Here is a 72,089-nt window from a genome sequence, read left to right on the forward strand (position 1 = left end):
CCTCATCCTTCGATTTTATTTTCAGATTGGAAATGTATCCATACAGGGCAAATTCCTACAGTAAATTGGGTAGAGATACAGTTGGGTTTGTTAGGAAGAACAAAAGGTCATCTGCATAAGCTGCCAGCTTGAACTCCCTGTCCCAGACCCGGAATCCAGCGATTGCGGAATTCGATTTAATCATTTTGATAAAAGGTTCTAATGACAGGATGAATAGCAAGGGCGATAAAGGGCAGCCCTGTCTGGTCCCAATCGTTATGTGCACCTGTTTTGATAGTATGTAATTTAATTTTTTGTGTTGAGGGGTTCTGGTACAGTGTGGAAATCCACAATAGCTTATGTGGACCTAGGACTACATGCCTACACACTGCCATCATGAAATCCCAGGTAACCCGGTTGAAGGCCTTCTCCGCATCCATGGAAAGGAGAAAGCCTGAAAGTGAACATGGCTGATTTCCGTTTGCAGGGGGGAGTGGCTTAAGCATGGTGGTGTGAGAGCCGAGGAGATCGGAGCTAAGTGCTAGCACCGTGCACCCCCGTAGAAGACCTTCTAAGAAGCCGGGAATTCCTGCATGTATCTCGGCACCTATCTGCTGTGAACCTCGCTAGCGTGAGGTACAGTAGCGCAGAGACTATCTGCCTTACCAGGGATCCGGAGCGGAGCGGAGACCTGTGGAGACGTGCGGTGCGTCGGCGGGACCGGTGCCGGGTGGGTCGGTCGGCTTCACAGCACGGAGTGACACGTGCAGCAGACCAGCTGGTGGTAGCACTGAACGCAAGCGGGAGCTTGGAGTCACGGGACAAGCGGTATTGTACAAGCTGGAGCATATTCGCCGGCTGGTCAGACAGAGGACTGCAAGGTCAGTGAAGCATAACAGTCTAAGGCTGCTTAGAATCATTGCCTGAAACAACTGCTGCAAAAATCCAATCTGTGCCTTATTTGTGTTAAGACTGCAAAACTATTCAAGAGGTGCTGATTATTATCCCCCTGGTAAAGCTACCTGCAGAGTATATTGCCTGAAACAATTTCTGTAAAAATTAAATTCAATCAGTGCTACCCCTGATTCAGGACTGCAAATCTGCAAATCTATTTAATCTATTTAGTAGGTGCTGTTTATTATCGCTCACCGGGTTTTGAAACAGAGATACAATTCCCTGGTAAGGGGATCCACAGAGCATATTGGCAATACACGGGTGAAGACCCAGGTGGGAGCAGGGATGGTATCCTTGTAACCTTGCAACCTCAGATATATATGTCTAGACGGGGGAAGAACACAGGAGTGCCAACTACACCGACTCATTCATATATTACTAGATACCTTACGGTAAGTAGAGATATGAAACAGGGGGCAGATACAGGTATGAATATGGCTATGACACAGGAACCATTCCCGGAGGCAACATTACAGAGTGTACAGCAGGCAATGATACCGGCGGTGGAAGCACAACAAATAGGCAATGGGTCAGCGAAGGGGGCTGCAGAAAGGGGCCTCAAAATGTCTGCAGGAGTCTCGGAAGATATATCTGTTTGCTCTCACAATACATCTGAATTGCAAACAAAAGAGAAGGGGATAGAGCAGGATATCAGTCAGCTTAAATACCTTATTCAAGCTCTCCCCACTAAGGAGGACATTCAACAGTTGATTATCAATATAACTGACCCTCTGAGAGAGGAGATTGCAGCAGTAAATAACAAAGTAGAAGTGGTAGAAGTTAAAACGGCGACTATGGAGCAAACGCAAAATTTAATGGAAAAGCGGCGTGAAAACGCAGAGAAAAAATTGAATAAACAGCAAGAGCAGATAATTGCCCTACAGTTGCAATCAGAAGAGTACGAAAATAAGTCTAGGAGAAATAATATCCGGATTAAGGGAATCTCAGAAGAGACGGAGGGGCCTGCGCTTAGAGAAGCTGTTACCAATATTTTCAACCAATTATTAAAAAATCCCCTAGATACTCCCATTGAATTAGACAGGGTGCACAGGGTACCGGTTACTCGTCACCCTGGGCAGAGCAACCCAAGAGACATTCTATGCAGAGTCCATTTTTTTCGTGTAAAAGAAGACATTCTCAGGGCGGCATGGAAGGAGGGAGCAGTGAAATATCTGGGAGGAGAGCTACAACTATATCCAGACCTTAGCAGGCAAACTAAAAGCCGGCGACGTATGCTGAAACCACTGCTGGAACACATACTATCTAGAGGAGCCACATACAAATGGGGATACCCATTTGCTGTAATCATAAAAAAGGGGGGGCACACCCTCATTTTGAAAGAACCGTCTCAACTTCCAGATCTTTTTAATTTTCTGGATTCTGAGCCGATAGAGGTTCCTAACTGGACAGAGCTGTCAACAATGACTGAATATGCCAGCTAGCAAGGACTGAATAAGTAGGAACACCGGAGGATAGCTGGCGGGATAGAAAAAGAATATAAACTTTTTTTATGTTATATAAACTTATTCCTGGAGTATTTTCCCTATTTTTTTTTATTTTTTTCAGTTGATGGGGGGGGATAAGAGACTCAGGCAGATATATATATGTAAATAAAGTGGTCATGTAAGAGGAAGTAAAAGTCGGGGGGTATGGTAGAACCCGGCGATATATTGGATATCTCCCACCCGTTTGTTTTTTTTTGTTTTTTTTGGGGGGGGTAAACCTAACCTTACTGATACCCTTTTTTTTTTTCTCTCGCTCGCCTTTCCTACTGAAAAGCCTAGGAAGGCACAGGGGCTAATAGGAGGGGTGTCAACGTGGACCTTCTGATCACCCCGATATACAAACATGGAAGGGGAGGGAGGGTAGGCTAAGATACCAGAAGGGGCTTACCAACACCTTGGGTGTTGTCTTTTTTTTTTTTTATTGGGTATATTTCGTTTTTTTTTGGTGGTTGTGGGGCACTAGAGATTCTAAAATTAGAGATGGGTAGGGGGGGTGGGGATGGGGGAGGGGGGGAGGAAAAGGGGATTTATAAGAATCACAGGAATAATGGAAGGACACTGCTATTTGTTCTATCTCACGGGGGTAGTATGGATTTATGAGTGGAGGGGAGTTTGCAGGGGAATGATACCTCTGATGCAACAGAATATGCAAATAATGGACACTACATAATGCACTATAAGAAGATATATTTATGTATTGACGAATCACTGGTAATATGTATTAATGTATTTACTTAGGCACTAATTAATAGACTATAATCTATTATAATAGTTGGGGTAAGTTACATGGTGGGGGGGGAGGTTTTTTTTTTTTTCTGGGGGAGGGAGGGAGGATGGGAGGGATAAGAGGGTAGGCCCCCGGAACGAAAGTGGAAGAAGCATAGAGGTTTTTTTTGCCCCTAGGTGTTATTTTTTTGGTATCTCTCTCCCCTATCGCAGCAGACAGATCATAGACTAAGTATGACATATATAAGGAGGAGATGGGGGAAGGAGGGAAAGGGGAACCCAGGAAAGGTATGAAGTAAGGATATAACATTAGAGGAGCAATGTCTAATTTAGAAGTGCGGAGAGAGGGGTATTGAAAGGTGATGTTTCAGATATGCAGGATTAAATATAGGGTGCACGGGGGTGTAGACAAAAAGGCTCAGATCACGGCTGTGCTTGTTCACTTCTCCCAATATCAACGTCTCTCCTCCAAGTGGGGGGAAGTCAGAGACGTTGGAATTTTTGTGTTTGTGTTTTTTTTTTTTTGTTTTTGTTTTTTTGATTTTTTTTTTGAAACTGTGGGTTTCAGGTCAATTTGCGGGTGCATAAGACCTGAGACTTTTTGGAAAATACAATATCCGGGGGGAAGAGTCTCTTCCAGACCCGGAGCAAGAGTGTAAGTTAGTGGTTGTTTTTTTTTTTTTTTGGACATTGGGCTCTCCCGTTGGTGAGTCTACCCAGCCCCCAACAAGCTGGGATTAGCCAGTAGTAGAATAGCAAGATGACCAAATTAAACTTGACTTCATATAATGTAAAGGGGTTAAATAACCCCGAGAAACGTTCAAAACGGAATTAAGTAGATTGAAATCCCAAATAATATTTTTACAGGAGACACATTTTAAAAATGATAAAATCCCGAAGTTGGGAAACCGTAAATTCCCTACGGTTTACCATAGCACATCACAGTCCACAAAGACAAATGGGGTATCCATTTTGATGTCTAATCAAGTGCCATGGAAAGAGTGTAAGACAGTTAAAGATGAGACGGGCCGCCTCCTTATTGTGATAGGACTGATATGCGACCAAAAGGTCACATTGGTAAACTTGTATTTGCCAAATGAAAACCAAGTCAGTGCATTGGAAACATATTTGAATATAGTCCATCAGAATAAGGAGGGGAGAGTGATAATGGGTGGGGATCTGAATTTGGCATTGGATCCGACTCTGGATGTCTCCAAGGGAGTATCTCATTTATCGTATGGAAAAATAGGAAGAGTGAAAGGACTGCTACAGGACCTGCAGCTGATGGACACATGGAGGGTCCTCCATGCGCGCGACACAAGATTATACTTCTTTTTCATCGAGACATAAGACGTATACCAGAATTGACTATGTCTTTGTGTCACAGAATGCTCTGTCATGCGTAGTGGGGGCCTCTATAGGTTCATTTACGATATCAGATCACGCGCCCACCAGCTGCATCTTGGAATGGGGAGAGTTAAGTCCCCGGGAATGGCATTGGAGAATAAATGAGATGCTTATGAAGGATCCAGAGCATGAAAATCAAATAGCACAGGAAATTTAATCCTACTTTGAAATTAACATATCGGAAGAAATAAGTCCTCTTTGCGTATGGGAAGCGCACAAGTGTTACATAAGAGGAATTCTTATTGCACTTGGCGCACGTAGGAAACAAATTTTTGGGGCAAAATTAGATGCGTTGATTGAGGAGATCAAAGTTGCAGAGCGGTTGCATAAGAAACTCCAAACTATACGGAATGAGGAAAAACTTATGAGTTTACGGGAAGAATTAAATGTTTTACTAACAGAGAGAGCGAGGGCAAAATTAACTTGATGTAAGCGTGCATACTATGAATTTGGAAATAAACTGGGTAGAATGTTGGCAAATGCGCTGAGAGAGACAAGGGCGAGGAATCATATTGAGCATATAAAAAAGCAGGATGATACCCTAGTGAAATCATCACAGGAAATTGCAAAGACGTTCAGGGACTATTATCTGAAGCTATACAACATAAAAGGCCAACAATCTGCCTTACGCAGAGAACAACAGGTAAATGATTACATAGTAACATCAGGGATGCCGGGGCTGTCAGAAGAGGAGGCAGAAAATATTGACGGGCCAATTAAAATAGAAGAATTCTTAGAAGCGCTGAAAGTATTAAAACCAAGAAGATCACCAGGTCCCGATGGTTATACGTTGTTATACTACAAAACCTTCTCTGAGAGGCTGGCACCAAAATTCCTTGCCGCATTTAATTCTATACGAGATGGACAGGAGATGAGAGGAGAGACATTGATGGCTCATATAACACTAATTCCGAAAGCAGGTAAAGATCCAACCCAGTGTGCTAGTTACCGCCCAATCTCGTTGTTAAATGTTTTTTTTTTTTTAACAATCAGGAGTGCTTTATTGAAGGAAAAACAGACACATAATATACCGGCAATATAGGCAGTTCGATATTCAAGAATAATGCATTACAAAGCATGTCAATCACATATTTCACATATCATGCACGCTCAACAGTACAATCAGTAACACAACCCAGACCAAAAGAATGTATAAGGGAAGTGGAGTGTGCTCCCGGGAGCCAGGACCGGCGGAGTCCACACCCAGAGAGACTCCGCCACCCGGCAGATTAAAGTTCCATCCAGGGCAGCCACACCTTATCATACTTCCAGGGACACCCACGACTGATATAGGTCAATTTATATAGTGGCAACGCTGCATTAACCCTATTCTCCCACGCGGACACAGAAGGGGGGGCAGAAGAGGTCCAGTTGGTAAGTATTTCTTTTTTGGCATAGAACAACAGGTATAAGATCAGTAGCTTGCTATGATGGGTCCTTTGATCATCGTCCATGACGCCCAGCAAGGCCAGTGCAGGCGTCATGGGGACTGAAAGCTCTAGACGAGCATTCAGATGGTCAAACACACCCGTCCAAAATGGCCCCAAAGCCGGACACGTCCAGAACATATGTAAGAAAGAGCCCCGCTCCACCCGACACCGCGGGCACAGTGGGTCCCTGCCCGGGTATATCCTAGACAGGCGCACAGGGGTGAAATAAACCCTGTGCAAGAGTTTTGTCTGCACAAGCTTATCTCCCGCAGATATTACCAACCTGGGGGCACGCTCCAGACACTCCTCCCAATCCTCCCTCTCTAGATCCGGGATATCCACCTTCCAAGCATCCCAGAGCCTGTCCAATTTATGGGAGTCAATGGGAAGCAATACGCCATACAGGGCAGATAGAGGCTTTGGCAGGTCCTCACCAGATAGGAGATCCTCCACCGGGTCAAACCTGAGCTCCGGCGAAGTGGGAAATTGGGCCCTAGCTGCGTGGCGAAGCTGAGCATACCGGAAAAAACATCCAGCCCGGTAGCCCATATGACTGCGTCAATTGCGAGAATGATAGCAAAGCTCCCAACGGCATGATATCTCTTAAAGTCTTAATACCAAATCTCGCCCAAACCTGAGGGTCAGGCATGGACCGAAAGTGAGGCAAGTTAGGATTCCCCCATAGAGGTTGTATCGGGGCCCAACACTCCGCACGAAAGAACCTGCGTCTCGCCACCACCCACACCCTAAGGGTAGTTCTAGTTGGAGCCGGCAGACCCACATAGGCCCGCAGGCCCCTGAAAGCCAGGTTTTGCAGTGCCCGAAGGGAGCCCAGCCAGGCCGCCTCCACACAGACCGCAGCATTAGAGCGCTTGGCCGCAAACCACCAGTACACCGTGACCAACATTGCAGCCCACCAGTAGGTTTTAAAGTTCGGGAGTGCCAGACCCCCCAGATGAGTAGGAAGATGTAGCGTGGACTTAGCCAATCTAGGGACAGCCCCATTCCAGATAAAGGAAAGAATACACCCATCCACCTCCCGAAAGAAGGCAGCCGGAATCCAGGCCGGGCTGTTCCGGAACATGTAAGTGAATTTCGGCAAGAGAATCATCTTCAAGATGTTAATTCTACCGATTAAGTTCAACGGAAGGCCAGACCAAGACCGACAGCGTTCCCTAAGGAGCTGGAGCAGGGGGAGCACATTAAGCGTGTAATACTGGGCTGGGGACCTAGCCACCCTCACTCCAAGATACTTGAATTCAGTAACCCACTGCAGGGCGGTGGGGCTGGACAAAGCAATAGTCTGTGGGTCTAGGGGGAAAAGAACTGACTTCGACCAATTAATACGGATACCAGACAGGGAGCCAAACTTATCGAACAGATCTAGAGCAGCAGATAGGGACGGGCCCGCGTCATTTAAGTATAGTAGGGTATCGTCGGCATAGAGGGATATCCTCTCCTCCAGTCCACCAATCCGCATGCCCCGAACCACCAGAGATTCCCGGACCAAGATCGCCAGCGGCTCCAGTGCCAGGGCAAACGCGTACCCCTGTGGAGGTGAAAGGACTCGGAGACCCAACCATTCGTACGCACCCTAGCCCTCGGCGCCCGATATAACAGCCGAATCCACCGGAGGAAACCAGGGCCAAAACCAAATCGCCGCAGAACCCCCCAAAGGTACTCCCATTCCACCGAGTCGAATGCCTTCTCGGCATCGAGGGAGGCAATGACTCGGGTCCCCACATTCTCGTGCTGGATCGCAAGGTTCAAAAAGAGTCGCCTAATGTTAATATCCGTACCCTTACCCGGCATGAATCCAGTTTGATCTACATGTATCAACGTGGAAATCACTGCAGACAGGCGGGTAGCTAGAATCTTTGCCAGAACCTTGGCGTCCACGTTTAGCAATGAGATAGGCCTGTATGAAGCGCACTCCTGCAGGTCCTTACCAGGCTTGGGTATCAGGACAATGACAGCCTCCTCCATGGACTCGGGAAGCGCCCGGCCTCTGCGAGTCCAGAGAATAGAGCCCTGAGTCTAGGGGCAAGGATGTCTGCATGCTGTGAGTAGAACTCAGCAGGAAGGCCGTCTGCGCCCGGGGTCTTGCCACTCTGCAGACCCCCAATCGCAGCCTGGACCTCCTCCAGAGAGATGTCCCCGTCCAATTGCGTCTTGTGTTCATCAGACAGGGATGGAAAGGGGATGGCACCCAAGTATTCCTGCAGCTCCGCGGTGGAACAGCCGACCCTGGAGGAATACACTCCCTGAAAGAACTCAAGAAATCTAGAGTTAATGTCCTCAGGAGAAGACACCAGCTCCCCCCGGCCATCCCGGACACCAGCAATATGCGTGGAGGACCCTTGGGACCTCGCCAACCACGCCAGCAGTCTGCCATTTTTGTTTCCATGCTCAAATATTCTTTGCCTAGAGTACAACATAGACTTCTTAGTCTGTTCCACATTATGCAGAGAGAGATCACGCAGCGCGCCCTGCCATGCCCGGTACGCAGCCTCATCAGGGGATTGAACGAATCTCCTCTCACACTGACCAGCCTCCCCCTCCAGCGCCTCCAGGGTTTCAGAGGCCTCCCTCCGTAGTGCAGCAATGCGAGAGATGTATTCCCCTCGTGTCCATGACTTGAAAGCATCCCACAGACCATTGGCGCTAGCAGACTCCCCATTTAGCACCCAGTAGTTACAGATAGCCTCGACCATAGGCTCCTGCAACCTCTCATCTATCGCCCAGAACCTGGACAGACGCCAAAGCCGCAGACTTGGGGACTCACCGAAAGAGATGGAAAGGTGGAGAGGGGCATGGTCTGAAATCCCACGAGGCAAGTGCTCAACCCTCCTTGTCCACCGCAGCGCCCCGGTAGAGGCATATGCCAAATCAATACGGGACAGAGTCCGGTGGGAGGCGGAATGACAGGTGTACTCCCTGGCAGACGGGTGGAAATGACGCCACACATCCGTGAGAGCAAACGTGTCAGCCCAATGTGACAGACCCGAAGAGGGGCGGGCGGCAGCGTGCAGTCTGTCCAGGTCCGGTGAAGGCACCATATTAAAGTCTCCAAAAAGAAAGACCTCCTGCGTATTAAAACCCAACACAATCTGCATTATATCATATAGTAGCTGCTCAGCCGCAGGAGGGGGGAGGTACAAACCCACCAGAACCAACTCTTTAGCGTAGAGCACAGCGTGTATAATTATAAACCTGCCACCTGGGTCCGTTCGGACGCTCAGCACCTGGAACGGGAGGGACTTGTGGATCAACAAGCTCACCCCCCTCGCATAGGTAGAGTATGTGGCGTGATAGTGGGCCCCAACCCACGCCCTCCGGAGACCCAGGATTCTGTTACCCACCAGGTGTGTCTCCTGGAGAAAGACTATATGGGGGTTGTATCTCTGGAGGTACTTGAAGACCAGGGACCTTTTGGTAGCTGAATTTAGTCCCCTAACATTCCAAGAGATCACAGATATGCTCGCCATAGGTCATATATGATAGAGTTTGAACATGGTGACCCGGTCCCCCCGGCCACCCACCCCAGACCCCAGGAGCACACACCCAGAGCAAACACACTCCCCCTCAGACATATTTGTAAAACCTGACGTTTGGCACAGTATGCATAGTACACATATGAAGTATCATAGCAATGATTGCTGCAAAACAACTCCTGACGTAACAATATAACACAAAGTACCCCCAACATCTGCAACGGCAGAAAACTTCCCCTCCCACCCCGCACCCCCAGCAAAACTTGGCGATGCATCGTATCCCCGAACCCCAACATGAAATAACGTTTCAAAGAGGGCTAGCTCCTAAAGTGAAAAAGTATCTTCCAGCAGATCCATAGAGATGCTGGCAGGCGAACACATATAGTCTCCTGAATGTTCTCAGGGGCACACAACTTAGTTACTCATCCGGTACAGAGCAGAGGAAGAGCACTCATACCGGTGATATGAAAAATTTCCGACAAGAAAAAATTTAAGAACTGTACAAAAAAAAAAAAAAAACAACGTGGGCAGTCTTTTCTTTTTTATCCTCGGGAAGCAAGGATCAACCGGGTCCCGTAGTCCCCAGGCAACTGGCGATCAGTCCCCACAGCCAAATCTCCTGCGCGGGAGACACAGTCTATTAGCCATCCGACCCTGTCAATGTAGCCCCGACCTCCCAACACCCAGTCAAAAGTCCCCTGCCCATAGCAGAGAGCTCGCGGACACCAGGGGGGGCCATGATCGGGGATAGCAGTTAGGAAGGAAACGGGGGTCCCGCAAGGAGAGGCAGGCGGCACCGTCTATGCACGGATGAAAGAGATGCACCGCCACCACCCCATGTATTCAGGGCACACGAGCCCAGCTGAGGGGTCCTCAGAAATAGTATGCCAGAGGGGGGGGGGGAGACTGCGACATCCCCACGAACACTCCAGACAGCCAAGGTCCCCCCGCAGTACAAGGAGCACAGGAACATAGTAGTGGCCATATCACATTCTTCAGCACCCAAGCCAAAGGCAAAGTGGAGGGACGCATGCCTGCAAACATCACAGCGGGGGCTTCAGTAGGTCATACAGGGCCAGTAGCCACACTCGGGATCCGTCCGGCAAAAGAAAAACTCCCAGCCATAGTAAAAGAGTGTACAGTCTACAGTAGATGAACAGTCATTTACCAGCGTATAGGGGGCAATGACTCCAACCATGCAGCGGCATCACGGGGAACGGTAAAAAACCTGACTGTCTCTCCGTCCTGGACTCTCAGCTTGGCGGGAAACAGAATACTATACTTGATATTCCGTGCACGCAGCCCCACTTTAACTTGATCAAAAGATCTGCGGGCTTTTTGAGTCTCCATGGAATAGTCCGGGAAGAAGAGCAGGGTGCCATTTTGGTATTTCAATTCTCCCGCCTTGCGCGCCGCCCGAAGGATCTCGTCCCGATCCCTGAAGTTAAGCACCCTGAAGATAAAGGTGCGCGGCCGGGTTCCAGGTGGTCCAGGGACCGGGGGGATCCGATGGGCACGCTCCACCGTGAAGTACGGGGAAAACTGTGCGGCTGGCAGTAAACCCTTCAGCAGGTCCTCCACAAAGACCGTAGGGTTCTTCCCCTCCACGCCCTCCGGCAGACCAACGATACGAAGGTTGTTCCTTCTGTTCCTATTTTCGGCGTCGTCCACCTTGTACTCCAGGGCCCGCATCCTCGTCTGGAGCGTGCGGATGGAAGCAGAATGCTCCTGCACGGTGTCTTCCGTCTGGCCGGTCCGCCGCTCCACCTCCGACATTCGCGAGCGAAGCTTGTCCAGGTCCTGGCGCACGAGGCCAACATCGAGCTGCACGGCCTCTATCTTGCCGGTCAGGGTGGCCTGACAGTTAGCTATTGCCGCCATCACCTCCCGAAAGCCAAGCTGCTCATCAGCCGGCTGATCCTCCATCTCCGTCTGCGATGCTCTATTGCAGGCGCGCGTAGCAGGGGTCACCACGTGCAGATCCGCTCTGGGCGCCTCAGCGTCCGCTATAGGCGGAAAGTATAATCTCTTTCCCCTGTGCCTGGTCTTAGGTGGCATCCGGAGAGCAACAGCAACGTTCCAGGGTCCAGTAAACAGGCAGGAGTAAGGATAAAAAGCGATTAGCCAGCAGAGCTCTGAATCTAGCGTCCTTCTAGATCGCCATCTTGGCCACGCCCTCGTTGTTAAATGTTGATCTTAAGATCTTAACGAAAATACTGGCAAATAGGTTACTGGGATTTATCCCAGACCTCATTCACCTGGATCAGGTAGGATTCACACCAGGTAGAGAGGGGAGGGAAAATACACAAAGGGTCCTTAGTGCCATACAATTATCCCAGTCCCAGCAGAAACCGTTAGTGATCGTATCTGCAGATGCGGAGAAAGCATTTGATCGGGTAGAGTGGACATTCCTGAGAGCAGTTTTACAAAAGATAGGAATAAAAAAGGGGATGTTGAATTGGATTACAAGCTTATATTCATGCCCAAGAGCGAGAGTGAAGGTGAATGATGTCATGTCCGAATCGTTCCCGATAGGTAATGGAACGCGTCAGGGATGTCCACTCTCACCCATCATATTTATCCTTACAGTAGAACCCTTCTTAAGAATAATAAGGGCAAATACAGACATCAGGGAATTCGAACTAAAGGGAGGGAGCACAAGGTGGCAGCCTATGCCGACGACTTACTGTTCTTTATAACTTCCCCAGTGATATCCCTACCGCCATTACTGTTGGAGTTACGGAGGTATGGGGAGATATCTAATTTCAAAATAAATTACAGTAAGTCCGAAGCAATGGGAGTGGAAATGAATGGAATGTTAAAACAACAGCTGGCAGACAACTTTAGTTTTAAATGGACAGATTCACATATAAGCTATTTGGGGACCAAAATACCAAATAGGCTTAATTGTGTATTCGAACTGAATTATGCACCATTGATTAGGCAAATTAAATTAGACTTCCAGAGATGGGAGAAAGAAATCTTCACCTGGTTGGGAAAAATTAATATCATCAAAATGAACATAATGCCAAGAATATTGTACTTGTTCCAGACCCTACCCGTGAAGTTATCAGCTGGCTTTTTGAAAGAGTTAAGGGCAAGATTTGTAAGATTTATCTGGGCAGGAAGACCCCCGAGGGTACGTAGAGCCATTTTGACTCTACCCAAAGAACGAGGAGGAGTGGGTCTCCCAGACCCGATGAGCTATTATGAAGCATCGCACTTAGCACGGGTAGTGGACTGGTGCACAGTAGGCAAAACCATGGATGCAGCTGGAGCAAACTATAACTACTATACCCTTAGAAGTAATAGTGTGGCTTGCAGAAGCAGAGATACCACAGGAGGTGAAGAGACACCCCACGATTGGGGCAACAATCCATACGACGAGAAAAATATTTAAGAAAACAAAGATGTCGACACATCCAAGCCCTATGATCCCAATCTTGGGAATCCCAAGTTTTGAGCCGGGGCTGATAGATCAGAGTTTCAGAGAATTAAAGCGGCAGGGAATTAGTAGGGTGACACACTTTTCTAGAGAAAACCTGGTAATGAATAGGGAAGAGATAGATAGAGCATTTTCAGAGGCTCTTGACCCTTTTAGGAGAATACAGCTTAATGCTTTTTTACAATCACTTAGACAACGTATCACAGGAATACGTAAACCGTCGGGGTTTGAACAGATATGCTTAAAAAGAGAGCCACTTAGACATTCACTCTCAGTTATCTATGCTTTGTTGATAGATTTAGAAGCCCCTCAAGAACTGGGTTTTCTACAGGCGTGGGAAAGGGACCTGGGTATTACCTTCTCAGAGATACAGAAAAAAAAGATACTGTTATTTGCACACAAAGCATCTATGGCAACTAAGTATCAGGAAGGAGGTTATAAAATTTTGACCAGGTGGTATAGAACTACGGCAGTATTGAATAGGATATATCCGCAAGTGGCCAATCAATGCTGGCGTTGTCAGAATGCTGAGGGCACCATTTTTCACATTTTTTGGGAATGTCCTAAACTGAACGAATTTTGGACAATGGTGTCAGAAACGGTCTTAGAAATTACAGATGTATATTTGGGAGATAATCCATCAGCTTTTCTACTTCATGATATCCCTCTATCTAACGAAAAATATAAAAACTCTCTTATAAGGCACTTGATTACGGCAGCAAAAGCGTGCATCCCGGCCCTATGGAAAAGTACGACCGCTCCAACCAAAATACAATGGATGGGGCGAATAGCAGACATTCAGCAAATGGAAAGTCTAACCATGATACTGAGAGAACAAGAAGAGAAATATCGGGAGATCTGGGCGCCATATATTAAATACAGGGAACAAAGCCTGTAGGTAGATATGCGGGGGACTGGGGGGGAAGCGGGGGGCCCGGTGTCCAAAATGTCCAAAATATTAATAATTTTTTTTTGGTTTTGTGGTGTTATAGGTATTTATTTTATTTATGTGTATTATCAGCGTTTTATGTTTGTTACAGTGTGGCTGGTTAATCTAGGTAGACTGGATGTGGAGGTTACTGGGGTATTACCCCAGTTAAGAAAAAGATATTGCAGTGGTGTTGTAGAACATAATTATATCAGAAGTATGTAACAAAGAGCAGGATGTATATAAAATATGCTGTGTTAAGAATGATGTAAATGAGCTGAGGGGAGAAGGAACTGATTGGCAATGTTGAAGGAAGATTTTTTGTATAGGTAGAAGAGAACTATGAATGTATACAGATGTGTTGTTGTATAATACTACTGCAATGTGAAAAATAAAGAATTTATAAAAAAAAAAAGAAAGGAGAAAGCCTTTGATTCCCTGTGATTTTGCAGCGGGAAGAGGTTCTGTAATAATGTTTATAAAAGTCTTATAGTAGATGGAAGAGTAATCATCTGGTCCTGGGCTTTTGCCTGATTTCAGCTGTTTGTCTGAGTTCTAGGAGTGAAATCGGTGTTTCCAGTAAGGTGGAGTCAGGGTCTTGTAAGGTCGGGAGGCCACTCTTAAATAAGTAGTCCTGAATAATTTGAGCTCTATTTCCTATCATCGGGCTGTGTATGTTGTGGTGGCAGGTTATAATGCTTTGTGTAGAATTTATGGAAATAGTCAGCTTTTGCGTCTGACGCTACATCAATTTTGCCATTCTCCCATGTAATACCAGTAATATTATTGGAAAAGGAGTGGTCTCTCACTGCCCTAGCTAGAAGTTTGCCTGTCTTGTTCCCCGACTCAAAATTTAAGTTCCTTCTAAAGAACAGTATTCGTTTGGTTCTGGAGTCAAGTAAGTGTTGCAGGTCTTTTCTAGCTTTTAACAACTGTTTTGCTGAGTCTATAGAGAGAGAATGCTTGTGCAAAGTAAGCAAGAGGAGAAGTGATGGGCCTGTTAGCAGCGAGGTATTAAGCCTCCATGTCAGTTGCTATTGTGGGGGGTTCAGTAAATCCAATGATAAGGAGATAGGGGAGTGGTCTTAAAGTGTCTGAATGCCTACATGCGCCACCTTTCACCAGAGCAAGGTCTCTTTGTGAAATAAACAAATAGTCTAGTCTCGCATATCTGGAAAGCGGGGAAGAGAAGTAAGTGAAGTCCCTACACTCCGGGTTAAGGAAGAGCCAGGTGTCCACCAGTTGCAGGGACTGAAGAAGGGATTTGATTCCTTTGAGTATTCTGTATGTGATACAGGTTTTCCCATTAGAGGTATCTGTCAGGAGATTTAGTGGTACATTAAAATCCCCTCCTAGGATCAGACAGCCCGAGGCAAATCCCTGTAGCTCACAAACTATTTATTGACAAAACGTGACATGGGCTCTGTTCGGGAAATACACTTTGCCAAAGTCACTGGTGTGCCCCCAAATGATGCTTTCAGGAAAAGGAACCTGCCTTCAGGGTCAGATAGTTGCTCAGCCAGCTCAAATGGTGCTTCTTTGCTAATCTCTATTGAGACTCCCTTAGACCTGGAATTGCTATTAGTAGCACGATACACCCTTGTAAATTATGAATTTGTAAGCTTCGGTATATGATGTGTTTTAAAGTGCGTTTCCTGAAAGAATACAAAGTGTGGCCTACCCTTTTTAAGTTCCCTCAAGAGGGTATTGCGATGCTATGGTATGTTCAGGCCCCTGATGTTGTGTGAGATCACTGAAGGGCAGCGCCCCAGGGACGAGTGGGCCATGAAGAGAGCTCAGGAGGAGGTGGTCCAAGGATCGATCTGCAAGGATACAACTAAAAAACATAGGTTAGAAATTGTACCACAATCAAAGCTAGCATTCTTAGCCTTTTCTGCTATACCCCCTGGGGAAGATAGGTGGGGGTGGGAACAGAGAGAGGAAAAGGAATATAAATGGAGAGAGGAGGCAGAGTATAAGATCAAGGGAGTGAGTAAACACTAGTAGTCCTCCCCCTAGGGTGGTCGTCCACCACCCCCCAGAAGAGGAACCCACTATAACGGAGTAGTATACCTGGTCCCTGTATACTGGCTCAGGAGCACAGTGGGTCATTCAGAGGGCAGAAAGAGAGTTGTCAACAACCAGGCGGCAGAGAGACAACCTAACTAAAGCACACCTAGCTTTATTCTGCGTACACACGATCGGACATTCCGACAACAAAACCGTTGGCTCAAACTTGTCTTGCATACACACGGTCACACAAACATTGTCGGAAATTTCGACCGTCAAGAAAGTGGTGACGTACAACACGTACGATGGCACTATAAAACGAAAATTCCACACCCAGTGCGCCACCCTTTGGGCTTCTTCTGCTAATCTCGTGTTAATAGAAGTTTGGTGAGAGACGATGCGCTCTTTTCAGCCTTCGTGTTTTTCAGTCCGTTACTGCTCTTCATTTTGTGCTTGTGGGTTCGTATCTGTTTTTCAGTGTGTGTCAGTTCGTATCTGGTTATCAGTGCGTTCTTGTCCGCTCGTTTCTGATTTTTAGCTCGTTCTTCTCAGGTCTTTCTGTTCTTCAATGCGTTCTGTTAGTTCGTTCTGACCAGCTGACCGTTTTCTAGCCATGGTGCGGCTACGTACTCGTCGTAGAGTTCGTGTTCTGCATAGGCTTGGTGTTGAGGTTCTTACTTTGACCCAAGAAGAGCAGTCCATAAAAAGGGTGGGGAGGAGTTTGTGGACGAATAATTGGTTGCTCCAGTGTGACCAATTCTCTCATATGCCTTTGTTGCGGGAGATCCAGGAGAATAATCCTGATGATTTCAGGAATTATCTCCGGATGACAAACTCCGCTTTTCACCGTTTGTTGGCTTTGCTGTCTCCTTATATTATGAAGCAGTACACCTACATGCAGCAAGCCATTACTCCCAAACAAAGGCTAATTGCCATGTTGCGCTACTTGGCAACAGGGAGAAGTCTGCAGGACATCAAGTTCTCAACAGGCATCTCCCCCCAGGCTCTGGGGATCATTATTCCAGAGACCTGTTCTGCCATAATTCGTGCCCTGCAGAAGGACTATATTAAAGGGGTTGTAAAGGAATTTTTTTCCCCCTAAATAGCTTCCATTACCTTAGTGAAGTCCTCCTTCACTTACCTCATCCTTCGATTTTGCTTTTTTTTTTCTTCTGAGAAATGCTCACTTCCTGTTCTTCTGTCTGTAACTGACCACCGTAATGCAAGGTTTTCTTCCTGGTGTGGAGAAAGCCTCTTGAAGGGGGAGGGGGCGAGCAGGAGTGTCAGGACGCCCACTAACACACAGCTCATTTCTCTATCTGCAAAGTAGAGAGTGTCCTGACTTGCCTGTTCGCCCCCTCCCCCCTCAAGAGGCTTTCTCCACACCAGGAAGAGAGCCTTGCATTACGGCGGTGAGTTACAGACAGAAGAACAGGAAGTGAGCATTTCTCAGAAGAAATAAGGACATTTAAAAGCAAAATCGAAGGATGAGGTAAGTGAAGGAGGACTGCACTAAGGTAAAGGAAGCTATTTAGGGAAAAACATTTTTTCCTTTACAACCCCTTTAAGGTAAGTTTCTCCTTTAACATCACATTCTATGTATTTAATGTTTGCTAATGTATTGTATTTCTTTCCTCATTCCCCAATTACCATGATTGTAATATGCTGTGAATGTCCCCTTTGTCCTCATGCATTCTGTAAGCTTTTAATGCTTCTTTTTTGGCCTACATGCATATTTCCCTTAACTAACCTTTCCAGTAGGGATGAGCTTTATGTTCGAGTCGAACATGAGTTTGAGTCGAACATTGGCAGTTCGTCCGTTCGGCGAACAGCAAACAATTTGGCGTGTTTGCGGCAAATCCGAAAAGCCACAGAACACCCTTTAAAAGTCTATGGGAGAAATCTAAAGTGCTCATTTTAAAGGTTAATATGCAAGTTATTGTCATAAAAAGTGTTTGGGGACCCGGGTCCTGCCCCAGGGGACATGTATCAATGCAAAAAAAACTAAAAAAAAAACTGAAGTTTTTTCGGGAGCAGTGATTTTAATAATGCTTAAAGTGAAACAATAAAAGTGAAATATTCCTTTAAATTTCGTACCTGGGGTGTGTGTATACTATGCCTGTAAAGTAGCGCATGTTTCCCGTCCCTGCACAAAATGTAATTTCTAAAGAAAAACAAAAGCAATTTAAAACTACTCACGGCTATTCATGATTGTCGGGTCCCGGCAATACAGATCAAAGTCATTGAAAAAAACGGCAGGGGTCCCCCCCAGTCCATTACCAGGCCCTTTGGGTCTGGTATGAATATTAAGGGAAACCCCAAACAAAAAAAAAGCGTGGGGGTCCCCCCAAGTTCCATATCAGGCCCTTCCGCACCAAAATTAAAAAACAAAAAAATTGCGAGGGTTCTTTCCCAAAAATCCATACCAGACCCTTATCCGAGCACGCAACCTGGCAGGCCACAGGCAAAGAGGGAGACAAGAGTGGCCCCCCTCCTGAACCATACCAGGCCATATGCCCTCAACATGGGGAGAATGTCCCCATGTTGATGGGGACAAGGGCCTCATCCCCACAACCCTTGCCCAGTGGTTGTGGGGGTCTGCGGGCGGGGGGCTTATCGGAATCTGTAAGCCCCATTACCAAATGGGACCCTCATATTCCGCCCCCCATGGGCATTAGTAACGGGGTACATTATACCCTTACCATTTCACAAAAGAAAGTGTAAAAAACACACAGACACAGTTGGTATAAGGCCTTTATTAAAAATAAAAAATAAAATAACATTCCAGCAATGTAATCCAATCTGTCCAGCGTTGTAATCCATGTCCCACAGTTATCCGCTGTCCAGCGATGCCCCAGTCTCCACTCTACATGAAACCCCCATGACGCGTAAGAGGGGGCGGGGTCACCTGCCCACGTCATTGGGTAAGCCCCAGCTTTCTCCTGGAAAGTGCAGATCCTCCTTCTCTGTGTGGCTTCATCTCCTATGAGAAGAAGTTGTGTAATGCAATGCGTTCTTTGTTTTTATGGTTCTATTGCCCAATTTGCTCTCTTCTTGTCTCCAGAGAATTCTACTGTACTCTGGGCAAACAAGTTCTGCTGTCTATCCTCTGTTAAGGGGTACATCCTCTTCCCACACTTTACAGCCAAAACTGGATACACAGTCGGGACAGCAGAGAAGAGATGTACAGCAAACACTGTACTCTCATGTAGTGTAATTCCAAAGTGGACTGTCTACAATCTCTTTTTAGCCCTTTGCACAGAATAGAACTGCCTAAAGCTCATTTTTTTTGCATTTGTCTTTCTATGTGAGGTGATAGACTACATTGACAAGTTAATTTTTTTGTTTTGTTTTTTGTACGCAGTGGTGCAAGACAGACAAACCTATCCTACCGTGACAGGGCAAAGTGCAGATCCTCCTCTGTGTGGCTTCATCTTCTATGAGAAGTAGTTGTGTAATGCAATATGTTCTTTGTTTTTATGGGTCTATTGCCCAATTTGCTCTCTTCTCGTCTCCAGACAATTATACTGTACTCTGGGCGAACAAGTTCTGCTGTCTATCCTCTGTTAAGGGGTACATCCTCTTCCCACACTTTACAGCCAAAACTGGATACAGTCGGGACAGCAGAGAAGAGATGTACAGCAAACATTCACAAAATATCGTCATTTTTGTGGCAAAATTGGTCCCATAGGAATGAATGGCGCAATGTTCAAAACTAGAGTGGGAGCTGACAAAAGCTGAAAAATCAGGACATGATTTCTAAACTGCCACCACTCCCTCATTTTCAAGCCCACCTATGCAAATCTTATATCAAAACGTTCAGCTATCCCTGCTGCCAATACACATGTCCACAATATGGCTAAGCGATAGTCCTGATAGTTTTCACAATATGACCATTTGTTTGCAACTCAGGCCATCCATTGACATTCATTGAAACTCCACTCTAGACTACTGGTGGAGGCAATAACACTTCACACAATTTACCCAGAAATTGTAGCTTTTCTAGTTGTTTATGCTATCTAAACCATAGCGTGCAACATCTATTTTAGCGCCCTCATATTTTTATACAATCCACATCTCACAAGTTAAGTTATTGCACTTTGAGGGGAGCAGCTTATAAATATTTTTATATTTTAGTATTATTATTACTTGTACAACATAGCGCAGGGTTCTTCTTATGCCTTATTCATGTCATCAGTTTTTTTTGTGAGCAACTATTTTCAAGGAAAAAGCACCTGAAGGACAATATTAGAACCAAATTATCTGAGCACCTTGAGATTTAATTTAGAATTTCTACTTCATCCATCCAACCAACCAGATATTGATGTGTTTAGCGTATCAAAAACATTGCCAAATATTACACTTGTTTTATGTTTTTTTTTTTGCATAGAATGCATGAAGGTGAAAAACCTTGAGACTTTACAACCACTTTAAAATCGCTGCTCCTGAAAAAACAAACCTTTTAAAAAAAATGTTTGCATTGGTACATGTCCCCAGGGCACTACCTGGACCACCATACCCCTTTTATGGCAAATAACTTGCATATAAGCCTTCAAAATGGTCACTTTCAATTTTTACTGTTTCGACTCCCATAGACTTCAAAGGGATTCGGCCCAATTCTAATAAACAGACACATCAGGGATCGATCAGTGATCCATCACTGTCTTCTGCTCTTTGCAATGGATACAGCACCAAATACTGTGAGAACCACCAGCAGGGATATACCCACACATAAGGCAATAACCCTTCCATTGGACATGCCTCTGCTAACTTCAGATGACTCTCCAGACAGCCCTGCATAAAGGAAACACAACATGATTATGATCTGTCAACTGAAATGGTCAATATGTATTTCTTCTTCTTAGATTAATTGGCCAGGAATATTTGTTATCACTGCCATGTTTATTTAAAGCAGACTAGGTCGGCTAACTGGTCTTTTGGCAAACAAATAAGTTTGCTAATGTAAGTAAGGTATATACTTTTTCCAAAGATCCCTGGCATTCCTGGACCCCTGGACCTCTGTACCACTACTATGTCTTGTAGTGATATAGAAATTGGCAGAAGGAACATCAGAGCAGAGAGGGGTCAAAGAATTTGACACTCCTGGACAGGGGCGTTTCTAGGTGGCAAAAATACCAGGGGCTTCAGCCCGAAGTCCAAAGCCGGAAACCGGGGGGGGGGGGGGGGTGGTGTATGGAACGCAGGCTTTTTTTGGCTGGCCCGTGACCTACATACACTGATGGTAGTGACCTACATGCACTGACCTACCTACATACACTGATGGTAGTGACCTACATGCACTGACCTACCTAACCTACATACACTGACCTACCTGACCTACATACATTGATGGTAGTGACCTACATACACTGACCTACGTACACTAACCTACCTGACCTACCTACTCTGGCCTACATACACTGACGGTAGTGACCTAAATACACTGACCTACATACACTGATGGTAGTGACCTACATACACTGACCTACCTACATACACCGATGGTAGTGACCTACATGCACTGACCTACCTAACCTACATACACTGACCTACCTGACCTACATGCATTGACGGTAGTGACCTACATACACTGACCTACATACACTAACCTACCTGACCTACCTACTCTGGCCTACATACACTGACATTAGTGACCTACATACACTGACCTACATAATTAACGGTAGTGACCTACATACACTGACCTACCTGACCTACCCTACACTGACCTACCTACACTGACAGTAGTGACCTATATACACTGACCTACATACACTGACATTTACATACACATTACACTGTCTGACTGTCCTACCTCAGCTCAGCGTTGTCACAGCAGGCACAGGCAGGCCAGGCAGTCAGTCATTCCGTCAGAGGAGGTGGAGAGGAGAGCCGAGGAGCCCAGAGGGTATGAGAGCTGAGGAGCTGCCCTGAAGGAGAACCTGAGGAGAGCCACCCACCCGAGCGGGGATGTCGCGTGGCGGCCGCATTGTAAGACCCACCTTCTGGAGCCTGCAACACATATGATGGTCGTCAAATGTCCCACAGTCGCGGCATTGGACTAGTGGGATGTCCATCATAGGCGTTGCGCAGACTCCAGAAGGCAGGACCTGCTATGGCACTCGGTAAGTCGGTAGGACTCGGTCACATTCAGCGGCGCTTCGGATCAGATTGGTCCCGGCGCTCGCAGCTCACTCGGGGCTAACAATGGAGCCCTGCCATTATGAAACTCTGGGCTTTTTGGGGTCACATTCGGGACTTCAGCCCCCCCTAGCCACCCCCTCCGACACCCCTGCTCCTGGAAGTGTCAAGATTAATCAAGTCTTGGTTTCTCTTCGATTCAGACATAGACTGTTGGCATGGATAGTGAGAAAGGCGAGTATAAAAGATGAATTCTGGGCATGGCAATAATTACATTGGTATAGTTTGGACCAGCGTATGTATGCCATACCGGTGGGATTCTGTGGAATCTGGAAATTACTTTAAGGCAACACCAGCTTCCACTTCCACTAGCTTCTGGGTCCAGTGCTGAAAGATTGCCCTGATGCCCTATGAACACAAAAGTTTGCTCATGCTGCACAGGCGCCATTCAGGGAACACTTTGCATTTTCTCAATGCTAAGTGCCTACTAGAGTGATTTCCAAATTCTTCGGGTTCCCAGAGGTATGGCACATCCATGTTTACAATTTGGACTAATGTACAGTTCCTTGAAAAAAATATTAATTAAAAAATGTGCCCCATAAAAAGAAGACAGTTCAAGCTGAAGATAAGGTATAACAATTTTTACATAGATACAGTGCAAGGTGGTTCTAGAAGTATTGACTCAGTGGTGCTGAATACAAATGCACGCCACACTTTTTGCATATTTATTTGTAAATAACTTTGAAAATCATGCATAATTTTCCTTCCACTTCACAATTATGTGCCACTTTGTGTTGGTCTATCACATAAAATCCCAATAAAATACATTTAGCTTTTTGGTTGTAACATGACAAAATGTGGAAAATTTGAAGGGGTGTGAATACTTTTTCAAGGCACTGTATCTACAGTATGTAAAAATTATTATATCTAAACTTCAGCTTTAACTGTCTTCTTTTCATGGGGCACATTTTTAAATGGTGAGAGTCTTTTTAACCACTTTAATACCAGGCAATTTCACCCCCTTCCTGCCCAGGCCAATTATCAGCTTTCAGCGCTGTCACACTTTGAATGACAATTGAGTTGCCAGGCAACACTGTACCCAAACAAAATGTTTATAATTTTTTTGAGACAGTAAGGGCTCTTTCACACGGGTGGACCGTTCAGGTCCACCTGCCAGTTTTTTAGGCGGACCTGAACAGGCGCTCCGTGCTCCTCTATGGAGCCATGGATGTCAGCGGTGACATGCCCGCTGACATCCGATCTGCCAAAGTATGACGAAGGAAAAACCTACTTTTCCATCCGTCTGGCGGATCGGGTGAACGCAAACAGACGGTCCGTGTTCATCCCATCCTCCTCATAGGAGAGAACAGAGAAAAGATAGGGCGGTCCTTGCACAGTGTGCTGAGCAAGCGGAGGTTCACAGGGCGGATCATTACTGATCCGCCCCATGTGAAAGGGGCCTAAGGCCTTGTACACACGATCAGACACGTCCGATGAAAACGGTCCGCGGACCGTTTTCATCGGACATGTCTGCTGGCAGATTTTGGTCTGATGTGTGTACACACCATCAGACCAAAATCCCCGCGGACAGAAAACGCGGTGACGTCGGGGCGACGTGGCGGCGATGATGACGCGGCGACGTGCGCGACTCAGGAAGTTCAATGCTTCCACGCATGCGTCAAATCACTTTCGGGCCAGCGGACATGTCCGATGAGTCGTACTAACCATCGGACATGTCCGACGGACATGGTTCCAGCGGACATGTTTCTTGGCATGCTAAGAAACATTTGCCTGCTGGAAACCTGTCCGCTAGCCCAGGAATCCGGTCCGCTAGGCCGTACACACGGTCGGACAAGTCCGCGGAAACTGGTCCGTGGACCAGTTTCAGCAGACATGTTCAGTCGTGTGTACGAGGCCTAAGAGTTTTCAATTGGTGGTATTTAAGTTCTTTTATTTTTTGCTTTTCTTTGTTTCTGTTAAAAAATGTTGTAAATAAGTATATTTCCTCCTTGACTGATGGACACTGATGAGGCTGCCCTAATGGGCACTGACAAGGGGGCACTGATAGGTGGCACTGATGGGCACTGATAGGCAGCACTGATGGACAGCCTTTATCGGCACTGATAGGTGGCACTGATGGGCACTGGCAGGCATCGCTGATGGGGCTAGACTGATAATCATTGCACTAACTATCAGCGCAGATCGTCCCCTGTCAGGAAAGCCGTGACTGTCAGCGTGAGTAGAGAAATGCTGATAACCGGCACTTCCTGTTTACACTGTGATCAGCTGTGATTGGACACAGCCGATTACATGGTAAAGAGCCTACATCATAGGCTGTCTTTTTGCTATAGGCTGGGCGGGATGGGGTTAGGAAAATAATAATTATTATTACTATTATTATTCAGGATTTATATAGTGCCAACAGTTTGCCCACTACTTTACAATATAAAGGGAGACTATACAGCTATACAGTGGAACCTTGGTTTAAGAGTAATTTGTTTTGAGAGCATTTTGATTTGCAAGCAACTTTTTTTTTATTCTGACTCGTGTCAGTGTTGACTCGCAAGACGAGCAGAATTCAAGCTAAATAGACCTGCAGTACCTCATTTGGCCTGAGGTACAGGGGCGCAGAAGCCGAGCAGAGCCGAAAATAGGCCTGTAGTACCTCATTTGGCCTGAGGTACGGGGGCGCAAAAGCCGAGAAAAGCCAAACATTGGCCTGCAGTGCCTCATTTGGCCTGCGGTACGGGGACGCAGGAAATGAGCAGAAGTGTTCTCCGGCCTTTTCGGCCGTTTCGGCACTCTCTGGCACCCCCCCACCTTTGGTAGCATTTGGTATTGCATCCCATTAAAGTCAATGCGGAACAAATTATTTTCGTTTCCATTGACTTCAATGGGAAAACTCGCTTTGATATGCGAGTACTTGGAACGGATTATGCTCGTAATCCGAGGTTCAACTGTAATTAAATTCAAGAGAGTTAGGAAGGAAGGCCCTATTCCTAAGAGCCTTCAATCAAATAGGGAGGGGCAAGTGTAACAAAAGCTAATATCTATGAGGGATGAGCTGATGGGAGAAATAAAAGATTGTTGTTAGCTGAAGGTATCACATAAAGGGTAAATGGTAGGTAAAACATTTATAGCAAATATGTTACAGCTAAAAACTGTTGTAAAAATTAATATGTACTTTAGTTTACAATTCTCTATTATTATTTCTAGTTTGTTATAAAACTTACTCCATTCTGCCATGAGTGGTGATGTCAGGCTGCTATGCGTGACGCTACAGGTATAGACATCATCCTGCTTGAGAGTGATGTTTAACAATAGCCAGGTGAGGTAGGTGATGTCAGGAAGAGGTAAGGTCACTCTCTCCATCAAACTCTCTGATATTGGCTCATCATTCTTGTACCACGTCATGGAGATGGTCTTGGGATAGTGCCCATATGCCTGGCAGTTCAATCGGTAAGTGGAATTTGTGATCAGCATCTGTGTCACTATTACAACGGGTGGTTCTGCAAGAAGAGATACATGGAATAATGTAGGGTTAAGTATGACCATAGACAGAATGCATTTTTAATCAACCCGCCAAAGATTTGATAAAGTCGTAAGATGATCAATTCAACCTAGAAAATGGTAAACAAACTGATTCTCAAATTGAGCTGTAAGCATTGTTTTGATTTTTAAAATTACACACATCTTCTTTTATCAAATTTTAATCAAATCAAATAAATGTTGGCCCTGCCAGCCTCATAGTGCAAACTTCCAAATTCCATTATCATTCAACTGCCTGCCGCAGTTGCGGCTGGTGCTCAATTTATTTTTTGGGGGGGGTGGGCGCAAACAAAAGAAAAAAAAACATCAATTGCAGCCTCACTGTGCCCATCAAACGCAGCTACTGTGCCCATCAATTGCCACCGCTGTGCCCATCAATTGTCACCACTGTGCCATCAAACGCAGCCACTGTGCCTATCAATTGCTGCCACTGTGCCCATCAAACGCAGCCACTGTGCCCATCAAACGCAGCCACTGTGCCCATCAATTGTCACCACTGTGCCCATCATTTGTCGCCATTGTGCCATCAAACGCAGCCACTGTTCCCATCAATTGTCGCTACTGTGCCAGCAATTGTCGCCACTGTGCCATCAATTGTCGCCACTGTGCCATCAATTGTCGCCACTGTGCCATGCCATCAAACACAGCCACTGTGCCGTGCCATCAATTGTCGCCACTGTGCCGTGCCATCAATTGTCGCCACTGTACCCATCAATTGTCGCCACTGTGCCCATCAATTGCCGCCAGTTTTCCCCCTCAAAAACCGCCAGATTGCTCCCCCCCGTCGCCCGCCACTTACCTTTCTTGGGTCAGCCATCCTCCCTCCACACTCCCTCAATGTCTTCTCCCGAGTCCCGCCCTCAATGTCACATCAGCCAATCAGGATACCGGTAACCAGACCCGGTGAACCTGATTGGCTGAGACGCGTGCCAGTGTTAACCAGAGAACGCACATCATGTGCATCCCCTGGTTAACTATTTGAAAGCCGATTAGATTTGGGTTGGGGTGGGCTGTGTGTGACATGACAGTGATCACAGCTTCCCATTACAGGAAACTGTGTTCACTGTCCTGTCACTGGGAAGACTGGGGAAATGTTTGTTTACATTAGCATTTACCCTTATTCCTCACGGGTATGCCCGCGGACATCGAGTCTGCGGGACTTGCTGAGCTCCCGGAGGGCGTGAAGGCGTGTCCACAATGCCGGCTTCTTAAAGGGGACATATATATATATATATATATATATATATATATGTCCTTCTGCCTGTCCGTGCCATGCAGTTAATGTAAATAGTCATGCGCTGGTCAGCAAGCAGTTAACCTGCCTAGCGGTGTTCCCGAGCGTGACTCGGGTGTTTTTTCCATGCTGCTGTCGGTAACCCAGAGTCACGCTCGGGGTAGCTGTGCAGAGCCTGCAGCGGCGCGGCTTACCTTGTCCCTGGATCCAGCGATGCATCTCCGCTGTGTGAGCGAGCGGTGTCCTCCTCGCTCGATTCACACAGTGACTTAAAATAATCAAACACCCACCTGTCCCAGGGTCCAGCAATGCGGGGGAACGAAGCCCCGCTCTTCTCCCCCTTCACAGCCGGGCACGCACTGCGCATGGCCGGGCAATCATCTGGGACCTGTTACGTGTTCCAGATGATTGCCGAGAGGGAGGGGGGAAGAGGTGAACTTCCTTCCGGTGCCGCAGTGCCCAGGCTGGAAGTTGGAGCTGCAACCCTCTTAAAAGAGGGTTTCCGCCCCCCCCCCCCAAAAAATTGAAAATGTGGCATGTCAGGGGGTCACCTTCTATGCATTAAGGTGAAAAAACATCCAAGGTTTACTTAACTGACCCCTCGAAAGTCCCACGCCGTGAATGCGATGGCTTCTCGGCTCATTCATTGGTTGATTGATAGCAGCGCAGCCATTGGCTCCGGCTGCTGTCAATCAAATCAATGACGCGGTGCGCCGGGGGCGGGGTCGAGTGATACAATCGGCGGCTATAGCCGCCGGCTGTATCATGGGAGCGCGCCCGCAAGTGATCCGCCTTGGGAGAGACCTTAACATGAAGGGGGAAAAAAAAACGGGAACCTTTAGTGTCCCTTTAACTGATTTTAAACCTAAAAATATAGCCCTTAACCACTTGCTTACTGAGCACTTAAACCCCTTCCTGTCCAGACCATTTTTCAGCTTTCAGCTCTTTGAATGACAATTGCACGATCATGCTACACTGTACCCAAATACATTTGTATCATTTTTTTTAACACAAATAGAGGCTTTTATTTGGTAGTATTTAATCACTGCTGGGTTTTTTATTTTTTCCTAAAAAAAAGTTTCATAGTTTGTCAAATTTTCCTCCTTCACTGATGTGCGCTGATAAGGCAGCACAGATGGGCACTGATAGGCTGCACTGATGGGCACTAATGAAGCGGCACTGATGGACACTGGTAGGTGACACTTATAGGTGGCAGTGATGGGCTCTTTTTGGCAGCACTGATGGGCATTGATAGGTAGTACTGGTATGCGGGATTGATATGCACCTGTAGGTGTCACTCTCCATGTTCGGAAATGATGTCCCTCTGTCAGAAGCCGGCGATCTAGTTTTTTTCCCTCACGTTGTCAGTGTGAGGGGGGAAAAAAACATTTCGATTTTCTATTTACATCACGTGATCAGCTGTCATTGGCTGACAGCTGATCACATGGTAAGGGGCCGTGGTAGGAAATCTGTGATCAGCCAAGTCTCATTGACTCAGTGATTACAGAGCATGCCCCATAGGGGTCATGCAGGCAGCTCATGGAAATTAAGGCCCATGCTGTAGCCATCATCCGGGTATAGCGTGGGCGGGAGGTTAAAGCAGACTTTCTCAAATTTTTTCGACCATAGAGAAACCCTCAAAAAAAAACGTTTTACTCTCAGGGAATCCCTGCTAGATGGGATGGAACTGATGCCTGTGGCACTGCTGAGGTGTTATGGAAGACCAGGATGCTTTAATAGCGGGCTTCAGCTCTTCTGCATTGTTCAGTCTCATGTCTCTCATCGTTCTCTCGGCAATGCCCCATAGATTCTCTATGGGGTTCAGGTCAGGCAAATTTGCTGGCCAATCAAGCACGGTCATTGAACCAGGTTTTGGTGCTTTTGGCAGTGTGGACGGGTGCCAAGTCCCGCTGAAAAATTAAGTCATCATCCCCATAGAGCTCGTCTGCGGAAGGAATCATGAAGTGCTCCAAAATCTCCTGGTAGACGGCTGTGGTGCCCCCGGACTTAATGAAGTACAGTGGACCAACACCAGCACATGACATGGCTCCCCAAATCAACACAGACTGTGGAAACTTCACACTGGACAAGATTCTCACAGTGTGTGCCTCTCCATTCTTCCTCTATACTCTGTGCAATTTGTTTATTTTCTAATTCGTTTTTAAACGAAAATTTGGAAATTTGTTAATTCCGAATTTTCGTATTAACGATTTTTTTTCCGAATTTTCGGACTTCTGAAAATTTCGAATTTCCGAATATCCGAATTTTCGTATTTCCGAAAATTCCAATTTTCGCATTTCCGAAATTTTTGTATTTCCGAATATTTCAATCTCCGAATTTCCGAATTTTTAATTTCCGAATTTTTAATTTCCGAATTTTTAATTTCCGAATTTTTAATTTCCGAATCTCGGAAATTAGGATTTTCGGAAATACGAAAATGTTTTGTTTTTTTTTATTTTCAAATTTTCAAATTTTTTGAACTTTCGAATATTCGAGTTTTCTCATTTTCTAATTTCGAATTTTCAAATTTCAAATATCCAAATCTTTGAATTTTTTATTTTTCGAATTTTCATTTTCTAATTTTCGAATTTTTCAATTTTCGATTTTTTCATTTTTTGAATTTTTCATTTTCTAATTTCGAATATTCGAATTTGCGAATTTTTTATTTTTCGAATTTCGAATTATCGATTTTCAAAATTTCGAATTTTCGATTTTCAAAATTTCGAATTTTTCATTTTCGAATTTTCAAATTTCGAATTTTTCAATTTTCGAAAATTCGAATTTTTTATTTTTCGAATTTTTCAATTTCGAATTTTTCAATATTTCAATCTCCGAATTTCCGAATTTTTAATTTCCGAATTTTTAATTTCCGAATATTTGTATTTCCGAATTTTCGTATTTCCGAATCTCGGAAATTAGGATTTTCGGAAATACGAAAATGTTTTTTTTTTTTTTATTTTCAAATTTTTTGAACTTTCGAATATTCGAATTTTCTCATTTTCTGATTTCGAATTTTCAAATTTCAAATATTCAAATCTTCGAATTTTTTATTTTTCGAATTTTCATTTTCGAATTTTCGAATTTTTCAATTTTCGATTTTTTCATTTTTTGAATTTTTCATTTTCTAATTTCGAATATTCGAATTTGCGATTTTTTTTTTCGAATTTCTCATTTTCGATTTTCAAAATTTCGAAATTTCGAATTTTTCATTTTCGAATTTTCAAATTTCGAATTTTTCAATTTTTCAATTTCGAATTTTGAATTTTCGAATTTTGAATTTTCGAATTTTGAATTTTCGAATTTCGAAATTTTCAATTTTTCGAAATTTTCAATTTTTCGAAATTTTCAATTTTTCAAATTTTTCATTTTTGAATTTTGAATTTTTCATTTTCGAAATTTCGAATTTTCGAATTTTTCATTTTCGAATTTTTCATTTTCGAAATTTCGAGTATTCAATTTTTTTTTTTTTCGAATTTACGATTTTTTCACTTTTGAATTTTCGAAAACAAAAAAACGAATTAAACGGAAAAAAAATGTTTTCGATTTTCCCGAATTTACGAAAAAATAAAAAAACGAATGAAACAAAAACAAATTTTTTTTTTTTTAATTTCCCAAATTTACGAAGAAAAAAAAAACGAAAATAACATAAACGAAAAAAACGATTTTTTTGCCAGTGCACATGTCTAGTTTCCAAATCAGATGCAAAATTTGCTCTCATCAGAAACGAGGACTTTGGACCACTGAGCAACAGACCAGGTCTGTTTTTCTTTAGCCCAGGTAAGATGCTTCTGACGTTGTTAGTTGTTCAGGAGTGGCTTGACAAGAGGAATACAACATCTGAAGCCCATGTCCAGGATTCATCTGTGTTTGGTGGCTCTTGATGCACTTACTCCAGCCTCAGTCCACTCTTTGGTAAAGTCCCCAACACTTTTGAATGGCCTTTTCCTGACAATCCTCTCCAGGCTGCCGTCATCCCTGTTGCTTGCGCTCCTAAAGTGCCCCTGCCCATTGAAATGAATGGGCAGTGCCGCCGAACCGCTGACAAAGCGCCACTGCAGTGGCACTTTGCGGGAGGTTTTAACCCTTTTTCGGCCACCAGCAGGGGTTTAAAGCGGGGGTTCACCCTATAAACCCCAAAAAAAAAAAAAATTCTTCTACCATAAAATCAGGCATTGTAGCGCAATGTAGCTACAGTATGCCTGTCCCGATTTTTTTATCCCCGTGCTCACCGTGTACTTGTACATCGAAGATACCGACTCCCCTCGGGGAATGGGCGTGCCTATGGAGACGGAGGATGATTGACGGCCGGCTCTGGCGCGTCACGCTTCTCCGGAAATAGCCGAAATAGGCTTGGCTCTTCACGGCGCCTGCGCATAGCCTGTGCGCAGGCGCCGTGAAGAGCCGAGACCTACTCCGGCTGTCTTCGGGGAGAGTGACGTGCCAGGGCCGGCCGTCAATCATCCTCCCTCTCCATAGGCACGCCCATTCCCCGCGGGAGCCGAAATCTATAATGTACGAGTACACAGTGAGTACGGGGGTAAAAAAATCGGGACAGGCATACTGTAGCTCGCGCTACAATGCCTGTCTCGATGGTAAAATCGTGTCACTGAGGGTGAACTACCGCTTTAAAGCACCCCACTAGCTGCCAAAAACCTCTGCAAAAAATTACGGTAAAGTGGCGCTAAAAATAGCAGTGCTTTAGCGCCGACGCAACAGAGGCTTAGGTGTGAAAGCATTCTTATGCATTTTTAGGCTACTTGGCTAAACGATGAAGGAGGATATCAGATGAAACACTTGACGGCTGTTACCATGGGTGGCTGGTAGAGATGGGTTCAGGCGTGTTTGGGATCCTAGTCCCATCCCACATGCCCAATCCCACCAGGAAACCCGAAACTGCACACCACTAATCACAGGCAATGAGACATTTCCCGGTTCACAGCTGCACAGACCAGGAAATGTCTCACTGCCTGTGATTGGCGGTGTGCAGTTTCAGCTTCCTGGGGGGATTGGACAGGTAGGGACTAGGATACCGAACACCCTGAGCCCATCTCTAGTGGCTGAATGTGATACTCGTTTTAATCCCAGCATCTTAAAGGGGTTGTAATCCTTATTGTTTTTTCAACTTAATGTATCCTATGCATTAAGGGGAAAAAACACCTTGCAGTGTCCAGTCTGTGGGCACGTCCCCGTCGTCCTTCTCTCCACGGAGTCCCAGATTTGATTGGCTAGATTGATAGCAGCGCAGCCATTGGCTCCCGCTGCTGTCAATCAAGTCCAATGATGCTGAACACGTGCACTCAACTTCTTTGGTCGACCATGGCAAGGCCTGTTCTGAGTGGAACCTGTCCTGTTATACCACTGTATGGTCTTGGCCACCGTACTACAGCTCAGTTTCAGGGTCTTAGCAATCTTATAGTCTAGGCCATCTTTATGTAGAGCAAAAACATTTTTTTTCAGATCCTCAGAGTTCTTTGCCATGAGGTGCCATGTTGAACTTCCAATGACCAGTATGAGAGAGTGAGAGCGATAACACCCAATTTAACACACCTGCTCCCCATTCACACCTGAGACCTTGTAACACTAACGAGTCACATGACACCGGGGAGGGAAAAGGGCTAATTGGGCTCAATTCGGACATTTTCACTTAGGGGTGTATTCACTTTTGTTGACAGCGGTTTAGATATTAATTGCTGTGTGTTGAGTTATTTTGAAGGGACAGAAAACGTACACTGTTATACAAGCTGTACACTCACTACTCTACATTGTAGCAAAGTGTAATTTCTTCAGTGTTGTCACATGATAAGATAGAATAAAATGTTTACAAAAATGTGAGGAGTGTACTCTGCAAGAAACTGTGGGCCAGATCGTCAAAAGGGATACGCCGGCGTATCTACTGATACGCCGTCGTATCCCTGTTTCTATCTTTGGAACTGATCCACAGAATCAGTTTCCAAAAGATAGGCAGAAGATCCGACATGTGTAAGGGACTTACACTGCCAGATCTTAGGATGCAGCACCGCATCCGCCGCTGGGGGCATTTCGAGTCGAAATGCCGCTTCGGGTATGCAAATTAGCACTTACGGAGATCCACGAAGCTTTTACGCTTCGTTTTTTCTCCGTAAGTATTAAGTTGCATGTGTAAAATTAGGGCTGCTTTTACAAAGTGTAAACTGTTTACACCTTGTAAAAGTAGACCCTTCTTACCCGCGACGCTGTTATTTTTTTTTTTAAAAAAAAATTTTTCCCGCCGTATCTTTTTTTTTTCCCAACGCAACTTTTTTGACCCGCGCGATTCACGAATCTCGGCGTAACGTAATTTCGCGCTATGCACGTCGGGAAAATGACGTCACGAGCATGCGCAGTACGTCCAGCGCGCCTAATTTAAATGGGACAAGCCCCCATTTGAATAGGAATGCCTTGCGCCGGCGGAATTTAATTTACACACCCGAAAATTTCTAGGTAAGTGCTTTGTGGATCGGGCACTTAGGTAGAAATTTTCCGGCAGTGTAACTTAAATGGGAACAGATAAGTTACTGCGGCTGGCTGTGGATCTGGCCCTGTGTGTGTGTTTGTGTGTATGTGTATATATATATATATTTTATTATTATTATTATTATTATTATTATTTTTATTTTTTTATTTTTTTTGAGTTGCAAAATGTCATTAGAATATGGACTTTTATATGTATTGCACATTGTATGTGATTTATGATATTAGAGTATTATATGGTGGTTGCACATAGCACATTACTTTTATTATTGCACAGATTTGTTTAGGTGTGTGTGTATATATATATAAAAGGTGGCTACTAATATTCTATGTAATGATGATAGACAATACCTCTCCTGTTAAATGTGCAGGTCCCCAGTGACAGCAGCTCGTGTATATGTGGAACACATATTTTGACCAGAGTGTTCCTTATTTCCTGTGTCTTGGTCTCATTCACATTTAACATATTAGTTAAGTACTGGGCTTTAGGATCTTCTGCAATCCAGCTTGCTTCCTTCACGTTAAAACTCAAGAATGGTTTACCATCATAGTGGTATCTGTATAATGTGTCAAATGTACCGTTATCATAGAGGACACAGCCATCCAACAACTGCAAGATATGGAACCCTAAAAAATACAAAAAATAATTATTATTATTTTTGTTTTTTTACTTTTGTTTTTTTTATTATTATTTATTTCTAATTAATTTATAATACATTTTCTAATTTATGTATTGCTGGCATTAATTTGCCAGTGTAATGAAATCTTGCAATTTTACCTGCTCAAAAAGGCAAGGATAAGAATGGATAAAGATAAAGATGGCAAACATAAGGTTCTTCTTAATGCTGCTTTATTCTTAAGAAATAGTTTGTTTCATGCATCTTTTTCTTTTTCTTTTTTGTTTAATTTATTTAAAATGTTGTCATGTCCTTTGCTGACTGATTTTGAATGAGATGGTCTGATTCATTGTAATCACCTGGTACACTCTCAGTGGTCTGTAGAGAAAGGCTGTCGTGGCTACATCCCTTTAAAGGATTTAGCTCTTGGAGACCATCCCAATAAAGATGTCTGTGGATATTACAGTGGAAAGGGAGGGTTATCGGTGTCTGTCCTATATGGTGCCACATCCAAATGAAAGTCAAAATAGAGAACTGGAACCCCTAACTGGACTTTTAAGGCACGAATGATAAACAAAAAGTATGTAAGGAGAATTGTAACTTATATAGCATTTATTAGAGAATCAAACAATTTGCCTAGGTTCACACTGCTGCGAATTCAAAATCGCGGTAAAATGCGCGATTTTACCGCGATTTCGCGGCTGCGATTTTGCCGCGATTTCGGCCGCAATTTAATGTAAATCGCGGCCCGAAATCGCAAAAAGTAGTACAGGAACTACTTTTTGAAAACGCAGATGCGGCGTCGCACTGATTAGGACAGTGCCATTGCCGACAATTGCCGCCGATTTGAGATGCGATTTGACATGTCAAATCGCATCTCAAATCGTTCCAAATCGTACCCAGTGTGAACCAGGGCTCAATTCAATAAAAAATTAGCATGATCGGAGGTAGACATGATATGTTGGTACATATAGATACAGAATTGCAGCTTAGCATTGTATGGTGTGGTTCACAGAGCTGTCCCAACGTTTCCGAGAGAAGTATCTCTCCTTCTTCAGAGGTATACTGCAAAGTCACCCATTACTCTATATTATATATAGAAAGTGGTAAGAATACACTGTATGATTTGTATATAAGCTATTTTTTTTAGTAATGTATAACACATCTAATACTTACAGCTATAGTGGGCTGTATGCTGTACAGGTCTCTCTGATCATGCAGATTAAAAACACGAACTGACTGCTGGTCCAGGTTGTATCAACGTGGCCAGAGGTGTAAGGGGGTAGTAGTGTTGAAAAACACCTGATAAATAAACAGGCTGCCCTCAAAAGAGAAGTGCTGCTGGAGCCAGTGAATTCCCCGGGCCCTGAAATATAGTATATACTAATTATGTGTGTTTGCATTGAAATTTTATCTAGTTGGTACTGGAGATTTATATAAAGTGTCTTACCGAAGTGTTGTTAGTTATCAGAGATGGCACTGCAACATTAGAATATATATATATATATATATATATATATATATATATATATATATATATATATATATATATATATATATCCATGTAAGTTATTTAATTAATAATTAACAAAAATTAGATCATAATAGATAAAATGTGTGTGGAATAAGTTGACATATTGTTAGCTTGATTCAGATGTTTAAATATTTACTATAGGGTGCAATGTTGATAAAATATCGCTAGATGGCGCTTGTAGCTGAGGTACCAGATTAATACAAAATCCTGTGTGAGGTTTATATGGTATACAGTGAAGTAAGAATTCACTGTATACTGCTTCCGGGTGACCTTTTATACATACCATGTCCAACTTTTCTACCTCCCGAATAACTGCTATGCTTATGTTTCATAGTTACTTACTGCTGATGCGTATATGTGTGTATATGTATGTGTATATATTTTTACATTTTTTATGTACTTCTTGCCAATGTATGTTAAATCTGTATTGAGACTTATTTTTCAATAAACCGTTTGTAAACAAACAAAAAAAAAAGTATTTATATGGTTGCTATAGTGTGCAGTGTTAATAAGATATCACTAAATGGCACTTGTAGCTGGTTGTGAAAAATAATAAGGAGATGTTTGCTACTCCACCAAAGTATGGTTAAATAAACAATTTAATGAGAGTTTTTTTTGTATATATAAAAGTCCATATATTAAATAATAAAACAATTCAATATTGAATTTGGGAATGATTATCTTGTAATACACTGTGTGGAGGAACAGTCATGTAGTCCAGGCTGGAACTGGAGCCTGAATGACTGCCTCCACTCTCATGTGTTATATACCACCCTCACGCCAATTAGCGACGCACGCTGCATGTGTAGCAGCTGTGCTCGCACGGCTGATGAGGGTGGCAATAGGCTAACGGGGAGCTGGCTCCCTGGGTTGTGTGTGGCGCGCACACACTGCAGTGCGCATGCGCACGCAGCGGGATGACGCGCCACGTCAGAGCCCACCGGCGCAGAGGCTCCCCGTGCACACAAGTGTATATGTCAGGTCGCCATCTGATGCTGCCAAGTGGTGGGGAGCTACTGGGCAGCAACTCTGCGCCGGGCGGCACCTCTTAAGAGTGTTTGAGGAGGGCTAAGGTGATTGATGGAAATACTAGTTCAAATTTTATGAAAAGGGTGCACAATGCACGGAGCGCCATCTAGTGGCAATAAATGGGATCCTGCAACTTGAACACATACAACACAACCCAGACCAGAAAAAGGTTGTGCACTATTTAAACAAATATAAAAAAGGGATTCGATTATCATAGTGTCTCTGTACACTTCAAGGACACTTCAAGGAGAAACACAATAAAGATCCCTCGCTTGCCCAATTCTGCGGTCTAGACTGCGTCTCCCCTCTTGGAGGGGTTCAAACAGGGTGAGAGACCTGTCGCAACACGAAACGCAGTGGATTTTTCTTTTAAAAAGTCAGTTTCCGAGAGGCTTTCGAATGAATAATTGAAGGTCTTTATATATTTCGAATTTGTCCAAATTGTAATTGGGGCAAAAATTCAACCCTTTACTCAAAATGTGAGTTTCAATAGGGGAGATTTGGTACGATGACAAATTCATGACATTTAGTTGTATATCTGTCATGTTGTCATCGTGGTGTAATGATGTCTCAGCTATAGACTTTATTTGTGTGTGTCCCCTGTTGGAGAAAGGGAGCGTGTTTGAGCTAAAATTTGCTCTAAAACAGAGGAATCAATAAGAGAACGATTTGGTTGGCTGGTAGGTATCGATTTATTGGAAGAGCTTGCATTCCTCTGCGTATATGTTTTTTAGCTTGTTGTACTTGTGTTGAATCTCCATGATACTGACGTTTGGTCCTTATGTTTCTTTGTCAACTCTGTAGAAGTTGTTTAAATAGTGCACAACCTTTTTCTGGTCTGGGTTGTGTTGTATGTGTTCAAGTTACAGGATCCCATTCATTGCCACTGGATGGCGCTCCGTGCATTGTGCACCCTTTTCATAAAATTTGAACTAGTATTTCCATCAATCACCTTAGCCCTCCTCAAACACTCTTAAGAGGTGCCGCCCGGCGCAGAGTTGCTGCCCAGTGGCTCCCCACCACTCGGCGGCATCAGATGGTGACCTGACATATACACTTGTGTCCGGCCGCCATCTTGCTCCTCCTTTGCACATGCCCAGTGCGCACGGGGAGCCTCTGCGCCGGTGGGCTCTGACGTGGCGCGTCATCCCGCTGCGCGCGCATGCGCGCTGTGGCCTGTGCGCGCCACACACAGCCCAGGGAGCCAGCTCCCCGTTAGCCTATTGCCACCCTCATCAGCCGTGCGAGCACAGCTGCTACACATGCAGCGTGCGTCGCTGATTGGCGTGAGGGTGGTATATAACACATGAGAGTGGAGGCAGTCATTCAGGCTCCAGTTCCAGTCTGGACTACATGACTGTTCCTCCACACAGTGTATTACAAGGTAATCATTCCCAAATTCAATATTGAATTGTTTTATTATTTAATATATGGACTTTTATATATACAAAAAAACATCTCATTAAATTGTTTATTTAACCATACTTTGGTGGAGTAGCAAACATCTCATTATTTTTCACAACCAGCTACAAGTGCCATTTAGTGATATCTTATTAACACTGCACTCTATAGCAACCATATAAATACTTTAAACCTCACACAGGATTTTGTATTAATCTGGTACCTCACTGCTACCCCCTTACACCTCTGGCCACGTCGATACAACCTTGACCAGCAGTCAGTTTGTGTTTTTAATCTGCATGATCAGAGAGACCTGTACAGCATACAGCCCACTATAGCTGTAAGTATTAGATGTGTGATACATTACTAAAAAAATTAGCTTATATACAAATCATACAGTGTATTCTTACCACTTTCTATACATATTATAGAGTAATGGGTGACTTCGCAGTATACCCCTGAAGAAGGAGAGATACTTCTCTCGGAAACGTTGGGACAGCTCTGTGAAACACACCATACAACGCTAAGCTGCAATTCTGTATCTATATGTACCAACATATCATGTCTACCTCCGATCATGCTAATTTTTTATTGAATTAATTGTTTGATTCTCTAATAAATGCTATATAAGTTACAATTCTCCTTACATACTTTTTGTTTATCATTCGTGCCTTAAAAGTCCAGTTAGGGGTTCCAGTTCTCTATTTGGATATTACAGTGGGGGAGATGACTGTGGATATTACAGTGGGGGTGATTGTGGATATTACAGTGGCGGTGATTGTGGATATTACAGTGGGGGTGATTGTGGATATTACAGTGGGGGAGATGTTTGTGGATATTACAGTGGGGGAGAACGTCTGTGGATTACAGTGGGGGAGATGTCTGTGGATATTACAGTGGGGGAGATGTCTGTGGATATTACAGTGTAGGAGATGTCTGTGGATTACAGTGGGGAGATGTCTGTGGATATTACAGTGGGGATATGTCTGTGGATTACAGTGGGGATATGTCTGTGGATTACAGTGGGGAGATGTCTGTGGATATTACAGTAGGGGATATGTCTGTGTATATTACAGTGGGGGAGATGTCTGTGGATATTACAGTGGTGGGAAATGTCTGTGGATATTACAGTGGGGGATGTCTGTGGATATTACAGTGGAGGAGATGTCTGTGGATATTACAGTAGGGGATATGTCTGTGTATATTACAGTGGGGGAGATGTCTGTTGATATTACAGTGGGGGGGAAATGTCTGTGGATATTACAGTGTACAGACCTACTGCATGGGGTGATTTTTTATTTGAGATGGGCTCTAAGGTTAAAAAAAATCCTATTAGAACTTTCCTTCAATAGAAGATATAATATCTCCACCTCTCCAGCACCCTCTGTCTCCTAACTTTTCTGTATCTTGGTTGTAGGTAGGTGCAACCTGGTCTCCATCCAGTAGGTGGTGTTATGCCACTGTACACATGGAGCGGTGTTTTAGGTTCTTCAGTTTGTAGAACATTTTTATAAAAGTCAGTAGCTACAAATACTTACCTGTCCAGGGATCCAGTGCGACTAGGGGCGACACAAGTCGGATCCCAAGTCGCTGTAGTGTGAACCGGCACTAAAGGAAAACATGGAAGACCGCACACCATAGAAGGCATCTTTTTTTATATGAAAAAATAAGTAAAATCCAAAAACAGGGAGAACAGTTAACACGTTTCACGCCTTTTTGTGGCGCTTAGTCATGACTAAAAAGGTGTGAAACACATTAGCTATTCTTCCATGTTTTTCCCTTTACATGAAGTGACTGCATTTGGTAGACATGTACAATTAGTTTATTTCCAAATTCGTTTTTTAACTCATTTTGACAAATTCGTTAATTCCGAAATCTCAGAATTTTTTAATTCGCGAATTTCCGAATTTTTGAATTTCCGAAATTTCACATTTCCAAAATTACGAATCTCCAAAATTTCCGAATTTTGGAAATGTGAAAACTTGAGATTTTGGAAATTTGGAAATTCTGAATTTGAAAATTTGAAAATTCTGAATTTGAAAATTTGAAAATTCTGAATTTGAAAATCGGAAATTCGAAAATTTGAAAATTTAAAAATTCGAAAATCGGAAATTCGAAAATTTAAAAATCGGAAATTCTAAAAATTCCGAATTCGAAAATTTGAAAATTTGAAAATTCGGAAATTCGAAAATCGAAAATGCAAAAATCGAAAATGTGAACATTTGAAAATCGGAAATTTGAAAATTCTGAATTCAAAAATGTTTGAATTGTTGAATTTCCGAATTCAGAATTTTTGAATTCTGGATTTTTGAATTTTCCAAATTCTGAATTTCCAAAAAAAGCTAAAAAACGAAGACAGATGGATCTGTGTGTTTACACACACAGATCCACGGTCCTGCTGTGTTACTGGGCAATCGCAGGTGCCCGGCAGACATTGCGGTCGCCGGGGACGTGAATCGGGTCCTCAGTGACACGGCGAGCGCTTGCCCCCTAGTGGCCTAAGAAAGAAAATACATCATATGACATCTTCCCAGAATGAAAGCCTTATCGTCCCGCCGTCATATAACGGCGGGCAGTAGGCAAGTAGTTAATAACAATATTTACTTAATGCTGTTCATGTTGAAACATTATCCCCCAATAGTTCGAAAAAGTTGACTCACCTTCAGTGTCATTCAGACCCCTTTTCAGCATCTGGAGAACATTTTGCATGCGCTGCTGCTCGTGGAACTCACTAATACTGGCATCCAATAAGGTGGACTTGGCTCTTCTAAACCATGGCACCCTGCGCTCTATCACCTCATTGTTACTGTCATACCAGTACAGTGTGATGTCATCAATGGACCTGGTCGAGTAGTAAGTCGGGTAGTAGTTGGTAATGTCATTGGTGACAGTTGTGAAGAAAAAATGTGAGTGGCTGTCTGTGTAAGAGAAAGAAAGAAAACATTTAACAGAAAAAAAAAGTAAATATAGAAAAGTCAGAGCTTATATATCCATAGTATGTACTGTACAATTCCAGGAATTGCTGATTTCCCTCTCCAGTGGGACATGAAATTCTGGAGGTGAATTCCATTGCTAAAACACATTTTTAGTACAGTTGAGAACGATTCAAATGACAAATTTGCATTTGCTGGAACGTGCCGCACCTGCATGCTAAACATTTGGCTTGCGGTTTTGGCACAGCCTTATCCACTTACATAGAAGAGTTTGACGGGCAGTCCTGTCTATACTGTACATCTCTGCAGGTAGCATTAAAATTGTGTATGCAACAAAGCTGCACCCTGCCCTCTTGAAGGTGGGCAGATGAGGGTGGTAAATGAGTGGATCATTCACCTGTTTTTACCGACACTGCCCAACTATGTGAAAGGAGATGTAGCGTCAGTGGCGGCTGGTGCTCAACATTTTTGGGGGGCACAAACAAACGAAAAAAAACCAAACATCAACTGCAGCCTCACTGTGGCCATCGATTACCGCCACTGTGTCCATCAAACGCAGCCACTGTGCCATGCCATCAAACGCAACCACTGTGCCCATCAATTGTCGCCACTGTGCCATGCCATCAATTGTCGCCACTGTGCCATGCCATCAATTGTCGCCACTGTGCCATGCCATCAAACGCAGCCACTGTGCCATGCCATCAAACGCAGCCACTGTGCCATCAATTGTCGCCACTGTGCCAATCAATTGTCACCGCTGTGCCATGCCATCAATTGTTGCCACTGTGTCCATCAATTGTCGCCACTGTGCCCATCAATTGTCGCCACTGTGCCATGCCATCAAACGCAGCCACTGTGCCATCAATTGTCACCACTGTGCCCATCAATTGTCACCACTGTGCCCATCAATTGTCGCCACTGTGCCCATTAATTGTTGCCACTGTGCCCATCAATTGCCGCCAGTTTGCCCCCTCAAAAACCAGTTTGTCCCATAAAATGCTGCCAGATTGCCCCTTCAAATACCACCAGATACCCCCCCCCTGCCCAGCACTTACCTTTCTCGGGTCAGCCATTCTCCTTCCGCGATCCCTTGATGTCTTCTCCCGCCCTCGATGTCGCTTCAGCCAATCAGGTTACAGGTTAAAGTTGGAATCCACCCAGAAGCCTAAACTGGCACCTGGCTCAGTCTCTCAGTGAGCTGCTGAGAGCCGGAGGCATAGACTCCCATGGTGGGGGTGGGAGTTTTTTTTTTTTTTAAGCACCTGATTAGAGTTAGATGCTAAGTCACTGCTGGGAGGGGGTACAGGGTGAATTGAGCTACTGAACCAGCAGAGGTCTGTCTCTGCTCACTGTGCAAAGCAGAGATGGGGAAATTGGGGTGAAAACTGATGTTTTCATATCCGATCCCCCAGACGAATGGAAAATAGGACCACTCTCCGTCTGGATTTTGCGTACTGGATCAGATAGCAGCAAATGTCAGCAGACATGTCACCGCTGACATCCACCGCTCCATAGCGGGAGAGTGCAAGCTCCATAGCGGGAGAGTGCAAGCTCCATAGGGGAGAGTGCAAGCTCCATAGGGGAGAGTGGAAGCTCCATAGGGGAGAGTGGAAGCTCCATAGGGGAGAGTGGAAGCTCCATAGGAGAGAGTGCCCTGTCCATAGGGTGAGAGTGCCATGTCCATAGGGGAGAGTGCAAGCTCCATAGCGGGAGAGTGCCATGTCCATAGGAAAGAGTGCAAGCTCCATTAGGGGAGAGTGCCATGTCCATAGGGGAGAGTGCCATGTCCAAAGGGGGAGAGTGCCATGTCCAAAGGGGGAGAGTGCCATGTCCATAGGGGAGAGTGCAAGCTCCATTAGGAAAGAGTGCAAGCTCCATACGGGGAGAGTGCCATGTCCATAGGGTAGAGTACAAGCTCCATTAGGGGGAGAGTGTCATGTCCATAGGGGAGAGTGCAAGCTCCATAGGGGGAGAGTGCCGTGTCCATAGGGGAGAGTGTCATGTCCATAGGGGAGAGTACAAGCTCCATAGGGAAGAGTGCCATGTCCATAGGGGAGAGTACAAGCTCCATAGGGGAGAGTGCCATGTCCATAGGGGAGAGTGCAAGCTCCATAGGGGAGAGTGCACGAAAGCCTGTATAAAAGGGCCCTAAAGGTCCTTTAAATTAACTTTACTCCAAAAGAATACAAATTGTGAAATGTATGACGTTTTACGTACCTGAAGAAACAATAGGAGAAGAGGGGAAAAGGATCACCGACAGTGATGTAAAAAGTATGTATCGCTCCATCATCAAGCTAATGATGACACTTTTGCTTTCTCGGAGTGCTATAGAACCAGATTATCATGTGGCTGGATCGTGAGGGTATTAATATATATTTCCCTCCTAGGAAGCCAATGTAGGTGTGTCCTGGCGGCCACCCACCAGACACAGATAAAGTCCCTTTTCAAACTAGAAGTAAATAAACAGCAGTCAGTAATATAAGGTTGGCTCGGATGGGCTGTTGTGGTTTTATCACTCTGGAATTATTAATTTGGCACTAAATCATTTCTTCTAGCCTGAGGTCTAGTACCACGTGGGAACACCATTCTTTATTTATTTATGTGTTCAACCCTTTCATGTCCATATACTTCTCAAGATGATAAAGAAGGATATCTTTTGTAACACGCTATACAAGTAAAGAGCATGCCCTGAAACACCCTAAGTTCCATGGACAAAAAAGTATAAAAATGGTTGGTTAACCACTTCAGACCCAGAAGGTTTTACCCCCCCCCCCTTAGGTGTACTTTTAACCAATAAACTATTAAATGCTCTCAATGTAAAAAGAGCCAGCAGCATTTCCTGTTTACCTTGAACAGGGAAAGCAGCTAATGTTCCTTCAGCCGCTAACGCTACATCACGCAGATTAGTAACACATTCCATACAGAAACCAAATGACAACTTTTCTATACCAACCAACCTTAACTGAGATGCCTTTAAATGTCCTAATGTGTTCCAATATTACAATACAAGTGAAAGGAAGTTCCTCAAAGTGTGGACATTTAGAAATGTCCGGTCTTCTTTGTGTTAGTCATACTATATGTGCTGAAAACACATAGGGCCAGATTCACAGAAGAAATACGCTGGAGTATCTACTGATACTCCGGCGTATTTTCAAATTTGCTGCGTCGTATCTTAATTTGTGATTCACAAACAAGATACGACGGCATTTGGCTAAGATCCGACAGGCTTACGGCTTCGTACGCCTTCGGATCTTAGGCTGCAATACTTCGGCCGCCGCTGGGTGGAGTTTGCATTGTTTTCCAGCATCGGGTATGCAAATTAGCTTTTACGGCGATCCACGAAGGTACTCGCGTGCGTTACGGCGTCGCAAGTCGTTTTTTCCCGTCGCAAAGTTAAGCCTGTTTTTTCATGGCTTAACTTTAGAGCAGCCATGTTAAAGTATGGCCGCCGTTCCCGCGTCAAATTTAATTAATTTATTTTTTTGCGTAAGTACGTTACGCACGTCGCCATTCACAAGCACGTCGGGGCGCCGTAATTTCACGCAAAGCACGGTGGGAAATTCACAAACGGAGCATGTGCAGAACGTTCGGCGCGGGAATGCGCCTAATTTAAATGGTACACGCCCCATTTGAATTAGGCGGGCTTGCGCCGGATGGCTTTACGCTACACCGCCAAAATTTTACATGCAAGTGCTTGGTGAATCAGGCACTTGCGCTGAAAACTTGCGGCGGTGTAATGTAAAGACGATACGTTACTCCGCCGGATTTGTACCTGAATCTGGCCCATAATTTGTTTCATTTAAAAAAAATTGATTCTTTGTCCTGAGGTTTATGTGTGTCTATGAGACTTGATTTTACTCCGCCCCTTTAACCATGTCTACTATCCAGTAGCCTTTGAAGCACGCAGTGAAGCTTTTTTCTCTTTAGTGTGCCCAACCCTGAGTTCTCTCACAATCCTAGCAGTTCCCTTTACCAAAGAGATATGATTTTATGAAGGATTTGTCATACTTTCCAATGATTTGCACTTTGAACTGTAGTAGACATGTAAGGGTTGTATTTGTCCTTTATTTATTGTATGTTTTTCTTGATAACATGTTTCCACAACAATTGTCGGTAGAGAACGGTTTTCCAAGGAATTGTAGTATCTTCCATTTTATTTTCTCTAGCAATTATTTTTGAGCCCAGATCATTGAAATTTAAATTTGGTATGTCAAATTGTCAATACACGTTCAATGTATCTTCTGAAGAATTCCTTCACCAGCCTTAATCTTGTAAAGTTTTAGCTTCTGATGTTCCCGCATTTATGTAGAATCTGTCATTTTGCTTGTAAGGAAAAGTTCTCTAATGCCGTGTACACACGGTCAGAATTTCCGATGGGAGCTTTTCATCGGATATTCCAAACGTGTGTATGCCCAATTGGACTTTTTCCGCCTGAAATTCCGACGGACTTAGATAGAGAACATGTTTTAGACATGTGCAATTCGTTTAGTTTCTAATTCGTTTTTTAACGAAAATTCTGAAATTCGTTAATTCCGAATTTTGGTATTAACAAATTTTGTATTTCCGAATTTTCGGACTTCCGAAAAATCCAATTTTCATATTTCCGAAATTTTCATATTTCCGAATTTTTCAATTTCCGAATTTTCGGACTTCCGAAATTTCGAATTTCCGAATTTCGAATTTCCGAATTTTTCATCTCCGATTTTTCGTATTTCAGAATTTTTTCATTTCAGAATTTTTTCATTTCAGAATTTTTGTATTTCCGAATTTCGGAAATTCGGATTTTCGGAAATACGAACATTTTTCGTTTTTTTTTAATTTTCAAATTTTCAAATTTTCGAATTTTTTAATTTTTTATTTTCGAATTTTTCATTTTTACATTTTCGAATTTTTCATTTTCGAATTTTGAATATTAAAATTTTTCATTTTCAAAATTTCTAACGGACTTAGAGAACATGTTCTCTATTTTTCAGAAAATCCATTCGTCTGTATGGAATTCCGACACACTAAAAACCATGCATGCTCAGAATCAAGTCGACGCATGCTCAGAAGGATTGAACTTTAATTTTTCTCGGCTCATCATAGTGTTGTACGTCACTGCGTTCTTGATGGTCGGAATTTGGTGTGACCGTGTGTATGCAAGACAGCTTGAGCAGAATTCCGTCGGAAGTTTATTCCAATGGAAAAAACAGCCGTGTGTACAGGGCATCAGGCTTAATGTGCATGGGTAGGGATGAGCTCCGCGTTCGATTCGAACGTATGTTCGACTCGAACATCGGTCGTTCGATCGTTCGTCGAAACTCGAACAAAACGGGTCGTTCGCGCCAAATTCGAGTGACGCAAAACGTCCCATAATTCACTGGGGCGTTGAGCGCTGATGATTGGCCAAGCATGCTGTATGTCCCGCATGCTTGGCCAATCACAGCGCTCAAAAAACGAAGAGCCATAATTGGCCAAAGCCAGGGTGGCTTTGGCCAATTATGGCTCAGGGGGATTAGTACACGCCCCCCACTATAAAAGGCAGCCTGCACGGCTGCCTAGTGTAGTGTGTTGGCGGTTCTAGAGAAGATCAGTCAGTCAGACAGAGAGAGATAGAGAGATAGAGACACAGTGTCTTAACTAGATAGATAGATAGATAGATAGAAAGATAGATAGAGTAGGAAGTGTAGTCAGTATAGTTAAAAGTACAGTTTGTAGAGAATATATTCACATCCTTAGGCGTTGTCAATATATTTATAAACTGTACAGCTCAGCTAGTTTATCTATCAGGCAGGAGATTGTTCTACATGCAGCGCTCTAACGTGTTGTATTGCCTGCATTAGGGATTTACTTTAAATATAATTATTCTGTGTTATTTAACGTGTGCTAGTTAATTGCACACACAGACGCATTACCTGTTACTGCACGTGTGCAATTTATTTGCACAGAAGCGCAGTCGCTGTTAATGCAACTGGGCTATTGAATTGCACAGAAACGCAGTCGCTATTACTGCGTGCGTGCTGTTTAATAGCAACTAAAGGCAGTTGGTGTCACTGCGTGCGTGCTGTTAAATCGCATTTGACCGCAGTCGCTATTACTGCGTGCGTGCTGTTTAATAGCAACTAAAGGCAGTTGGTGTCACTGCGTGCGTGCTGTTAAATCGCATTTGACCGCAGTCGCTATTACTGCGTGCGTGCTGTTTAATAGCAACTAAAGGCAGTTGGTGTCACTGCGTGCGTGCTGTTAAATCGCATTTGACCGCAGTCGCTATTACTGCGTGCGTGCTGTTTAATAGCAACTAAAGGCAGTTGGTGTCACTGCGTGCGTGCTGTTAAATCGCATTTGACCGCAGTCGCTATTACTGCGTGCGTGCTGTTTAATAGCAACTAAAGGCAGTTGGTGTCACTGCGTGCGTGCTGTTAAATCGCATTTGACCGCAGTCGCTATTACTGCGTGCGTGCTGTTTAATAGCAACTAAAGGCAGTTGGTGTCACTGCGTGCGTGCTGTTAAATCGCATTTGACCGCAGTCGCTATTACTGCGTGCGTGCTGTTTAATAGCAACTAAAGGCAGTTGGTGTCACTGCGGCTATTTTGTTACTTTACACTTGAGCCAAGTCGCTCTTACTGTGTGGTTGCTGTTTAATACCATCTGAAAGCAGTTGGTGTGACAGCGACTATTTTGTTACTTTACACTTGAACCAAGTCGCTCTTACTGTGTGATTGCTGTTTAATACCATCTGAACGCAATCGGTGTGACAGCGACTATTTTGTTACTTTACACTTGAGCCAAGTCGCTCTTACTGTGTGGTTGCTGTTTAATACCATCTGAACGCAGTTGGTGTGACAGCGACTATTTTGTTACTTTACACTTGAGCCAAGTCGCTCTTACTGTGTGGTTGCTGTTTAATACCATCTGAACGCAGTCGGTGTGGCAGCGACTATTTTGTTACTTTACACTTGAGCCAAGTCGCTCTTACTGTGTGGTTGCTGTTTAATACCATCTGAACGCAGTTGGTGTGACAGCGACTATTTTGTTACTTCACACTTGAGCCAAGTCGCTCTTACTGTGTGGTTGCTGTTTAATACCATCTGAACGCAGTCGGTGTGACAGCGACTATTTTGTTACTTTACACTTGAGCCAAGTCGCTCTTACTGTGTGGTTGCTGTTTAATACCATCTGAACGCAGTTGGTGTGACAGCGACTATTTTGTTACTTTACACTTGAACCAAGTCGCTCTTACTGTGTGATTGCTGTTTAATACCATCTGAACACAGTCGGTGTGACAGCGACTACTTTGTTACTTTACACTTGAGCCAAGTCGCTCTTACTGTGTGGTTGCTGTTTAATACCATCTGAACGCAGTTGGTGTGACAGCGACTATTTTGTTACTTTACACTTGAGCCAAGTCGCTCTTACTGTGTGGTTGCTGTTTAATACCATCTGAACGCAGTCGGTGTGACAGCGACTATTTTGTTACTTCACACTTGAGCCAAGTCGCTCTTACTGTGTGGTTGCTGTTTAATACCATCTGAAAGCAGTTGGTGTGACAGCGACTATTTTGTTACTTTACACTTGAACCAAGTCGCTCTTACTGTGTGATTGCTGTTTAATACCATCTGAACGCAGTCGGTGTGACAGTGACTATTTTGTTACTTTACACTTGAGCCAAGTCGCTCTTACTGTGTGGTTGCTGTTTAATACCATCTGAACGCAGTTGGTGTGACAGCGACTATTTTGTTACATAACACCTGAACGCATAACTATGGCTGGAAGGACAAAGAGAGGCAGAGAGTCACGAGGGCAAGCAGGCTCTGCATCTAGAGGTAACGCTGGTGATGGATGTGGTGCATCCTCTTCAGCACGTGGCCGTGGCCGCTCGTCCTTCTTTTCGGGAGCTGGCCGTGTTGAGCCTCAACATGCTGAGAAATTAGTTGAGTGGATGACCAAGCCGTCCTCATCCTCCTCATCCTCTCTCACACAGACTGATTATAGTTTGTCTGGCAAAGCAGCTGCCAAGGCGTCCTCTACCCTCTGCACAATGGGATCACACAATCCTTCCCTAGTCCCACCGTGTCCTCCTGAGGAGTCCCCCGAACTGTTTCAACACAGTGTTGGGTACATGCTAGCTGAAGATGCACAGCGTTTTGAAGACTCCGATGACGGAACACTGATAGAGGAAGGCATTGATGTGAGCCCAGGGAGAGGGGGTGGCCGAGAGGGACAACAATCTGGGAGTGATGTTCCCCCAGCTGGAGCATACTGCCAGGTTGTCGCCAGTGATGATGAGGAGGGAGGGGATGATGAGGTCATTGACTCTACCTGGGTGCCTGGTAGGAGAGAGGAGGAGGAGGAAGAGGACGAGGCACAGGCACATCTTCAAAGAGGCAGGAAGCCCTCCAGGGGTCAGCTTAAGGGCAGTACACCAACTGCATTACGTGGCGCTGCTGTGTCTCAACGGTACAGCAAAAGTTCTTTGGTGTGGGCCATTTTTGAAACCTGTCCATCAGATGCTACCTTTGCTGTTTGCAACATATGTCTCAAGCGTATCTCGCGTGGCCAAAACATCACCCGCTTGGGCACCACATGCTTGTCCAGACATATGTCGACCTGCCATGCAGCTCGTTGGCAGGCATACCAGAAAGACCCACACCAAAGACCAAAGCGGTCCTCCCCTTGCCCTTCTGTGACCTCAAACCCCACTAGACCCCTAGTCCTCTCTGCAGCCTGCACCGAAGGTGTAGAAATAGGTGTGTCACAACGTAGTAGTGGTAGTACATCCGGCCAATCTACTGATATTACCAGACAAATTTCCCTCCCCCAGCTGCTGCAGCGCCGAAAGAAGTACGCTCCCAGCCATCCACATGCCCAGCGGTTGAATGCTAGCTTAGCAAAATTGCTAGCACTTCAACTGCTACCTTTTCAGTTGGTAGATTCTGCCCCCTTCCGTGAGTTTGTGGAATGTGCAGTACCTCAGTGGCAAGTACCCAAACGCCACTTTTTTTCACGGAAGGCGATTCCGGCTCTCTACCGGCATGTGGAAGGCAATGTCCATACCTCGCTGGACAGGGCGGTCAGTGGTAAGGTGCATCTTACCGCTGACTCATGGTCCAGCAGGCATGGACAGGGACGTTACCTGTCTTTTACGGCCCATTGGGTGACTCTGCTGGCAGCTGGGAAGGACGCAGGTCAAGGCACAGTAGTTTTGGAGGTTGTTCCACCACCACGCCTCCAAAACACTACAACTGCTTGTGACACACCTCTCTCCTCCACCCCCTCCTCTTCTTCTTCCTCTGTGGCCTCTTCCTGTGGTGATGTTGGCTCAGAACCAGCCGTGCTCCGTAGGCGTACGACGGGCTACGCAGGAATGCAGGCCAAGAGATGCCATGCGGTCCTAGAGCTGGTGTGCTTGGGAGACAGGAGCCACACTGGGGAAGAGGTTCTTTCAGCTCTGCAGGGGCAGGCTCAGAGGTGGTTGACGCCACGCCAGCTGAAGCCTGGAATGGTGGTCAGCGATAATGGCACCAACCTCCTCTCTGCCCTGCGACGTGGAAAACTCACCCATGTGCCCTGTTTTGCGCATGTTCTCAATTTGGTGGTGCAACGGTTCTTGGGCAGGCCAGGAAAGTCTGTGTGCATTTCCGGAGGTCATATAATGCCACTGCTCGGCTGACAGACCTCCAGAGGGAATACAACCTGCCCAAGAACCGCCTAATCTGTGACATGCCCACCAGATGGAACTCTACGTTGGCCATGCTGCAGCGGCTGCACACGCAGCAGAGGGCCATCAATGAGTACCTGTGCCAATATGGCAGCAGAACTGGCTCAGGGGAGCTTGGGTTTTTTTCACCACGCCAGTGGGCCTTGATCAGGGATGCATGCACTGTCCTGTCACCATTTGAGGAGGCCACGAGGAAGGAGAGCAGTGACAGTGCATGCATCAGTGAGACTGTCCCGCTTATTCACATGTTGGAGCACACCCTACGTGGAATAATGGACAGGGCCCTTGAGGCAGAACAGAGGGAGGAAGAGGAGGACTTCCTTACCTCTCAAGGCCCCCTTTATCCAGACACTGTTCCTGCTTGCCCACCTGGAACACAGGAAGAGGAGGAGGAGGATGAGGAAGAGGAGGAGGAGGATGAGGAAGAGGAGGAGGAGGAGGATTGTATCAGCAGCATGGAGGTGGAGCCTAGCACTCAGCATCAACAGCAGCAGTCTTCAAGGGATCATTTACAGTCCCAAGGAACACGTGGACTTTTACGTGGCTGGGATGAGGTGGCTGAGGATCCTGTCGTCCTCAGTGACCCAGAGGACTGTGCCCCGAATGCCTCTGCAAACCTACGCTGCATGGCCTCCCTGATTCTGCAAAGCCTGCGTAAGGATCCTCGTGTACGTGCTATCAAGGAGAGGGATCATTACTGGCTGGCAACTCTCCTTGATCCACGTTACAAGAGTAAGGTAACGGATCTTATGTTGCCATCGCAGAGGGAGCAGAAAATGAAACTACTGCGGGAGGCCTTGCAGAAGGGTCTGTGCAATGCGTTCCCAGAACCGGGGGGATTACCAAAACCTGGCCCTGGACAACGTCTTGCTGAGGCTTCGGTGAGTCAGAGAAGGAGCGGTGGAGAAGGTGGCCGTCTGACCGATGCGTTCAGACAATTTTTTAGTCCGCAGCCCCAAGGTCTGACCGGTTCCAGCAACCATCGCCAGCGTCTGGTTTACATGGTCCGGGAATACCTAGCGGCAAGATCCGACTTGGACACCTTCCCCACGGAAAATCCTCTGGCTTACTGGGTCTTGAGGATGGATCACTGGCCAGAGCTTGCACAGTACGCAATTGAGCTACTGGCTTGCCCTGCATCCAGTGTTCTTTCAGAACGTACATTCAGTGCTGCTGGAGGCTTTGTGACCGATCACAGGGTACGCCTCTCCACCGACTCTGTTGATCGACTGACCTTCATCAAAATGAATCAGGCTTGGATCAACACCGGCTACCAAGCACCTGATGCTGATGTTACTGAATAAGAATTTTGTGTTGAAATATCAGATCCCTTTGAGACTGCTGATGCTGAGTGACTGTCCTGTTGTGCTGCTGATGGAATATCCTTCTCCTCCTCACTTTTCATGCTGTTAGCTAGTAAGAAATTTTGTTTTTCTGTGCTCCGCCACCAGTGCCTAAGGCCTAATTTTTCTGCCCCTGTTTAACAGGGGCGCCTAATAACAATTTTTGATGCAATACTTTGCACGTGGCCTAAGGCCTAATTTTTGTGCCCCTGTGTAACAGGGGCGTCTAATAACAATTTTTGATGCAATACTTTGCACGTGGCCTAAGGCCTAATTTTTGTGCCCCTGTATAACAGGGGCGTCTAATAACAATTTTTGATGCAATACTTTGCACGTGGCCTAAGGCCTAATTTTTGTGCCCCTGTGTAACAGGGGCGCCTAATAACAATTTTTGATGCAACACTTTGCACGTGGCTCCTTGTTGCGCTCCAATTACAGATATTGGGAGGGGTTGCAGTGTTATGTTGCGCCTAATAACAATTTTGGATGCAATACTTTGCACGTGGCCTAAGGCCTAATTTTTCTGCCCCTGTGTAACAGGGGTGTCTAATAACAATTTTTGATGCAATACTTTGCACGTGGCTCCTTGTTGCGCTCCAATTACAGATATTGGGAGGGGTTGCAGTGTTATGTTGCGCCTAATAACAATTTTGGATGCAATACTTTGCACGTGGCCTAAGGCCTAAGGCCTAATTTTTCTGCCCCTGTGTAACAGGGGTGTCTAATAACAATTTTTGATGCAATACTTTGCATGTGGCCTAAGGCCTAAGGCACAATTTTTGTGCCCCTGTGTAACAGGGGCGTCTAATAACAATTTTTGATGCAATACTTTGCACGTGGCCTAAGGCACAATTTTTGTGCCCCTGTGTAACAGGGGCGCCTAATAACAATTTTTGATGCAATACTTTGCACGTGGCTCCTTGTTGCGCTCCAATTACAGATATTGGGAGGGGTTGCAGTGTTATGTTGCGCCTACGGACACATTTTTATGCCCCTGTGTAACAGAGGCACCTAATAAAAAATTTTGATGCAATACTTTGCACGTGGCTCCTTGTTGCGCTCCAATTACAGATATTGGGAGGGGTTGCAGTGTTATGTTGCGCCTATGGACACATTTTTATGCCCCTGTGTAACAGGGGCACCTAATAACAATTTTTGATGCAATACTTTGCACGTGGCTCCTTGTTGCGCTCCAATTACAGATATTGGGAGGGGTTGCAGTGTTATGTTGCGCCTATGGACACATTTTTATGCCCCTGTGTAACAGGGGCACCTAATAACAATTTTTGATGCAATACTTTGCACGTGGCTCCTTGTTGCGCTCCAATTACAGATATTGGGAGGGGTTGCAGTGTTATGTTGCGCCTACGGACACATTTTTATGCCCCTGTGTAACAAGGGCGCCTAATAACAATTTTTGATGCAATACTTTGCACGTGGCTCCTTGTTGCGCTCCAATTACAGATATTGGGAGGGGTTGCAGTGTTATGTTGCGCCTACGGACACATTTTTATGCCCCTGTGTAACAAGGGCGCCTAATAACAATTTTTGATGCAATACTTTGCACGTGGCTCTTTGTTGCGCTACAATTACAGTATGTTTGAGGGGTGCCCTTTTTTCTACAATTTTGCTTTCCCAAAAAGATAATGCCACCCCCCCACCACCCCTAAAATAATCGAGATATTGTTCCCACACAGCACGTGCGCAACCAGTATTAAATTACTTTGTTCTTATAATAATTTAATGTTGTGCAGGGACATTTCTAAACATGTGCCACTACTAGAGACACACAGCAGGTGTGATATTTGAAGGAATTTTTCATTTTTTTTTTTTCACTTTAAACATCATTAAAATCGCTGCTCCGCAAAAACGTCCGTTTTTAAAATATTTTTTTTGATTGATACATGTTCCCTGGGGCAAGACCCGGGTTCTGAAAGACGTTTACCAACATTAAATTGAATATTGGTCTTTAAAATGATCGTTTTTGAATTCGAACGTTCGAGTCCCATAGACTTCAATGGGGTTCTAAATGTTCGCGCGAACCCGCGGTCTGTTCGAACGTTCTGATGCGAACCGAACCCGGGTATGTTCGGCTCATCCCTATGCATGGGACGTTTTTAAAACCTCTCCTGAACGATTTAACTTCATCGAGAGTAACCCAGGTTTAAAACGTCCGTTTTGCCGCATTTGCGTTCAGAAGCGTTTTTTTTTTTTAAAATAGCCAAAAATGCCTATTAACAAAACATGGCTAAATGCGGGTTACCACGTTTAGTCGCATTTAGAAGCATTTGGCACTTGAAATGTCTCTAAACTCAGCAAATTTTTTGCGTTCCAAAAAAAGCTTCTAAACTAAACTGCCTAGAAATGTAGAGAGTTCAGGGGCAGTTGAAAAAAATGCCCAACTACTCCAAAACGTCCGTTTACCAGCAGCAGTGTACATGAGGCCTTACACGATAGGACATTTTGACAACAAACTTCAAAATGAGCAGGTTTTTCAAAAAATACTGGGAGCGGCAGATAACTCAGTAATTACTCTGCTGCCATCTAGTGGCGGTAGATGTAATTGCAGTAACGCCGCCCAAGTAATGGGAACGGCGCTGCCGAGAGGGGAAGAGTAATCAGGTAGATTACTCGTTACCCTTAAAAGGGGCTGCGTTAGGTAACAGCGTTTATTTAAACGCTGTTACTTACAACACTGTGTGGGTTAAAGCAGAACTTCAGTCAAGTAAAAAAAAGGAATTTAAGAAAAAATGTGCTTATGCTGCAATAGTCACCCCCTCTCTAGTGCTGCCCCCTACAGTATGCCTTTCCTACTACACTTTGCCTTAGTCTTCCATGGTGAATTACTGCCAGTCTAACTAAACTAACTGCCTCTGTTTGCCTAGACTGTCGCAATGTCACCCCTAGCTTATGGCTGATTAGTAAAGGAAAAGCAGCATGGAGATGTCTCTGTTTTTTTTTTTTTAGATATGTCTCCTTCTATCAGCATGTGAACTGATTGGCTGCTTGTGCTGCTTCTTCCTCCCCCAGCCTGAGCTCTGCTGTACAGGCGACTGCAAGAGGCTGATACCAAGTCAAATTAATGATAAATAAATAGTTTTAGAGCTGCAATCATTTCTGTTCTTTAACAACTTGCCGACCGCTGCATGCCGATATATACATTGGCACAATGGCAGCGGTGGGCAAATGGGAGTACAGGTACATCACCTTTAATTTGGTGCCTGCCTTGTTCTCCGTGACCGTGGGCCCCACAAACTCGATGTTTGCCCGTGGCCTGTGATTGCAGTGAGGAGAGGCAGAACAGGGAGATGTAAACAAGGCATTTCCCTGTTCTGCCTAGTGACATGACTGGGATCTACTGCTCCCTGTCATCGGGAGCAGTGATCTCTGTCATATCAATGATAGACCTTCCCCCACGGTTAGAATCACTCCCTAGGACACACTTAACCCCCTTGATCGCCCCCTAGTGTTTAACCCAGGGGTGGGCAACCTGTGGCACTCCAGCTGTTGCAGAACTACAATTGTAACTGCCAGACTGCCAACCCAATCATGCCTCTGGGAGTAATTGTAACTGCTAACCTTGCAATGCCTCATGGAAAATGTAGGTTTGCAACAGCTGGAGCGCCAAAGGTTGCCTACTCCTGGTTTAACCCCTTCCCTGCCGGTGTCATTTACACAGTAATCAGTGTCAAAAGTGTCCGATGTGTCCGCCGCAATATCGCAGTCCTGCCAAAAATCACAGATCGCCGCCATTTCTAGTAAAAAAAAAAATTATAAAAAAAATGGCATAAATCTATCCCCTATTTTGTAGGCGCTATAACTTTTGCGCAAACCAGTCAATAAACACTTATTGCGTTTTTTTCTTTACCACAAATATGTAGAAGAATATGTATTGGCCTAAACTGAGGAAAACAACAGTTTTTATATATTTTTGGGGGATATTTATTATAGTAAAAAGTCTAAAATATTGCTTTTTTTTTCCAAATCGTCGCTCTTTTTTTGTTTATAGCACAAAAAAGAAAACCGCAGAGGTAATCAAATACCACCAAAAGAAAGCTCTATTTGTGGGAAAACAAGGACGTCAAAATTATTTGGGTGCAACGTCGCACGACCGTGCAATTGTCAGTTAAAGCAACAATGCCGAGACGCAAAAAGTGGTCTGGTCAGGAAGGGGGTAAATTCTTCCGGGGCTGAAGAGGTTAAAACTGCCTAGAGTTTTAAGCACTGAAGTGAAAGGGTCAGGCAAATAAGTCAAAAAAGGCAGCTTACGTGTTTCTGTTACCTGTCCTAAAATAACAATAATGTTAATGATCTATGATCTATGAGGAGTCAACCGTCTTGGGCTCGTCTAGATATATAAGTTGATACATCAATGCTTCTGTTCCAGTGTGCCACATCACAGTCTTCTGTTCTTTGCCCACCATACAGAGCCAAATACCACAGAAACCACAACCACGGTGGTGGCAAGAGATATGCCGATTATTCCTCCAATGGAGATACCACGGCCACCAACAATGTGGCCATTGTTGCCATTGCTAAGATCAGACGAGTCCCCAGAGAGTCCTGTATAATGGAAATACACAATGGTCAACTTTCAAAAATTATAACACAGATACAGTATAATAGAACTGGTTGAGCCATGATTTCGTAGCTGACTATTAAAATAACAAAAGTGACTGCAGCAGGAAATCCACAAATCAAGCAGGAAAATCAACAGAAAGCTCTTTGTTAGAGTAAATTGTGTCAGAGGGGTGATATTGGGACAGGGTGTGTTTGTCATTCTGAACAATAAAGTTTATTCATTGCCAGAATACATGGAGTACCATTTTTTTCATTGCCTGAAGATTTCTCTGCCAAAGTCTCAAGCCTTGTACACGCGACTGGTTTTCCCAGCAGGAAAACTGCCAGGAGAGCATTTGGCCGGGAATCCCAGCCGTGTATATGCTCCCCAGCAATTTTCCCATCAGGAAAACAGCCAGGAATCCCAACGGAAAAATAGAGAACTCTGCTCTCTTATTTCTCGTCTGGTTTCCCGGCAGAGTGTTTCCTGCCGAGAAAACCGGTCGTCTGTATGCTTACCTGTCTGAAGGTAAACCCGCTCATGCTCGATAAGCCTTTGACGCATGCGCGGTAGCATACAAGGCATAGCATAAGGTGTAGCAAGATGGCGGCAACGGCATTGAATGTGACTAGCGCCGGCTCGTCGTAGTCGATGACGTCGCCGCGTTCTTGCCATTCAAAAGAACGGCGGTTCTTTTGAATGGCCGTCTGTATACACGGCTTAGCAAGGAAAATAGGCTTTTATGTATAGTGATATACACTCACTGGCCACTTTATTAGTGTAGCACTACCCCCGAAGGAGCTGCTGGTTTAGATTTTAGGTCTACCCTCTGTCTATCCACCCCAATAGTTTGGCTCGAACCCTCCCTTGGCACAACTGGACCACACAACGATTGTGGACCCCACTGGCTGTTAGGGACCACAATGGTATCCTACAATAATAAAATACAGTTGACTGTTATTACCTGATACCATTCACCTGTCCAAGCGGTAATGAATATGGCTCCACAAAAAGTACTGTTTAGTCAAAAGCATTTACTTAATAGAGGAAAATGCACAGAAGGGAAGTAAGGGTTCTTCCAGCCCCAGGTGCTGCAGGTGGCAGCAGTGGAGTCAAGGTTTGGGTGCTCTTCCCAGCAGCCAATCAGGAGGGTTTGACCTCGCTGTGCATGCTGGGGAGGGGTATTTATGAGACAGACGCCATTGGTTCTGGGTCTTCTTCGTCCAGTGTGGCACCCACCTTTAGGGTGGCCACACCACGGCGCCCCCTGGCGTTATGGCCTACCTGGCCGGGGCGTGCGTGCCACGCGGTGTTCCTGGTTTCCAGAGCCATGCTGGCCTGGAGCATCTGAACAGCGACGGGGACCCAGTGAGTGACTGGGTTCCCACATTTGAAGATCCCAAGCTGTACTGCTGTTTGGTCGGGAATCAGTCTGAGGAGCACCATTGAGAGGCTGGCGGTCCAAAAGGGCCTGGACAAACCACCGGGGATCGAGGTAGCCAGACACTGAGGGATTGATCACCTGTCAGTCTGTACCAAGTTGAAGGAGATCCAGACGTAACTCATCCAAGGAGGGATATCTCCCAGAATTCAATCCAGAAAGGGGCTTGTGGCAGAAGTACCTTTCTGAGGCTCACCGAGGAGGGTCTGTGGCAGAGACTTTCTCCTCAAGTTCAAGTTCACCAAGGAGGGTCTGTGGCAGAGACTTTATCCTGAAATTGTCCGAGTAATACTCCGGCTGCCAGGTTAGTGAGAGAGGCCTGTCCGGGTAGGCTAAACCCACTGCGGCAGGAGTGACGCAGAGAAGTGTTACATTTGGGAACAGGACTGTTTCCTTATCATAAAGTTTTATCAAGTCGACTCGTTTAGGCCCCTTTCAGACGTACGGACCGTTCGTCCGTTTATTACAAGTCCGTTTACGGACTTGTAATGCATCCCTATGGGATCGCGTCCGTTAGCGGATGGAGCATCCGCTAACGTCCGCAACCATCCGCGTCCGTCAGGATCCGGTTTTTCTGATGGAAGAAAACCCTATTTTTCTTCCGTCCGGCGGAACGGATCGGATAAAGACGGACAGACGGTCCGTCTTCATCCGATTCCCCATAGGGGAGAGCGGAGGAGAGACAGGGCGGGACAACACATCTGTGTGCCAACATGCCAGGAGCAGCCATGGTCCTAGCAATACTACTGTGTGAACTGACTCGTAGGAGGGCACGGGAGAGGATATACCGAACGAGCATGAACATCTTTGGCATGGGTGATTCGGAGGTCTTTTGCATCTTCAGATTCAGCCCTGAAGCCATCCAGGAAATAGCCAGAACCCTGCATGATGACATCACCAGCAAGACACATTGTGCACATGCAGTGCAGCCACTGGTCAAGGCAGGGCTCAAGTCCTGCGGGAACGAATGGGAACGGAGTTCCTGCACTTTTTTCACAGCAGGAACGCAGTTCCCTTTGCAGAATTAGAGCAGCCGAGCCGCCCGAGCCGATCCTTCACTAAGCGGCAATGCCCAGCTCGAGTCACTGTCAGGGGCAGGCGAACCTTAGTAATCCTTTATGTTACTGGCCGCTTCCTGTATATGGATTCATCGGGTAGTGTGCGGATATTCCGTCACTTCCTCGATGCCGCAATGTCTCCTGGGAGCTTTTGTCATTGTTCCCAGGAGACATTGCGGAGGTCTGCCGTGAGTTATCGCAGGATTTAGAAATACCTTTTCTTTTTAAATCCCGCGATAACTCGCGGCAGACCTCCGCAATGTCTCCTGGGAACAATGACAAAAGCTCCCAGGAGACATTGCGGCATCGAGGAAGTGATGGATGTGAAAAATATACTACAGCGCTAATTAAATAATCAATTCCACGTGCACCTAAATAAAAAAACAAATAATATAGCTGCTATCTTGAGTGATACCAAATCCAAACAGTGAAACATATAAAATATAGATACGCTAATATTAACTTAAAAGGTGATAAAACGTACAAAGAAAACTAATCAGGGAGAACACTCCATAAACTGTGAATTACTAATATGTCCTTAATTAGTGCACAGTGATTAGCAGGATTCCATGCAGGGAAAAAATCACTCTCTTCAATCTGAATGCTAATCCAGCCCTCCACCGCTGTAATCAGATGATACAGGCACTCACGGACAGGGATTGCATGAAAGAAAAGAGAAAAAACCTCATTGCGCAATATTCGATGACAGATCAAAAATGTAATCAGAGCATTGACATATGCACTCACGAATCCCCGCTTTCAGTAAAGCATGAAAACGCCACTCAGTATGCTGTTTCCTCAGCTCGATCCGATGCACTCGGATTCGATCGCAGGCTCCTCCCTACGCGTTACGTCACAGGCACGCGACTTACTCATGGGTTCCTACCTAGATTGAAGAGAGTGATTTTTTCCCTGCATGGAATCCTGCTAATCACTGTGCACTAATTAAGGATATATTAGTAATTCACAGTTTATGGAGTGTTCTCCCTGATTAGTTTTCTTTGTACGTTTTATCACCTTTTAAGTTAATATTAGCGCATCTATATTTTATATGTTTCACTGTGAGGAAGTGATGGAATACCCGCACACTACCCCATGAATCCATATACAGGAAGCGGCCAGTAACATAAAGGATTACTAAGGTTCAGTGGATCGGAAAAAAAAAACATGCGGTTTAGTAATTATGCATATGAGCGTATAATTTTTTTTTTTTTGGTGGGGGAGTGGATCTTGGGTGGGAGTTCCCACACTTTTTTCCCCAGGACTTGACCCCTGGGTCAAGGTACTGGCAACACTGCATTTCCAGGCAAGTGGCTCGTTTCAGCGTACAAGTGGAGTGGTGGCTGGGATGTCACAATCCTCCATGAGCAGATGCGTGCACCAGGTTGTCCCCGCAATCCTCAGACGCATGTCCCACCACATCATCAAACCCACCCAGGAGCATCTGCGGGTGAAGGCAATGGAAGATTTCTATCAAATTGCCAGATTCCCACGCACCGTGGGGGCCATTGATTGCACACATGTGGCACTACGCCCCCCCCGTGACATGGAGCACATATACTGCAATCGGAAGCACTGGCATTTCATCAACGTACAGGTGATAGCCGATGCCCATTGCCTCATATGGCACGTCCGTGCCAAACACCCAGGGTCCTGCCACGACAGCTTCATATACCGTCAAGGGCCTCATCTCCACAGAATTTGAACAGAACGTGTACAGGGACAGCTGGCTGGTTGGCGAGTGACATGGGTGTCAGGCATGACTGTCCCCCCCCATGATGCAGACATCATGAGGGGCACATGCATGACTAACATCCTCCTGTCTTTTCCCTTCCAGGTGATGCGGCATATGCACTTGGACCCCATCTCATGACTCATTTCCGGAATCCCCAAACCCCAGGAGAGGAAAGATACAATGAAGCACACATACGTACCCGTGTAGTGGTGGAGCGCACATTTGGCCTCCTGAAGTCCCGTTTCCGATGCCTGGATAAGTCTGGGGGGACCCTGTTGTATTCCCCAAACTTTGTGTGCCAGATCATCGGTGCATGTTGCATTCTACACAACTTTGCCATGAGAATGGGCCTGGAGATAGAGCTACGTGATTACCTGACCCCCGAACCACACAATCCCCCCTAACCAACTCTACCCGGTCTACTGAGGGAAAAGCAGTTAGGAGTTGTCTCATGGAACGTATCTTTGCATGTTAAACACACACATTCATCATGTCACAAGGAGAATGCACGCATGCACACCACTGTGGTCACTAGCACACACCCCACATCCACATCAAATTGGATTAGACCAAAGTACACCGCATGGTATTTGGGAGCAGCAACGCCACGCCAAGGCTCCAATTATGTCGCTGTACATTCATACACCATTCACACGGCAGAGGGTGACACTCCTTTGCCGGCAGGAGTGACACCCCCCCATTCTCACACCAGTCACACTGTAGTTTACACTCCTCACCGTGTGTAGGGACTACAACACAAACAATAAAGCTCATACTTTGAGCATAAATATAAATAAACAAATAAGCTCATACTTTGAGCATAAATATAAATAAACAAATAAGCTCATACTTTGAGCATAAATATAAATAAACAAATAAGCTCATACTCTGAGCAAAAAAAAATTAAAAATAAAAACGAGCAGAAGTGTCAAAAAAATCAGCAATCATCTGCTCTTCCTTTTTCCCAGGCTGGTGCCACGGGTGCCACGGCTCTGGTTCCTCAGTTGGCGGGATGAAGCTTGGGGTGGGGAGGGAGGGGGTGGAGTAGCATCATCCCCTGCTTGCTCACTCCTGGCAGGTGGTGCCTGCCTGCCCTCCATTGCGTTGGCAAGGCGGGTGAGCACGGTGTTGGTCTGTGCCAGCATCTTAAGCTGGCGGGTGGTGTTCTGGTGCTGGTGCTGCCGGGTTTGTCTTCCCTCCTCACGCACAGCAGCAGTGTTTGCCTCTACAGCCCCTGCCAACCTGCTCACCTCCGCTGTGAGCACTGCTGTGGCGGAATGCTGCTCCACCATGCAGGTGACCATCGCCACACTATTGGAGCTGACTTCCTGCAGGCTCTCTGCATTTTTGCTGCCCAGATCAGCCTGCAGGGTGAGGGCCTGCTGCAATGATGCTGCACATGCAGCCTGAGACTTGGCAGAGGAGGCCAGGCTGTCCGCCACCTGCCGCAAGTCTCCCATCATAGCCCCGATATGGCGGGTCTGCCGGCCCTGCTCCTCCTGCAGCCCTTCTCGGAGGCCTCCGGGTACACCCCTCGTTTTTCGAAGAGCCTTCCTGGGAGAAGGAGAGGCTGGGGCCCGTCCAGATGGGGAAGACAGGGAGGGGCATGTCCTGGAGGGTCTAGCCCTGGAGGGGGCTGCCCTGGAGGGGCTTGCCCTGGAGGGGGCTGCCCTGGAGGGGCTTGACCTGATGGTCGGGGCGGTGGTGGGGAGTTCAGGGATGGTGGAATCCTCCTCGAGGTATATGGAGTCCTCCTGGTGGAGGTCAATGGACTCCTCCACAACAACCTCCATAGATGTCCTATGGGCGCTCCCCTCCACCAATATGCCCAGGATTTCCAGGGGGGCCGACTGAACCACATGATGTTGTGGGGATGGCGTAGGTCACCCTGCAGCCGACGACGGCCCAGCTTCATCCTCAACATCTGCGGATGACACGCAAAAAACACATGTTGGTGGACCCACACACTTGTCACATGTTCTCTTCCACCCCCTCCCATGCTACACACCATATAGGAGATAAAACACACTTACCTGACCCCAAGTCCCCAACAGGGGAGTCATATCCTGGGACGCCCTCCACCTGCTCCTGCGACAAACACTGAGCAATTATCTCCTCCTCCGGTGTTAAGCGCAATGGACAGGCTGGTCCTCCTCCCGTGCCACTGGCATGCTTGCGAATAAGGACCAATTTGTCCCGGCCCCGACACCGAATGTTGTTGAGTTTTTTTTGGATATCATCCCATTTCCAGGTTTCATTGCGAATGGCATTGATGTCCAGGGTGATACTCTCAAAAATTGCCCTCCTCTGTGCCTTGCTAGTATTCTTGCGCTGGGCACCATGCAGGGCGGCGTCGTATTTGGTCAGTGCCGCCAACATGACCTCCATCTCTGCTGCATTAAAATTGTGTTTCCTCTTTTTCTCCTTCTGAGGAGTTGCCATGTCACGCTCCAGCAAAATTACCTTGCTCAGGGGGGAAAAAAAGCAGGATGTAATTTTGCGCCGGACGGGCACATGTCTGGGCGTATTTATGCGCTCGGCGTAAGCCGGTGGGCCGGCGTATCCCAGCAAGTAGGACCGGCGTAGTTGTGAGCATGCACACAGGGAAGCGATCGTACGTCCACGGGACTGCGCATGCTCCGTCGATGATACTCCGGGCGTAATCCACTGCTCAATGTTCAGCCCATCATTTGCATAAGGGAACACCCACTTACACTTACGCCTTCAAATTTCTGGTACGCCGGCGCAAAGTTACGCGCAAATGCTTGCTGAATACTATGATAACCTCACACGATTACGCCGGCGTAGCGCATATGAGATACGCTACGCCGGAATAAGGATGCGCCCATCTACCTGAATCTACCCCAATCTTTTTTCTTGTATTTGATAGAGGAAGAAAGGAGTAACAACACTGACATTTTTTTTTATTTATTTATTTGCACTGGAAAACTATTAAGGAAATGTCCTTAATTTCCGATCCCATAGTTGCAACAGGAAGTTGGAGAAAAACTCAAAGTGAGTGGAATTTCTCTTAGAACAGGTATTCCATTGGATGATTTCCTTTAATCTCTTGTTTTGGAGGCAACAAATTTAGAATTTCTCTTCATTTTATTTCTCAGCAACAACGGTCATAAGCTAGTGAACGCTCCATCAAGAACAGAGTGATGGCTATATATATACACACACACACACACACACACACACTATATTGCCAAAAGTATTGGTACGCATGCCTTTTACACACACAACTTTAATGGCATCCCAGGCTTAGTCCGTAGGGTTCAATATTGAGTTGGCCCTAAAACAGCTTCAACTCTTCTGGGAAGGCTGTCCAAACAAATGATCTCTTGAACCATTAACTTATGCATTTTCTATTTTTAATTCCTGTAAAGACTAAAATAATTTGTGTTAAATTTTTATGATATGGCAATACATATTAGGAAAACGTCAACTGTAACTTTTTTTTTGTTACCAAAAGATTTTATTATTATTACAGCATGAGCCTGAGAGCTCTGTATATTACATTGAAATGGAACTAAACTGTATCTGAGCACCACAAACTGAAACCTTTATTAAATTAATTTTTAATGTTCAAAGCGCACTCACCCATTCATCCATGTCTCCATGCTTTATTTTGTTGACAGACAGCTTTCAAAAACTCACATTACCATTTTCCGTGTCCATCTTGAGTAAGGGTACATGATTTGCCTAGAATCCATCCTGCCCTTAAATTGGTTCTGATCGGGTAAATGGAATAGCCATTTATTTAATAAAACATTTATTCACGATTGTCAAAGCATGTGTTTCTGATGTGTATGTGTGTATATATATATATATATATATATATATATATATATATATATATATATATATATATACAGGGCTTTTTTCAGGGGGAACTTGGGGGAACTCAGTTCCACCACCTCTGGCTCAGACCCTTTGGTGTCTGCTCACCACAATCACTTGTAAACACAGAAGTCTGGTTTCTATGTTTACAAGTGACAGCTCTGCGCTCTGTGTGTAACCCCCTGAACTCTGCACTCTGTATATAATGCAATCCTGGTATTTAATGCCCCTTTAAGACCCTTCTACTGTTTGTGAAATCTGAACAGGGTCGTGGTTGAGTTCCTGCACCTATTTTCTGAGAAAAAAAGCTCTATATATATATATATATATATATATATATACACAGTATATATATATATATATATATATATATATATATATATATATATATATATATATTTATATTTATTAGTTGTGTTTGTTAGGTAAAATCTATTGTGTAGCAATGTATTTCTTACTGTGTTTGAAAGCCTATATTTTGATGTATCAGGAATGGGATATGACCATTCAACATCCTATCCCTGAACAAAAGCCATTCACACCTTTAGCTGTGAAAAGGCTCATCTCTGGGTTTTTCCCCAGAGAATTTGGAAGTGACATGTAGAAGCTAAATGACCATTTGTCTTCTGAATGTAGCCACAATCAGAATGCCTCCCCTTTGAAAGTGTATAAATTGCTTAGAGGATTTTGGACTCAGTAGAACAGATATTTTGAATGTATGACAATGTATACACACTGGGCCAAATCCTCAGCCAGGCGGCGTAACTTAACTTGCAGCAGTTAAGTTACACTGACTTAAAGTTTTTACCTAAGTGCCTGATCCACAAAGCACTTACGTAAAAATTACAAGCCGTGTAAGTTAAGTGCCGCCGTCGTAAGGCGTTCCTCCTCTCCGGGGGGCGTTTACAATTTAAATGAGGCGCGCTCCCGCGCCGGCCGTACTGCGCATGCGTGTGACGTCATTTTCCCGACGTGCATCGCGCGAACGTAATTGACGCCGGGCGGCTTTGTGGATTGCGACGGGACACTAAAGTTGCGACGGGTGAAAAAAAGACGCGCCGGGAAAACAAATAATTATAAAAAAAAATGACAGCGACGCTCGGCATGCATTCCTGAGGGAGAACTCCATGCCAATTTTCAAAGAAAAAAACGGCATGGGTTCCCCCTCAGGAGCATACCAGGCCCTTAGGTCTGTTATGGGTTGTAAGGAGACCCCCCTCCGCCGAAAAATTGACGTAGGGGGTCCCCCTACAATCCATACCAGACCCGTATCCAAAGCACGCTACCCGGCCAGCCAGGAAGGGAGTGGGGACGAGCGAGCGCCCCCCCCCTCCTGAGCCGTGCCAGGCCGCATGCCCTCAACATGGGGGGGTTGGGTGCTCTGGGGCAGGGGGGCGCACTGCGGGCCCCCCCACCCCAGAGCACCCTGTCCCCATGTTGATGAGGACAGGACCTCTTCCCGACAACCCTTGCCATTGGTTGTCGGGGTATGCGGGCGGGGGCTTATCGGAATCTGGGAGTCCCCTTTAATAAGGGGGCCCCCAGATACCGGCCCCCCACCCTAAGTGAATGGATATGGGGTACATCGTACCCCTACCCATTCACCTGTAGGCAAAAAGTAAAATGTAGTAAACACACAACACAAGGCTTTTTAAAATAATTTATTATTCTGCTCCGGACGCCCCCCCTGTCTTCGTTATTAGCTCAATTAGCAGGGGGGGCTTCTTCTTCCGCTCTCCGGGGGTCTTCTTCCACTCTCCGGGGGTCTTCCGCTCTCCGGGGGGGGCTTCTCCGGACTCCGGGGGGCTTCTTCCATCTTCTCCCCTCTTCCGCTCTTGACTCGGCGAACCCCGGTTCTTCTGCAGCTCTCCGGTGCCTTCTTCTTCAGCGCTGGCTGCCTGCTATGTTTGTGTGTTAGCTCGATTTCAAACAGGCAGCCGGCGCGGTCTTCTGTGGCGTCAGGGTCTTCTGGTCTTCTGTTCTTCCGATGTTGCCTCGTCGCCTGTTGTCGCTGTAATGATGGAAGCGCGCCTTGCATCCCATATATATAGGCATCACCGTCCCATCATGCTCCGGTAGGTACCCACGTGGTGGGTGCCTACCCACGTGCACCCACCACGTGGGTACCTGCCGGAGCATGATGGGACGGTGATGCCTATATATATGGGATGCAAGGCGCGCTTCCATCATTACAGCGACAACAGGCGACGAGGCAACATCGGAAGAACAGAAGACCAGAAGACCCTGACGCCACAGAAGACCGCGCCGGCTGCCTGTTACTAATTGAGCTAACACACAAACATAGCAGGCAGCCAGCGCTGAAGAAGAAGGCACCGGAGAGCTGCAGAAGAACCGGGGTTCGCCGAGTCAAGAGCGGAAGAGGGGAGAAGATGGAAGAAGCCCCCCGGAGTCCGGAGAAGCCCCCCCCGGAGAGCGGAAGACCCCCGGAGAGTGGAAGAAGACCCCCGGAGAGCGGAAGAAGAAGCCCCCCCTGCTAATTGAGCTAATAACGAAGACAGGGGGGGCGTCCGGAGCAGAATAATAAATTATTTTAAAAAGCCTTGTGTTGTGTGTTTATTAAATTTTACTTTTTGCCTACAGGTGAATGGATAGGGGTACGATGTACCCCATATCCATTCACTTAGGGTGGGGGGCCGGTATCTGGGGGCCCCCTTATTAAAGGGGACTCCCAGATTCCGATAAGCCTCCGCCCGCAGACCCCGACAACCAATGGCAAGGGTTGTCGGGAAGAGGTCCTGTCCTCATCAACATGGGGACAGGGTGCTCTGGGGTGGGGGGGCCCGCAGTGCGCCCCCCTGCCCCAGAGCACCCAACCCCCCCATGTTGAGGGCATGCGGCCTGGCACGGCTCAGGAGGGGGGGGGGGGCGCTCGCTCGTCCCCACTCCCTTCCTGGCTGGCCGGGTAGCGTGCTTTGGATACGGGTCTGGTATGGATTGTAGGGGGACCCCCTACGTCGATTTTTCGGCGGAGGGGGGGTCTCCTTACAACCCATAACAGACCTAAGGGCCTGGTATGCTCCTGGGGGGGAACCCATGCCGGTTAGGAATTTACAAATTGCCGTGGAGTTCTCCCTCGGGAATGCATACCAAATGCCGTCGCTTGAATGGGCCTTTACAAGGTGTGACTAACTTTACACCATGTAAAAGCAGCCCTAGTTTTACACCAGGCAAACTAACACTTACGGCGAAAAAACTAGGTACAAAAGCTTTGAGGATCGCCCTAAGTGCTAATTTGCATACTAACAGAGGCATTTCGACTCGAAATGCCCCCAGTGGCGGATGCGGTACTGCATCCTAAGATCCGGCAGTGTAAGTCCCTTACAGATGTCGGATCTTCTGCCTAACTTAGGAAAACTGCTTCTGAGGATCAGTTCCAAAGTTAGAACCAGAGATACGACGGCTTACGCCGGAGTATCTCTTTTGTGGATTTGCCCCACTGTTCTCCAAGCTTTTAGGAGTTTTCTGGAAGCTTGCTTGTATATTAAATACATCTTTTTGAAATCAATTTGGATTCAGCAGTCAACTTTACTGAAGAACTTTAAGTTAAAGTTTCTTCTCCGTCAATTTGGTCCTTCGAGCTGGGAAAGAAATACTCTACAGCACACCGCTGAGAAACGGAACAACACGAGCTGGGAATTCACTGCAACTGGCTAAGGTAAGCTAAACTTTCTGCTTGCTGTGATCTTCCCATTGTGCTGATCTGTGTAAGGCGGTGTACTGTAGAAATTCTCTTTTTCAAGAACCTTGACTGTTGAAATTTGTTGTTTTTCTTTTTAACGTTTTTACTTTTCATACTATCTGTGCTTATTACTGTCCTTTGTATGAATGCTCTGTGTGAACCGTCTGCTCTATATCAGATGCAGTGAATGTTTAGCTAGAATTTCTGCATTTCCTGCGACTAGCCAGGTCAGAAATTTGGGTTTTCGGACTCAAGGGATCATAGGCTGTGGCTGATAAGGTACTTGTGTGGTGAGGCCCTGGTTTTTCGCTGAGGGTGATGGCCTGCTTAAAAAACAGTGCTGCTTGAATCACAAGTACCAGTCTCGCATGAAAAACTGTCTTCTGTTCGCTTCTGCGCAATTCTCTATAAAATCGCACAATAAGCAGAAGTACTATCTGCACAGTGCCTATAAACTGATGTGGAAGACTTTAGGGAAACCAAACTGTCAGATTCTATACTCTAGAACTTTCTCCTATTGATATTATGCTAAGTGTGTATCCTACATAAGTGACTTGTCTAAAGGGAGTGTTTTTTTTTTTTTTACATTCTTAAACTGTCTATGTGACCTCATTCAGTCTGTGTGGCTGATTTACAGTGTATAGTCTGGTATAGAATTCTTGGCCAGCATTAGAGTCCAGACAATACAGGTTCCTGCTATAACTGTGTTCGCTGTGTCTGTGTGACATGGGGACTTAGTGATAGAGTAATTCTTCAGGAAGTCTTATCACCGTATAAGATGGGGAATTGTACCACCGCGTACACCCCAGAAGGGGATCTGCGTGATCCCATTGTGAACCCTTCCTGGTCGGCCAAAGATTATATGACATATAACTTTGGAAAAGGAACGGTTCTTTCCCTGGAGAAATGGAACAGAGGCACACAAGAGTTTCTAGAATGAATGTAAAAAAACACTATCCAAGTATTTTTAAAACAAGAAAAGACAAGCAGGCATTAAATAAATGCAAGTGGGACAGAATAAAGACAATAAGACCAGAATGGAGGAGAATGGGGTCCCTTTCTATTATGGATTTAGCTAGAAACATGGAACTTGATATAGAGGATAGAGAGAGAGACAGACCACAAAAAGTAATGTATGTAGGTCCTAATGGTATTTATACCTGCAAATAGTGGTCATAAAAAAAAGACAACAAACCATTTTAAATCAGGAAAACATGATGTCTCTAATGTGACATGTTACAGATGTCGGAAAAGCCATTATGCTAAATATTGCAAAAAATTAGCAAGCTAAACCTCTAAATGAACCTAAACTAGCATCTCAAAGGTAATAATAACAACCAAGATGCTTTTGTACCACGAGAAGGCTAAGAAAATAAAATAGGGGAAAAGTGCAGTTTTACTAAAGAAATGTGCTAATATTTTTGTCTACAGGGTATAGCTGGCTAAGTGTAAAAGTTATGTTTGATGTGCGAAGTGTGTGAGACCCATGGATGTGATGTTGGATGGGTGTTTTGGGGTGAACCTCCACGTTAAGGGTGGGGACTGATGAATATGAAATAATAATACTAACACCGTATGAATTTTGGTGGCATGATGATTTATTTTATGTTTGTTATGTATGTTTTAAATTGATGTGACAGTGCCATAAGGACAATCAACGGTAACAAGTCAGTGGCATGTTGGACGTTGGACATTTGTCTTTAGAAGCAAGACAAATATTTTGTCTGTAAATTGGGACTAAAAAAATGTATTTCTGACTTAAAATCCTAAAATTCAGGTGCAACTAGTGACACACACAGCAGTGAAACTCCAATCCAAAGACTCCTGGATACACGCTAGCCATTGCAAAAAGGTCACAGAGCCTGCAGAATGAAGGTGGTATTGCTCTTATGCTTTGTTACACCACTAATCGTTGCTTTACATGTTGATCAAAATCATTATTTTACCTTACTTAATGTAACTGCTTTTATGCTAAACAAGACCAACTGTTGGATTTGTGGGGCACAGATAGAGCTTGGTAAGCAAGGCTATCCGCTGACTACAACTCAATTTTACTGGGATAATGAGACTAGCGAGTTTAACATTAATATTAGAGATGTATGTAAAGCCAATTTTTCTATTGAACAGTATAGATTAACACTCCAATATCCAGCTAAAGGGAAATACTGCTATAGGAGAACAGACAAGAGAACATTTTTACCGGGGAGTAATACTACCATTACAATTAGAGGTAAACACAAAACAATTATAATTCCTGATAAAAATACTACTGTGTATCAACTAGGGCATAGAAAATGTCAATATGAATTAAAGAATTGTACTAACGCATCATCTAACCATCAGTGTGTGAAAATCAATCAAGAAGAAATAAGTTACACTGTTAATTGGACTTGTATGAATGAGCCCACGGATGCATGGATGGAAAATGGTAATGTCAAAGTAAACGTATATGATCGTCTTAATGTCTAAATATAATTGATAATCAGACTCAGAAAGATATTGTATTCCAGACACATTTAATGCTAAAATATTACGAGTGCACTATACTTCCCTTAAACTTGTTCTTTATATGTGGAAATAATGCCTACCGATTCATCCCTAAATACTTTCAAGGTACCTGTTATTTAGGATATGTATTTCCACGAGTAAGCTATTTTAAGCACCTCCCAACAGGAAGCTCCCAAAGGCACTCTAGAAAACAAAGAGAAGTACCTATCAGCAATCATCTCCTTAAAGGGACTGATGGAATCTGGGAAGACGGATATGTACCAGACCAGTTTGATGTTAGTGAGGGTGATAGATTAGCAGCTATAATACTTCCTATGTATGGCCCAGCAAAAGCTATACAAATGATAAGGAGACTGGCACGAATAATGGAAAAAATTGCGAATGAAACTACCGAAGCTATGATACTCCTAAATGAAGAACAAAAACAGCTTCGGATAGTAGCCCTACAAAATAGAATGGCCCTTGATTACTTATTAGCTGAACAAGGAGGAGTATGTGCATTAATTAATAACACTTGCTGTACGTATATACCTGACTATAGTAATAATATTACTGATCACATCAACAAGGTAAAAGAAGCTGCGGCAGCCTTAAGGAGAAGGCCTAAATCCATGCTTGATGGTATTTCTGATAGTATCAAGGGCTGGTTTAACAATCTTTTTGGTAATTTAGGTAAATGGCTTTCTGATATTCTGTATTCTATTGGAACCGTCCTCCTCTATGTCATGGGTTTCTTTCTGGCAATATATGTTTTTTATTATTGTCTCAAAATATGTATTACTAAACTTAGATATGCTATTAAACCAGCTTCTAATCCAGGGTTGGTTCCTCCTTCCTCATATCAGCACCTCCAAGATCCACACATGGGTAAGCCATATGTGCCTTTAATAGTGACCAAAGGCAACTGCAATGTGGAAACACCACACGGAAACAGTAGAACAATGGTCAGAGGCCCAAGTGTTAACTACAACTAGAATATATATATGGATAATGTATATTTACATGTATGTGTTTGTATTAACAGTAATCTTTGTTTCCATAGAAGAAACAGTTTTTGAAGAGTTTTCCAATATACTCAGTATAGGTGAAGTATAATTGTCTTGCAAGACAAAGGGGGAACTTTAAAAAAAATGTTGTTTGTTTTGAGCTGCTCATTTTTAAACCAATGGCGAATAATAGTTTGTATATATATATATATATAGTAATGGTATACCATACATAAAAAAAAAACACGTGGTTGTAATAGTTTGACGTCAAACAATTTTTTGGTATTAGAAAACGTGCACTGTTAAAATATTTAAAGAAAATGTTCAAAATGCTTACTGAATGCTAAATATCTCTAACCTTTGGTTTGTTTTCAGGAGGAAAATATAATGTGTTTTGTTACTAAAAT

General features: G+C 45.0%; 1 protein-coding gene across 1 annotated transcript; it reads right to left on the bottom strand.

Annotated features, from left to right (window-relative positions):
- Positions 1-20,435: 20,435 nt before the first annotated feature.
- On the bottom strand, positions 20,436-43,228 carry LOC120914267 (major histocompatibility complex class I-related gene protein-like). The gene is made up of 5 exons (XM_040324894.1): positions 43,023-43,228; positions 40,533-40,790; positions 33,643-33,918; positions 25,253-25,528; positions 20,436-20,672 (listed from the first exon to the last, which is right to left on the bottom strand). Exons 1-5 carry the CDS (start codon positions 43,093-43,095, stop codon positions 20,536-20,538), a joined length of 1,020 nt encoding a protein of 339 aa, XP_040180828.1. The 5' UTR covers positions 43,096-43,228; the 3' UTR covers positions 20,436-20,535.
- Positions 43,229-72,089: the final 28,861 nt, after the last annotated feature.

The sequence above is a fragment of the Rana temporaria genome, chromosome 9 (assembly GCF_905171775.1).
Source record: "Rana temporaria chromosome 9, aRanTem1.1, whole genome shotgun sequence".
NCBI lineage: Eukaryota > Metazoa > Chordata > Amphibia > Anura > Ranidae > Rana > Rana temporaria.

What these genes read in the sequence shown, in the direction of transcription:
- LOC120914267 (XM_040324894.1), bottom strand. Translation starts at nt 43,095, where the DNA reads ATGATGGAGCGATACATACTTTTTACATCACTGTCGGTGATCCTTTTC. An exon ending in TTCTCCTATTGTTTCTTCAG is followed by an intron (nt 40,791 to 43,022) that starts GTACGTAAAACG and finishes TCTCTTACACAG; the next exon opens with ACAGCCACTCACATTTTTTC. An exon ending in GGGTCTGAATGACACTGAAG is followed by an intron (nt 33,919 to 40,532) that starts GTGAGTCAACTT and finishes TGTATTTTTTAG; the next exon opens with GGTTCCATATCTTGCAGTTG.